This window comes from Zeus faber (assembly GCF_960531495.2).
Source record: "Zeus faber genome assembly, chromosome: 17".
Taxonomy (NCBI): domain Eukaryota; kingdom Metazoa; phylum Chordata; class Actinopteri; order Zeiformes; family Zeidae; genus Zeus; species Zeus faber.
This window is the reverse complement of record NC_137204.1, coordinates 11,121,984-11,192,934: the sequence shown is the minus strand read 5'-3', so window position 1 is coordinate 11,192,934 and position 70,951 is coordinate 11,121,984. Positions and strand designations below refer to the sequence as shown.

General features: G+C 42.5%; 5 protein-coding genes across 9 annotated transcripts in view; 4 read left to right on the top strand and 1 right to left on the bottom strand.

The window, feature by feature from the left end:
* Positions 1-1,969: 1,969 nt before the first annotated feature.
* npy8ar (neuropeptide Y receptor Y8a) lies at positions 1,970-7,883 on the top strand (the record flags this gene model as incomplete). Its single annotated transcript, XM_080017594.1, has 4 exons — positions 1,970-2,281; positions 3,057-3,298; positions 6,716-6,862; positions 7,454-7,883. The coding sequence occupies 4 exons, from the start codon at positions 1,970-1,972 to the stop codon at positions 7,881-7,883; spliced, it is 1,131 nt and encodes a 376-aa protein (XP_079873720.1).
* Positions 7,884-15,493: 7,610 nt separating this feature from the next.
* Positions 15,494-32,118, bottom strand: actr1b (actin related protein 1B). Its single transcript, XM_080017483.1, has 11 exons — positions 31,936-32,118; positions 30,325-30,389; positions 30,106-30,181; positions 22,131-22,256; positions 21,573-21,697; positions 19,966-20,182; positions 19,276-19,368; positions 18,964-19,138; positions 17,990-18,051; positions 17,423-17,463; positions 15,494-17,271 (listed from the first exon to the last, which is right to left on the bottom strand). Exons 1-11 carry the CDS (start codon positions 31,981-31,983, stop codon positions 17,169-17,171), a joined length of 1,131 nt encoding a protein of 376 aa, XP_079873609.1. The 5' UTR covers positions 31,984-32,118; the 3' UTR covers positions 15,494-17,168.
* Positions 32,119-33,718: 1,600 nt separating this feature from the next.
* On the top strand, positions 33,719-40,891 carry marchf5l (membrane-associated ring finger (C3HC4) 5, like). Of its 2 annotated transcripts, XM_080018381.1 has the most exons (7): positions 33,719-33,839; positions 34,315-34,417; positions 34,517-34,719; positions 35,062-35,192; positions 35,292-35,466; positions 37,907-38,067; positions 40,396-40,891. In XM_080018381.1, the coding sequence occupies exons 2-7, from the start codon at positions 34,389-34,391 to the stop codon at positions 40,570-40,572; spliced, it is 876 nt and encodes a 291-aa protein (XP_079874507.1). In that variant the 5' UTR covers positions 33,719-33,839; positions 34,315-34,388; the 3' UTR covers positions 40,573-40,891. The 2 variants fall into 2 exon arrangements, with proteins under 2 accessions (XP_079874507.1, XP_079874506.1); XM_080018380.1 differs by having other exon boundaries at positions 35,062-35,466.
* Positions 40,892-42,571: 1,680 nt separating this feature from the next.
* Positions 42,572-48,290, top strand: kctd9b (potassium channel tetramerization domain containing 9b). Of its 4 annotated transcripts, none has more exons than XM_080017518.1 (12): positions 42,572-42,711; positions 42,909-43,030; positions 43,421-43,464; positions 43,598-43,691; positions 43,798-43,856; positions 43,937-44,065; positions 44,715-44,782; positions 44,893-44,988; positions 45,077-45,226; positions 45,329-45,434; positions 47,307-47,440; positions 47,557-48,290. In XM_080017518.1, exons 1-12 carry the CDS (start codon positions 42,664-42,666, stop codon positions 47,671-47,673), a joined length of 1,167 nt encoding a protein of 388 aa, XP_079873644.1. In that variant the 5' UTR covers positions 42,572-42,663; the 3' UTR covers positions 47,674-48,290. The 4 variants fall into 4 exon arrangements, with proteins under 4 accessions (XP_079873644.1, XP_079873645.1, XP_079873643.1 ...); XM_080017519.1 differs by having other exon boundaries at positions 42,909-43,072; positions 45,137-45,226; XM_080017517.1 differs by having other exon boundaries at positions 42,909-43,072.
* A 7,867-nt stretch (positions 48,291-56,157) lies between these two features.
* Positions 56,158-70,951, top strand: part of fgfr1b (fibroblast growth factor receptor 1b) — a 15,837-nt gene continuing 1,043 nt past the window's right edge. Inside the window, exons 1-16 of the mRNA XM_080017857.1 lie at positions 56,158-56,278; positions 59,171-59,347; positions 61,785-61,886; positions 62,034-62,206; positions 62,535-62,658; positions 62,742-62,932; positions 63,231-63,375; positions 63,511-63,701; positions 63,787-63,911; positions 65,289-65,410; positions 65,513-65,623; positions 65,706-65,896; positions 65,982-66,104; positions 70,167-70,237; positions 70,339-70,476; positions 70,614-70,719. Coding sequence (XP_079873983.1) covers positions 59,242-59,347; positions 61,785-61,886; positions 62,034-62,206; positions 62,535-62,658; positions 62,742-62,932; positions 63,231-63,375; positions 63,511-63,701; positions 63,787-63,911; positions 65,289-65,410; positions 65,513-65,623; positions 65,706-65,896; positions 65,982-66,104; positions 70,167-70,237; positions 70,339-70,476; positions 70,614-70,719 — 2,019 coding nt within the window. The 5' untranslated portion in view covers positions 56,158-56,278; positions 59,171-59,241. The remainder of the gene's footprint in view (positions 56,279-59,170; positions 59,348-61,784; positions 61,887-62,033; positions 62,207-62,534; positions 62,659-62,741; positions 62,933-63,230; positions 63,376-63,510; positions 63,702-63,786; positions 63,912-65,288; positions 65,411-65,512; positions 65,624-65,705; positions 65,897-65,981; positions 66,105-70,166; positions 70,238-70,338; positions 70,477-70,613; positions 70,720-70,951) is intronic.

The window sequence follows — 70,951 nt, the reverse complement described above, 5'->3', positions numbered from 1 at the left end:
GAGCAGATGGAAAACATGTCATGACAAGGGCTCCACTCCTGTGTGTAGGTGTTCGATATTTATGACACTAAACTACACATGGTTGATGTTTCTAAGGCCTTTGAAAATATATATCATGAATAGCATTTTGATCAGTTTTAAAGTTTCTGTTTACTTCTCTGGAGGAACTGTTTTCCAGACTATTAAACTAGGTCGAGCTTGGTAAAAGTGTCCCACAGGGCTCTATACTTGGCCTATTGCTATTCACGTTACATGCAAATAGGTACATTTCCTTCCCAACTCAGCTTTGTAATAACCATTTTTATGCTGAAGACAGCATTTCCTCTGCTATAAACCGCATTCCAAATCGGACTGTCTCCAGGTAACAATGATATTTTTAAATGGATATATGAGGATTTGTTCGAAAATGTGTTTTTTAGGCATCCCTCTCCAGGGACGCATGGTTCTGAAGATAAAACATTTTTTTGGAGAACACAACCCCAAATTCATCCGTCTTGTGATCTATCTCCATTCAATTGCTCTCCTGTTCTGCTTGTAATAGTGGCATTAGGAAGGCATTAGCCTCAACAGATACTTGAGAGCCTTGGGAGCAATGCAGACATGACATCATATTTATCCTCAAAGCCAAGGCTTTTCTGTGTTTCTAGGCCACGCCTTACATTATTTTCACCTGTGGAAAGAAAAAGAAGACATTTAGCTTCCAACATTTACGATTTAGTTTCGTTTTTTTTTTTATAGAAAATGGCAGGGGAAGAGGAAAAGAAAGATAAGAATACGTCTAATAAATGAGGTGGTGCCTAAACAGTCTGTAAGGTCTGTCTGGTTGAGCGATGACTCTGGCCTGGTGGTAGTCCGCTGCTTCACAACTGAGAAATGGATTTAGGAAAAGTGTTGGTGTGTAGTGTGTGTGGAAACGCCCCAAACCCAAAAAACAAAGGGGCAATGTGGCGGGGGGCACTATTCGATGAGTTGGAGGATATCGTGCTAGTGAGTCAGCATGCATGTAATAATGTAATAACATGTAATAACCCCCGGGAGCCCTGTTTTTGTCATTTCTCAGCTGACTTTAGATAGTCTTCTTTACTGATCCTAATGTTCATACTGTACCTGGTGGGGGAGGCTGTATAATCAGGTCTAATCCTCCCCAGGAAGATGAGTGCGAATAATACTTGGGGATAGTGGGTCAGGCTGCTGATAGCTGCTGTTAGCCCCCTAACTGCTCCCTGAGCGCCACAGTAAGGCAGCCCACTGCTCCTAGAAACGTGAGTTACTAGGATGGTAAAATGCAGAGAAATGCATTTCGTTGCCGCAGTATTTGTACTTGTCCAATGACAATTAGTTGAATCGAATCTCAAATAAAAAATAATTGAAGTATACTCAAATTGAAGATATACAAGAGAAACCAACGTGTAGTCTATTAACACATCCAGTCCGCCATTCGGAAGCCGTCTTGCGCATTTCTCACCGTGGCTTGTGTCTTTATTTTCTGTTGTTCGCAGGGGGAAGATTGAGGAACAATCTTGGATCCTGCAGGGCTCTAAGGCACATTTGTCTGAGGAGAAGTGGCAACTGGGCTTTAAAGGAAAACAAAACACCTGAGCAACCTTTTTCTTCTTGGTTATCTGGCCCATCGCCCCCCCCCCCCCCCATTGTTCTTTCTCACCACCAGCCCCAGAATCATCCATCCAAAGGTCTGAGGAACAAAGTAATTTGGAGCCGCACACTATTAGCGTCATCTCTCTCCGCCTGATCACCTGCTCGCTCTCTCCCTATTTAATGTCAGTCCTCCACCTCCTTACTCTTACCATTTTGACTGCCGTCACGCGAGGCACTTTGAGAGAGATCTTTTAACGAGAGCCTCGGTACTCCCCAGCTCTACTCCCTGACAGACCCTCTTCCTGAAGTCTCTTGATCTCTCTCTTCCTGAGCTTTCCGCCCGCCCCCCTGCCTCCTCTGACATATTCTGGCCATGTCAAACAACAGCAGCGTGCCCACTGGCGGCTGGGGGGCTTCAGATTGGCCAGAGAACACTCATTGCCCACCCTCGGTGGGCGGAGCCACTTTCCTCATCGTGGCTTACAGTACCGTGATAGCAATCGGGTTGCTAGGCAACGCAGGCTTGGTGTTCATCATCGCCCGCCAACAGGAGCTCCGTAATGTCACCAACATTCTGATCGCTAACCTCTCCTGCTCCGACATCCTCATGTGTCTAGTGTGTCTGCCGGTTACCGTCATCTACACACTGATGGATCGCTGGGTGCTGGGAGAGGCCCTGTGCAAGGTAAATGGACAAAACCCCCACACACACTACATATACTACACTAATATATGTATTTATTTATTTGTATTTATTCATATACACACACATATGCATACTGTAAACATATACATACATATAAATCATAGCATGGCTATAACTAAATACACTGCTTTCCTGCAAATTTGCGTACATTTAGAAATTGCGATTAAAAGTGATTTATTGGGATTCATTATTTTAATTCGCTTGACAGCCCCTAATATATACACTCTATACTGTATCTACAGTATATGAAGCTTAGCTTGCAGACCTAGTTCTGTCTCTGTCTGTCAACTCGACTGCGCCACAGCCTTCAACGGCCCTTATGGGCCAGCCTATTTAACCTCCTCTCCATCCACCTGCTGGGCTCTACTCTTCTATCCAATTGGGGGATTCAAGCTCATCACTGCTATATTTCTAGCGCACTAAGTACGCCTATGTTTGCCGTACACCTCGCCAGGAGTGATGAGCAGTAGAGACCAGACCCAAAACTCAAAATAAGATGCAAAATAAGTAAAGGTCATTGTAAGGTAAATCTAATAGTTGTTTGTCAGAAATATGATCAGTCATATACTGTGTATCATTCGTAACAGTGCTGACTCAAGTGGCACCGCATCACAGCACAATTGACAGGTGTCAATGTTTCTATAGTGTGTAAATACGCAACCGTCTACATTAATATTCATTGGTTGATGAGTATGTAAACCGATGGAAATGTTGGTTTCTCTTGTGTTATTCTCCCCCTTTCTGTGTCTGTCAGGCGACTCCGTTTGTTCAATGCATGTCAGTGACAGTGTCTATCTTCTCCCTGGTGCTGATCGCTCTGGAGCGCCACCAGCTGATCCTCCACCCCACAGGCTGGTCCCCCGCCGCCGGACACTCGTACTTTGCCATGGGGCTGACGTGGCTGGTGGCCTGTTTCATCTCCCTGCCCTTTCTGTCCTTTAACATCCTCACCGACGCCCCTTTCCAGAATGTCAGCCTGCCCACCAATCCTTTCAGGTGAAGGATAAGCTGCTTTATTTCGCTAGAACACTTTGTGTGGAACTCCCGGATCATTAAAAGGCACCCGGAAGTCTACTATGAGTGAGAGTAGGGTTCGGGTTCGTGACTTGTGAGTGGTTTGAGGTCCATGTTCACAACTTAATAAAGAAGCGGGCTAAAGGGGAGGGCGCTGGCTGTACACCAGTGTTTCTCAACTCTTTACTCTTTACTGAATGGTTTGTTAATGGCCAAATCTCAGTCAGAATCAAGAGTCAAACCTAGTGACTAGAAACAGATCTTGCACCACAAGAGCCAGTGTCCATTATTTATGTATTTCAAGTGGAGTTTCAAGATCTGAGCACCTGGCAAGCACAGTGGTAAGTAAGACACGGTTATTTGGTGTAGAATGAGAAGTTAAATTATTTTTTATTATTGCTTGATTGAGAGCACCATCGTGATGCATTACACAAAAATAAGAGCTTTACAATCCAAGTATCTATCTATCTATCTATCTATCCATCCATCTATCCATCTATATATCTACAGTTGAGGCCAAAAGTTGACATACACCGAGTCTAACTCCACAACTTCACAACAAATTCCACACATTTCATGTTACCATACATCTTGGAACGTTACATGTTGGCACGTTAATTAGGGTATCTACTTTGTTCACATCAGATCTTATTTTAAAACAATCAATTACAGACAGATTTCAGCTTTAATTCACTATATCACAATTCCAGCTGGTCAAAAGTTCACACATGCCAAGTTGACTGTCATGCACAGTCTGGAAGATTCCAGAAATTGATGTAATGACTTTCTAGAACCTTCTGATTGGCGAATTGTCATAATTATACCCTCCCTTGATACCATGAGAAAATCCAAGCCATCTCAGCCAAGACCTCAGAAAAATAATTGTGGACCTCCACAAGTCCGATTCCTCCTTAGGAGCAAATTTCCAAACACCTGAGCTACCACAAGCATCTGTACAAACAATTGTATGCAAATATAAAAATCTTGGGACCACAGACTCTGAATTGTTCAGGAAGGAGGCACAAATTAACTCCCAGGGCTGAATGAACTTTGGTCCGAAAGGTTCAACTGAACCCCAAGATAACAACAAAGGAGCTGGTGAAGGGGTTGGAGGCATCAGGTACCAAAGTATCTACATTCACCATTTAGAGAATCCTACATTGCCATGGCCTGAAAGGCTCCCGCCCAAGTAAGAAGTCCCTACTCCAAGACTGGCATAAAAAAAGCTAGAATGGAGTTTGTAGGTGATCAAGACCTGGCCTTTTGTAGCAGTGTTCTCTGGTCAGATGAAACAATACTTGAACTATTTGGCCACAATGATCAATGCATGATCCTGTATGGAGGAAAAAGGGTGAGGCTTTTCATCCAAGAACACCATCCCAACTGTTAAGCATGGGCGCGGCAGCATCATGTTGTCGGGATGTTTTGCCGGAAAAGAGGCTGGTGCACCTCAGAAAATAGATGGCATTCAGGATTCCAGATTCAAGATTGAAGATTGAAGATTCAAGATTCAACAGGATTATTCATCACATACATATACATACGTACATACAAACATGCAGTGAAATGTCTTTGCAACGCAATCGGAAATTATACACAATAGTTACTAAACTGAACAAAATAGCTTACCCAATTCCTATCAATTAAAAATAAAATAAGACTCATAAAGGTAATACATATTGGGGGTACAAAATTGAAAGAAAGGGAATAGAGTTGTGTATATGGGATAGGCTTTTTGTATATACAGATATGTGCAGTAAAGTGCATGTGAATAAAGTGAGTATGGAGATATACAGTACAGTATACAACAGTATGACACAGCAATACAGTAACACCGAACAGAACTGCAATACAGCGCAGTATGCAGTAACCCAGAACAGTGATACAGTATGCAGTACAGTAGCTTCATACAGTACAGTAAGGCAGTGAGTCCTATGTGAGTGTCTCGGTGCTTTTTGTTAGGACCCCTGGAGAGTTCAGCGTTGACAGTTCTTATGGCTTGCAGGAAGAAACTCTGTCTCAGTCTCTCTGTCCTCGCTGTGTGACTGCAGAGGCGCTTGCCTGACCGCAGCAGCTGGAACAGTCCGTTGTTGGGGTGATGAGGATCCTTCATGATCCTGCAGGCTCTGCTACTACACCTCCTGGTGCATAAGTCCTGCAGGGAGGGGAGTGTAGTTCCAGTGGTACTTTCGGCTGAACGCACCACCCTCTGCAGGGCCCACCTGTCATGGGCAGTACAGTTCCCAAACCAGGCAGTGATGTTGCCTGTCAGGATGCTCTCCACTGCTCCAGTGTAGAAGGACTTGAGGATCCTCAACGAGACCCGGAATTTCCTCAGCTGCCTGAGGTGGTAAAGACACTGCCTCGCCTTTCTCACCAGAGTGTCTGTTTGTAAGGTCCATGTTAAATCCTCCGTGATGTGGACTCCCGGGTACTTGAAGCTGCTCACTCTGTCAACAGAAGTCCAATTATCACCAACGGCGGGTGCATCCTCGATTGTAATTCACGCCGTTAGTCCACAATCAGCTCCTTAGTTCCTGTGTTCAGGGTGAGGGAGCTGTGCCTCCTCGCCCTAACCACCTGGGGCCGGGTTGAGAGGAAGTCCAGGATCCAGGCACACAGCAGAGTGTTCAGCCATAGCTCCCGCAGCTTGACAGCCAGTCTGGTGGGGACTATGGTATTGAATTGATTGGCTATGGTATTATGGTATTGATTATGGTATCAAAGGCATCATGAGGAAGGAGAGTTATCTAGAAATCCTGAAGCAACACCTCAAGACATCAGTTAAAACTTGGTCGCAACTGGGTCTTCCAGCAGGACAATGATCCTAAGCATACCTCCAAAGTTGTGACAAAATGGCTTAAAGACAACAAAGGGAAAGTGTTGGAGTGGCCATGATCTGAATCCCATAGAAAATGTGTGGTGGACTGAACTGGAAAAAGCGTGTCCGAGCAAAGAGGCCCACCAACATGACTGAGTTACATCAGTTCTGTCAAGAGGAATGGGCAAACATTTCCGGCAAAATATTGTGAGAAGCTTGCGGAAGGCTACCCCAAGTGTTTAATTTAAGTTAAGCAATTAAAAGGCAATGCCACCAAATACTAACAAAGTGTATGTAAACATTGACCCACTGAAAGATCTGATAAAGTAAATAAAAGAAGAAAATCTGACAAGGATATTATTTTGAAATGACCTCTTATGGAAATAAAGTATATACCCTAATTGACTTAACACAGGAAATGTTAGGTAAAATGAAATGTGTGGAGTTGTGAAAAATTGAGTTTGAATGTCTCCTGGAGGTGAATGTAAGTACGTAATGTACTTTTGGCCTCATCTATCTATCTATCTATCTATCTATCTATCTATCTATCTATCTATCTATCTATCTATCTATCATAGAGACCATTTGATCTGTATGGAGCTGTGGCCGTCAGAGAGGCACCGTCTGGCCTACACCACCTCTCTGCTGCTCTTCCAGTACTGCCTGCCTCTGCTGTTGGTGCTCCTCTGCTATCTCAGGATCTTCTTACGCCTCAGACGACGCAGGTCACACTGATTCGCATTTTTCACCGCTTTACATTCACTCCTAAATATTGTTTCTTTTTCAACATCCAGGTTTACCCTCATCTCTGGCTCTAAAATGGTCAAATTCCTTTCTCGAAAGTTTGCTTCCGACTGGTCGATTGATTTTTTTCTTTTCTTCCTTGTCACTTCAGGTGGTCGGTCGATATTTCTGTTCTTTTTTGTTAATTTTCATCCATATTGACAGTTTAATGCCCACAACTAGCTACGCTGCTTCATCAAATTCACTGCGGATGGGGTTAGGGTTAAATTCACCCGGACCCCGCCACTTACAATCGAACCAGCATAAAGAGGAGCGCATGCATATCGCAAATACATCAAATGGCTGTTTCCTAAAATGTGCCCGCTAAAAAAAAAAAAAAAAAAAAAGTATGAAATATGGGATGTTTCAACATTATAATCTAACGGATTACCACTTTAAAAGTAAAGAAAAAACCCAAGACGTTATGTCAGTTTTATAAACGAGACATTTCTGGGGCATTTTGACATTGTTTTCGGGAAATTATGATATTTTCTGGCGAGCAGTATGACATCAGAAGTCCCGTTGTGTTGCAGGGATATGCTGGAGCGCAGCAGGAAGACTCGAGGAGCCCAGAAGATCAACGCCATGCTGGCAGCCATCGTGGTGGCGTTTGCGTTGTGCTGGCTGCCGCTGAACGTGTTCAACACCCTGTTTGACTGGCACCACCAGGCCCTCCCGGCGTGCCAGCACGACGCCGTCTTCTCCGCCTGCCACCTGATGGCGATGGCCTCCACGTGCGTCAACCCCGTCGTGTACGGCTTCCTCAACAGCAACTTCCAGAGGGAGCTGAAGTCGACGCTGCAGCGCTGCCAGTGTGGCCACCGGCCTCCGGAGAGCTACGAGAGCTTTCCCCTCTCCACCGTGGGCAGCGAGGGCATGACCAAGGCCACCTCCCTGAACAGGATGAGCTCCGTGTGTGTCCCCTCGCCCAGACCCGAGACAAGCGCAGCCATACACAGCTAACTGAACATAGAGACGCACCGAGCCAAGATGGAGCGCGCAGTTACTGCAGGAGCAAAGTGGCCGAGCTAAATGACTTCCGGTGTAGGAGTGTGCAAAGCCATTGACTGTAATGCAATAGGTTCCTTCGGGGAATGGATTTAAGTACATGATGACTTCCAGACAACTTACTTCCCTTGAAATTGCTGCCAAATAAAAACTGTATTTCACCTGGGCTAGCCGAACAAGAAGTGAAAGGAACATGTGTCGGATTCCTATAGCACCAATGCCCCTCATGTAAAAGCCGGTAATTTAGCATTGTTAACAGGCTGGCAAAACAAGTGGAGCACAGACTAGAACAAAAAGAATTTCACCTCCTTAAAAGTTTGATCTGCTCAAACGAGAAACACAGACAGAAAGATGCACACCGATGCCCGTTGTCATGGAGACTGGTTTTATTTTGAGTGCGGCGCATCGTCATTAGAGATAGTCCCGTGTCGCGGGGCTCCTGCCAGACGCACAACTCATATTTGCATGACTAATGTTCTCGCCCTTTAGACGAAAATAAAAAAAAGTTCCACTTACTTCCGGCTGTCAGCTGCGCTTCTTGAAAGGAGTTCTGAAAAGGCAGCCCAGGCACAGACGACAGATTGTAACTTTGCCCCTAGTTTATGTCTGAGACCTAGACCTAGAGCACGTGTTCCCAAAACAGATAGATTGGATGCTGGCGCCGAGAAGCCCAGTCCTAAAACTCATGCAGTTGCATGTGAATATATATATATACTGAAGAAATTTAACATACCGTGGATGGCATTGTTTAAAATGCATATATCTCATGTATCAGATGTTGTGTTAAAGGTGCAGTGTGTAGAATTTATGGAAACGACTTGGCAGAAACTGAAAAACATATTCATATGTATGTTTTAATTAATGTGTAATCCCATGAAAATAAGAGGTGGAGGAGAGGATAAGAGGCAATGGGGTGGGAGGGGTATTCAGTTGGTTGCAATTTGCAGCACAACCTCACCGCCAGATGCCGCTAAATTCGGCACGCTGCACCATTAAAAAAGAAAGTCCTCAGAGCTTAAAAATGCTGCCAGCCATTCTCTGCCGATAAACCTGAAGAATATTCAGAATAATTATCGTTGTGGCGCCGTCATTGCGGAGCCACAACCCTGAAACTCTCGCAGCCTGAGATGTGCTATAATACAGGGAATTATATCATGACATTTTGATTGTGAGGCTATAACAATGTGATTTATAATTATTTTTATTATTATTATTATTTATGTATTCATTTTTTATTTGTTTATTATAATTATTATTATTATTATGTATTTATTATTATTTTTTTTTATTGTTATTATTATTATTATTTTTTTTTTAGTATTATTATTATGCTTCATATTATTATTATTATTATTATTATTATTATTATTATTATTATCTAAATCGGCAGCAGGTTTGAATTTTAATCCAGAAAAATAACAACTACCGTCATAGTGGTCGTGCGTGCGTACACATAGACGTCGGTGTACATACGGTTTCCCATTCCTGTGTGGAAGTGCCAGCATGCGTCATCTCAGCGACGGAGGCATAAGAAGAGATGATGGCTGTCCAGTGATGTGGCCATGGACTCTGCCTGCGTGACCGATACCGCAAATGGTCCGTCTGTTTTTTTTTACCTTAGCACATGAACAACACAACAACGAGCAATTTGGGCATGTGCCGTTTTATCGCCAGGCGTGAAATATAAATGATGAATAAGGTTATGGATAGGGTTGAATAAACGTCATTTATATTTTTGTAAACTCCTGGCGACAATCTCGTTTCGTTGACGCCGGAGATACAAAGACGTTCACACGCAATATTGTATAATAAGGTGTCAATGTTTTCAGCCCGTGGAGACGGCGACGACGCGAACCATAAGAATGTGAGCGATTGTCAAAAGAGTGATTTCGAGGAGGAATTTATGAAATGAAAAACTCACGGTGGCGCCATTTGTATCGCCCTTTGCTTTGGAATGAGAAGGCTGGGACGACACATGGGATTCAGCGCCTCAATCTGATCTCCCAATATCTCCAAACATCACTAACAATGTCTTATGGGATATGTGATGCACTAAACGCCTATGTAACATATAAATATGTTATATGTGTTCTAATATCTGTTTAAACACTCCTTTCTCTCATTTTGCATATAGTAGCTTTCCATTCATTAATGAACAGATGTATACAGTAATGAACTCGGAGCATATTTGCTAAAAACTCAAATTGAGGAATAAAGCTGGTGATTTAATACAAACTACTGTAATGAGAAACAATCTCTTAACTGATTCAGAGGCGAATTCGGGAAGAGAATACGGTACACACGGTAACATGGGGTTGACCGATCCATTAGTAGCACAAACTATGATCGTACTTTCTCCATCCCCTGTTTCCCTGGCAACTCCGTGGCGTGACGGCGTTTCTATTTGGAAGAACTCACGGAGTGGCAGTCAGAGAGAGAGGAATTCCATTTTTTTTTTTTTCCCCGAGCCACAAGCAGCGGCTCCTCGAACGCTTGACAGACGTTACATTATTGATAATATCCACGTGGGCTTGCAAGTCGTTAGATAGGAACAATAAATACTTTTGACATCGGCTCTTCAGCATGTTTTGGCTTGAGCAATAATGTGAAACAATGGTGATCAGCGATTAATGCTCGGCTGCTACATTGTACCGTATGTCTCTATGTGGAGAAAATGCTTTTTTAAATCGTGCTTATTTGACTACTTTTTTTTTTTTTTCATTGTTTATGCCCACAGAGAAGAATTGAACAACACAAAAAAAAACATGTTGAAAGTTGACTTGAATGTTGTGAGCAGAGGTTTTTTTTCTTTTTGTTTGTTTGTTTTTTTGACAAGGTCCTCGTCGGAGGCATATTATGAATTATGAAGGACATTTTCTCCTTTCCCCATTAAGAACTGAAAAAGTTGTACTAAGTAATCAGTGTTTGAAGCGCTTGTTATGAGTTGTATATACTTGAATGTTATTTCCTTTCCTCTTAATGTTGATTCAGTGAGGGGATTCGTGACACTCAGGCTCCCCTTACCGCCTGTGTGAGCTCCAACTGTGATCATCTACAACTACAAGTGATCATCTCATATTTTATAACCAACGGCCAGACGACTGGCTGTAGAGGAGGCAGTATGCATCGCCTTTGAACTACTTTATATCCCGGTTTACGTTTCAATTTTGTGTTTTACAATGTAGCTAGAACTACCTAAGACAAATGTAGCCCTCATTCTGAGATTGTTCTTGTCGAAAAAAAAAACAAAAAACTATCAACGCGTTGGACTTGACCATCATCTTCTGAATTGCATTTTAAAACAAAAGTCCTTGAGAACGACTCGGCTGTGACCTGGATTTATTTGTGCGTTCACACAACGACCGCCTCTCTGCAGCGCTAGGAGGTAGCGTGGTAGGAGGCAGGAGGTAGAGTGGGCCCTGGGTCGTCTCGTAATCAGAAGGTTGCTGGTTCGATCCCCGGCTCCTCGGGGTAGCGTGATGTGTCCTTGAGCAAGACACTTAACCCCCCTAACTGCTCCCCGGGCGCCTCTACATGGCAGCCCACTGCTCCTAGATACATCAGTTACTAGGATGGGTAAATGCAGAGAAATTGCGAATTCCCCCGTTGTGTGACTGATAAGGGTTTATAAATAAATTAAATAGATTTACATCAGAAGTCGTTTATCCAATAACTTCCAGAGGAGGTTAGTACAAAAAACAAAACTATGTCAACTTCATACTGCTCAATGAGTTAGGGACTCCAAGACGTTTCAGGAGTAAGTTTTGTATGCCATTTTAGGCTTAGTTTCAAGAGCTTAATCTACATATATTAAAATGTTTGGTATCATTTCAGAGCATAGGTTTTTGGCTTTCAATAAGTCTTTTGGGCCAAACCAACGGTCAATAAAGCCGTCAGAAAGTGACAGCGAACTTCACGGACACTTCGGTCGAAGTTTTTAGTTCAAGGTGATCCGCAGGTCCGGGACGAAGACGGCGGCGGCCGACTCCCCCTTTGGAACAGTCCTGACCGAAGGGTGAGCCAAGCATGGAGCGTGGAAGACTGCCTCCCCACAGGGGGTCGGTTCAGCCGTCTCAAATGTACAACTGATACTGCCATGCCATGAGCGGCTCCGGGGAGACTTTGAGGTCTGTCGGGGGACTGGTCGGCCCAGACCCTAATAGCAGGCCATCCCCCGAAAAAACTGCTCACCTGCGCTTTCTTCTGAGGCCTCGGGTAGTCAATCGCTGCAGTCTTGTCTACTTGAGGACACGCTTGCCCGCCGCCCAAGTGGTAGCCCAGATACCCTAGCTTCCTTCCTTCTTTGGGTTGCTCAGGACGGCCCCAACCTGCTGCATGTGCCCGCCGTCGCACCTGTCAATATGGATGATGGCGCTCTCCTCAGCATGATGGCGCTCCCCTCAGCATGATGGCGCTCTCCTCAGCATGATGGTGCTCTCCTCAACATGATGGTGCTCTCCTCAGCATGGCCACCACCCTGTCGGGGGGGTTGGTAGGTGGCTGGGGACCCAAACGACCCCAACAGAAGCGTTTTCAAATTGGCGCAACCTGCATGGGGGAGGCTGTATTTTTCTTTCTCAGACTTTGGAGACGAGAGAATCTGTTTCAAGAGTTTGCCAAACGTGGGACATTGGATAGGCATTGAATTTGAAAAACACCACATTGAACACACGTTCACCCTGCAGTCCACACAGAACCGAATTAGACCTCTTGGGCTTCATTCAGCACAGTCACAATTGGGTTTGACCAGTCACTGCTGGTCTCCTGTATCCATCTCCAGCATGGACTTCATGTCTTCCTCTAAGTTCAAGTTCAAACCACTTTTATTTTGAGTTTAGGCAACTGAGGGACCTTTAGTGCGTCGTAACACCTGGGGAAGTTTCAATGTGCCGATGTATGGGACGTGTGCATTCTGACAAGTGGGAGAGATATTGGCTGCTGCATTGCGTCACAAAGGACCAGATGCTTGGACTTTGGAACCCTCCAGCTTGTCTCTCTTGGTCACTGTGGTAGCCAAGGAAACAGCAATCGCCTTCTTCTAAGCGTTTAAGGAGGCTGAGGTGAGGAATCTGTGAGACCTTCGCGCAGGAGCGTGAACAGGGTCGCGCTAGCAGATTATAGCAGTATTCTCTGAAACCACAGGTGGCAGAAGAGAGAAAGTACCATGTGAAGCATGAAGTCGTAAACGAACAAGACGCTAGACAGCATGAAAACATGGCTGCGCGTACAGCATCGGCGCTTGTGCCAAAGAGCTGTTCATGGTGGTTGAAGGAGAAAAGGAGCTGTTCTGTCTGCCCGTGCAATGCAGAGACAGGAAATGGGGATGGAAGTTTTGTCCTGCTCAGCATTTTATGACAGAGGAACTTACTCAACTATGGAAATCACAATGTGCAATTCTTCTACTTCTTTGCAAGACTCTAAAAAGAAACTGCACATAAATAGCATTAAAAACCAATAAAATACTACTAAAGGATCAATGTTGTCCAACATATCACAAATAAGACAGCAAACCGCTGATCTCCCGACGCTTTTAGTGCAATCCCAGGGAAGGCCCTTCGCCCCAAATTAACAAAATCTCAGAGGTGCTCGACGTCTCGCGGTGCCCACGCGCCATGGCGCCATCCCCTGGTGACCTAGTTTGTGTCACACGCTCCCTCACGCATGGGGCAAGTATAAACCTAGGTTAAGGGGACACTAGTCATGGTTTATAGTCGCCGCAGCCTTAGTGTTATTTAGTGCCAATTTCTGGAACTCCACGGCGTGCGCTTCAGGTCATTCAAGATGGACTGGTTCCGAAGGAAGCTTGTGCAAAGAGGTCCGCAGGTCCAATCCGTACAACCCGGCCATGCATGGCCATTAAAAATAACAAGATGGCGTTGTATTCATGGTAGAAGATAGCGCTGGATCTGTCCAAAGATTTTGACTAATTCAATACCTTGAGACTTCTCGATACAGCGTTCTTTCAGTAGGTCCAAGACCCACTGGGCTTTCTACCCAACAGTAGCAAAATCCTGTGGAGGCCTGGGGTACCTCCCAGACTGCAAATAACAGAGGATCCAACAGCTCACCCCAACATTTCGACAAACTTCAGAAATCATGTTATTTGGCATCTTGCATCGAGACCATCCCTCTGGGGATGACACAGACGGGTCCGGATTGAGCGGATGCCTTAACAATTCATACAGAATTGCACATTGTACATGACAAACACGGTGCCTCGGTCCATCAGAATCTCTCAGCTTCACAATGCCGTTCCCTTGGAAGGTCCTTCGCGAGGAACAGCCTCGGGGCTGTCAGAGCCAGTTAGCCTGGGCGCGGTGATTGCGGGCACCCGGTGCAGAGTTCACGGCAGCCCGTACAGGAGAGGTCTGCAGCCTGCGTACGTCAGTGCATTTTACAAGTCCATTACTGAAACGTGCAGTTGGACCGCGCACACTTGTAAGACAGGACGGGGAAAAAAATAAAAACAACAGTGCAGGACGTACAGGTACCTATTATCACCCATCACAACTCCACGATGTCGGAACAGGATGTCGCCTCGAGGTTTCACATCAAAACACACCTCATGGCACCGTGTAAGAGCTTTTCTGGCCTTCAGCCTTTTTTTGTCTTTTTTAGAGATATCATATACGCTTGCTAACTTACAGACTTATCTCACTTTAATCATGTAATCATCTGTGACAGCGACTGCAGGGGAAAAACTTCATGATGAAAATTCTCCACGATGTGCCGTGTAGATGGTATATCATGGATATTTCATCATCCATAGTCATTTTTCATCGAGAAGAGATGCCAGTAGAGTTGGCCATGACTCCACACTATGCAGAGCCACTAACGGTGCACCATCCTTCTCAGAGGAACTATGTATAATGCAGTCTCACCTTGGTGATTTCAGGAGGGTCGCATCCATAATTCTGATTGTTAGTCAGCAAGTACAACACAAAACATGTCTGAAGAAATATATATAACCGTGGGCAACCCCACCCCAGCCCACACAGGCAGTTTTGTTCTTCAAATCCAACTGGCAAATCCAACAATTTTTATCAACATTGTCTGGGCGGGCTGGGCATAAAACAGATTCCTGTTCTGCAATGGCTGTTTTTTTTTTTTTTGTATTTGTCAAAAACGACTTACATTTCATAAACACCAACACCCTCTGGCATGTAGTCCCCGGAAATCTTGGTAACTTAGAGGAGATCTGTGCGAAGCTCCCTTTGACAGAACCTAGCCTGTGTGTGGTACTGTTGCCAAAGACGGGGACGTCAAGGTCAAGCGATAAAGGGAGGGCTTGAGATTGACTTCTTTTAAGGTAATCAATCCCAGTCAAATTTCAAAGTTATTAGAATTATTTCACTCCCCCCCCCCCCCCCCCTTCATGTATTTTCCCCCTCTGGCATGAGCTATTTCTTCCCTTTGACTCACCTGCGACTTGAAATAATGAAATTCCTCAATTAAGATATACTGCCATCTAGTGTTCACAGAACAAACTGCATCATATAAGTGAGTATACCGTCAATAAACCCTCTGACACGGGAAAATGAAACAACACGAGACACAATAGCAGCAGCCATTAACTTATTTATTAGACTGAATTTACGAAAAGTAAAAGCAACACTTGAATAAACAGTATTGTACATTTGAAGTCTGTTGTTGTTTTTGGGGGTGGGGAGGGAGGGGCGGCGGTGGTGGCTGTTGTTTCTGAAAAGCATTCCACTGTACACAAGGCGGATGATGTTCGAAGAACCTTTTGACTAACACCCAAAAACGCAGAAGTTGGTGAGTGTAGACATGGCGGTGCTTGCACGCGAGAGTTAAGGCGGACACACAGGGAGGGAGGGTTGGACAGAACTCCTTCACTACTGGCAAGATAGCAGGAAACGTGAACCCGAGATGTAGCGGTACAGTAATAAGTGGGGGCAAAGCTAGTTCAAGATGAGCCATCTTGGAGGGGGCGGGGGGTATTCTCAGCAAATCTCTCTTTCAGCTCTTATCCTTGGAAAGGATCTGTGCATTTTTTGGGATATGGGATTTTGAAGGGCTCATTTTAATCAACAGGCTTAAAACAAAAAAGAAAAAAAAAAAAAAGTTGGCATTTCAAATGGGCCCGCCACCAACGGTACAATGACAAAATAAAAAAAGCGCGCTTCCACAAAATGTAATATCTCGCTCTCAACAGCCATAGGTATTCCGTGCCTAAGAATGTGTATCTGCCAATTTCGAGGAATTTCCTTTTTTTGACTTTACTTCAGTTTTGTGGAGTGGAGAAAAAAAGAAATACTAATAATAATAATAATAATAATAATTAAAAAAAATACAAAGCAGCTACCAAAATAGCCATAATATATACCCGGTTGAATCAATTTCAAAACCTTCCTTGATATGGATGATTAAACAAGGGTAGAGTCAATCAAGAGGAGAGAATCATCGGCAGTTATGTACTGTAGTTCCGGCCACATACACAGATACACAGAGATATATATATATATCTCACAGTAGTATTTACCATTTACCTACCTTACCTAGTAGTAACCAGATTGGACAGAAATAGTTATTACATACAGCGCCCGACATTTGCCCCTCCCCCCCCAGCCAATGCAACAACCGCAAAAAAAATAAATAAAACCAAAATAAGAACTATAAAATAGACAGTCACGAGAGACTGTTTTAAAGAAGATCTCTCCAGTTCGGAATGGATTTATTTTATTTTTTTAACAGTAGCAAAAAACAACAACAAAAAAAAAAAAAAAACTTTGCTTGAATCAACATTTGATAATAATAATCCCTGGTGGGGAATTTGGGTGTTACAGGGCGATATCCTTCCTTTTGACACTTAAAATTAAATTGGACTTGTAAATTGTGGTGTATCAAGCAGGGTCTGTGGTAAAAGATGGAGCGGACTAGGCGTGGTACTAACGGTTGCGGTGGGTCAGACCCGCCTTCGCCCTGCACCCCGACGGCCTAATGAAAGAGTAACTTACAAAAAAAACCCCGACACACCCGGGAATGTGAGTGCGTAACCGTGAGATAAGAGCAGGGGGTGCATCGGAAGCTGGGGTGGATAAATAAGGGGGGGGAAATGCTGAGGTACCCCGAGATGGATCGGTCCAAGTCGCTAAGGGGGGAGGGGAGGTTATGGAGTCTCCGTCCGTATGCCATGAGGAGGAAGTTGATTTTTTAAGGGCAGTTCTTGGGTGGGGGGTGGGGTAATTGTGGGGTGGGGGTTGGGGGGAGGGGGCACCTTTAGAAGGTCTTCCTGTGAATGGCACGTGCTCGGTCTTCCTCGTATTCCCTCTTGGACACCCACATCTTTTTGAAGGTGTCCAGTGACGCCAGGATAGAGCCGCTGCAGGGTTGCCGTGGAACAGGGAAAATAGTTACACAAAAATCGGATTAGTCAGCCTAATCAGTAGACATCCTAATAATAATAATAATAATAATAATAATAATAAAAATATTAGGATGAATCCTAATAGAATAAAAATGAAACCGCTTACCCAATCCATGTGGAATAGAGCCTCTCTTGAGGAGCGGAGATCTGTGGCCGAGCGGAAGAGACATTTGCGCGGCGTTAACAACGAGCGTGTGGAAAGCCAATGATTGACATACAGGTGACGTTTTCAAGATTCAAGAATCGCCTAAGTTGTGAAGGCTGAATAAGATAAGATGAGATCACACTTCAGACTGCAGAACACTGCAGTTGAGAGAGATACAAATTAAAATGAGCTAAGAAAAAACACATGTGCACCTTGATTTAGACAACATTAAGTAGCACAATGCTAGTAACACTATGCTTACTGGTAGCACTATGCCAACTAGTGACTATTGAGCCCAATATGTGCACGTGGCAGTTTGTCTATTAAAATTAGATATGAAATTCCACATGTACACATCTATCTACACAAGTTAACATGATGTAGCACTATGCAACTAGTGAAGAGTGAGCCCAATATGTGCCACTGGCAGTTAGTCTGCTCGAAGTAGAAGTTACAGTATTGCGGCATTTCTAATAAAAGTGGCATGAACATTACTAAGAACATCATAAACATAGAACCGAGGCTCACCTTTATCTTAACATCTTTAGGTGCCAGCTTCTTGACTTCTGTTAGTAGTCGTTCTCCAAAGCCTGTTGGAAGAGTTGTTGAAAGCTTTACATGTTTATGCGTATCCGTGGACAAAAGACTACAATGAGATATGATCACGTTGTCAACCACAAGCCAAACATTTCATTCACGAAGGAGCGGTTTCACAGACTGGCTTTATTTAATCAGGACTAAACTAATTCTACTTAGATTCATCCAATTGGTTTTTGAGAGTAGGAAGGTACTAGCTGCTGTGTGTTTCTTTCTTTCTAAAAAAAATAAATAAATGATAATAGAAAATAGTGTTTTTATCGTAGATGTATTTATTTTATTTTCCGATGTTTACTTAAAACAACAAGTCCCCGATGCGGCGCCTCGTGCGGTGTTCCTCGAACAAAGGTTGGAACAAACATTTAAACGAGGCCTCGTAGATCTAATATGAGGGAAGGTTCAGCGACGGGATTGCTTATTTCTCGCCACAAATGTGTTGAGAAACAGATTTTGGTGGACTGATAAGGTGAAAGTTTACGGAGTAAAACAACAGCACCTCGCAAACCCCATTGGCTCACAGAACCTGGGGCATTTACATTTAAAGCTACACACACAAACAGCCCCTTCGGGAACACAGTGGTATTTTCAGCAAAAAATAAATAAAAATTCAAACATGTTTTGGGGAACTCTGAGACATATATTAACTTGTGTAAAAAGGATCACAATAGATCATCTCTAAATTAAACCTGACTCACACTCTGGCCAGGTTTATTTGAAGCCTTCGCTTAAATCCAATTTATTAATTTTTTTTACCCAAAGTCTGAGACTAATTTAAACCACGACTGAGAACGGCCATTTCAGTTCATCCAGATTAAGAGTGTAGTTTAGTCTGACGTTTGGCCAAATCTGCGTCGGCAAAACCGCCCCGACGTGTTTTTGTTCTTGCGTCTTGGCCCGACACCGACCTTTGATGAGTGTGGTGCCGCCACACAGCACGATGGTGGAGAAGAGCGTGCGTCTCAGATCCATGTCTGACTTCTGGATGGCGTAGGCCAGCACCTCGTGGATGCCCGAGCTCTCGTCCCCGATCAAATCAGGCCTGAACAGCAGCTCTGGAGCACGGAACCTAGCCGGACCGATCTGCGCGGGGGTGAGATGGAGGGTTTATTTTTTTATTTTTTATTTTTTTAAAAGGGATTAGGATTGTGTTGGGAAGAGTGGCTGAACTTTTAAGCTCCTGCTGTTTCGAGCTCGAAACAGCTACGATATGTACTCACATTTAATGTGCTACCGTCTGGGAGGAGGTACTGCGCCTTCTCCGTTTCTAAAGTCTCATCCTTCTGGGGGTTGAGGGACAGGTAACAAGCCCGCTGAAAAGTTTGAGAAGACAAAAAAAAATGATTTTTGAAATTTTGGAATGACATCGGAATACAGTTATATTCAGTTAATCCAAAAATAATCTACAAAGCAGTAGTGGATGAGCATGGGGTATTGCCTCAGTGAAATTCATTAATTCAGACTAATAACCAAATTATAATAATAATAATATTTGTATTATTATTATTAATAACAACAACATTTTTTTGTTTTGCACCTTTCACCCAAGACATGCTACTAAAAGTGCTTTACATTAAAGGAGGTATCAAATAGCAACAAAAACAGCAAAGCAAACAAACAAAGTGCATTAAATCAAAGTAGAATAATAAGATAATTCAAAGACTGACACAAAAATGGGTAAGAATAAGCCTATGAAATCTAAAAATAAAAACCTAATAACTGAAGTTACTAAAACTGACGTTATGAAACAAATAACCTTTGAATAATAATCCTGACATGCGCATATTTACTCAATAAAATGATCAAAATCATTTAATCAGAATCATTCCAGGCGATTTCGCTATCAGAATACGATATAAAGAGAACGTTTTGCACAGAGTACAATAAACAGACTATTCAAGGCTTCCCACCTCTTTAATGGTGCGGACAACCTCAAACTCTGCCGAGGTGTTGAAGTTGTAGCCCTCCTTGCGTAGCAGCAGACGGAGGTACCGGGAAACGTCTCGGCCGGCGATGTCCACACGCATGATGGAGTGGGGGATGGCAAAGCCCTCGTAAATGGGCACCACGTGAGTCACGCCGTCGCCGGCGTCCAGAACCACGCCGGTGGTGCGGCCCGTGGCGTACCTTCAGGGCAGAGTTGTACACAAAAGACAATAAATCAGAGTGCGCGATAGACGCAGATGATCTGTGGAAATAGAAGCACCTCTCTGTTTCTCAGTCACGCAGAGTTTAGCCTTTTGCTGTTTTGGTCTACGCTGTTATGCGCACACTGCAATAACAGCCCACTTTTTGGTAAAACACTTTCTCAACGATTCCTGTAGATAAAGAATAAAGAAAAAAAAAATCTGTTTAATACACTTATCCGTAGATGACATCATATATGAGAGACTTTATTCATCTCCCGAGGACAATTCAGGTGTTACAGGAGCAAAAAAAACAGAACAATCAAAAAAATATACTAATTCAAATGAGTTAAGAAATAACACATGCATCATTTCTATCACTTTACTGACTATGTTAATTAACTTAAAACAATGTTCAAACGCTTTTTAAAACCATATATGAAAGCATGTCCCCAATGGAAGAAACATAATTATATGTATATCATCATGCGCTAATAATCTAAGGGCGCTCGGCGATACTGTTCAGTTACAGTAATGTTGACTGACGTTATCTTTAGGTCAGTAAGGACGCGGTACTTGTTTTGTCAAAGTAATTGTTAATTGCTAAGTTCCAATAAAGATTAAAGCGTGTGTTCCCACACACACACACACACACACACACACACACACACACACACACACACACACACACACACACACACACACACACACACACACACACACACACACACACACACACACACACACACACAAGTCTGGAGCAGTGCATGGTTTGGACGCTCTCTGGGTTTGAGGGCTTGTTATCCCACACTTTGATCACAGCAGAATCAAAGTAGCACAAAACTGGGCAGTTAAATGAACAGCAGTTCAGCAGCGGAGCAACTATTGATTCATAGAGCCTATTTCACATTCTCATATATTCTCTTTCACACACCACACTGATTTTAAATATCATATATGGATCAATAACAATGTGTTATTAATCAACGATTCTCTTGATGTATCAATATATTAATATTTTTATGAGAAAGCGTGCTCATCAGCAAATCCTTTATCTTTTATATAAGACAGACTAACGTAGATATTTGAGATATATTGTGGTATTGTTTTTACATGTAATGTTATTCATTCAGGCTTGTATAAGATAAGATTTTTTTAATTTACAAATATTAATTAAAAACATGAATATACACGCACGCATGCACACGCACACACACACACACACACACAGTTAAGATACACTTAACAAGAGTTTCAACATTAGACGTGTTTGACAATTGACAATTCACTGGTAATGACTTTATTGTAGGTATATGTTATGGATAAAAGCAAGGACTGTCCTTAAAAAAATAAAAACAAATTATACAATACAAATCATGCGTTGCACTTACAGACTGAGGACTGCCTGCATGGAAATGAAAAGCGCGGGAACGTTGAAGGTCTCGAAAAACACCTCGGCCGCCTTCTCCCGGTTTTTGCTGGGGTTGAGGGGAGCCTCGGTCAATAATACAGGATGCTGCATGGAGGGAGGGAGGGAGGGAGAGTCATGACTTGAATAACAAAACCAGGGGGAATATCCCAGGTTTTCAATGGTCGCAGTTTTTTTTTCGAGGACTTTTCAAAAACTTCAGCACAAAAACAAGGACATTTCCAAGGTTTTCCAGCACTGACATTTTTGAGGACAAAATTCAAGCACCTCAAGGGACCCAGCAAGAACCCTGATGTACCTGTCCTTTTCTCACATCACCGTGATCACATGCGGTCACATTGTTGTCGTCATAAAAATCAAAAATGTATAAATAAAGTGTTACAAAAAAGGGGGGGTATATTTTTTTTAATTAATTCAGTATCCAATCAGTACTCTACTACTGTAATAGCAGATAAAAACCTGTGTTTTGGATCAGTTGACAGGAGAAAAACTGGAGAGAAAAGTAAATAGAAGGTCCCACCTCCTCAGAAAAGGTCTGCAGCTGCTCCTTGGAATAGACGTACTGCCAGATCCTCTCCATGTCGTTCCAGTCCTTCACAATCCCGTGCTCCATGGGATAACGGACTGACAGCAGCCCCCGGTGCTCCTGATAATTAGAATACAAGGAGTAAGGAAAGGAAGGGGAAAAGAATCAGATGATACAGAAGATTAGGGTTACAAAAAAAACAACAAAAAAAAAAAGCTTAAAGGGGACATTATGCAAAACTCACTTTTTCAGTGCTTGAGCACATACATTTGGGTCTGTGAGCTGTCTGTTTCAGAAAACATGTCCTAAAACGAGCCAATCAGCTTTGTTGCCCTAATATACATAATTGCAGCAATATACGTCACTTCGGTAGAGTTAGAACCGCCCTCCATCGAAGTAACTCCACCCACGACTGGAGCGCGACCGGACCCTGCTAGCTTGGAAACTAAGCGCTTAGCATGGGAAGTGTTGGCTGCAGAGACCACCACAGATATTTTAAAATAAAAGAGGTATTAAGACTGCCCCCCCTTGAAGAAACCGGAGACGAGGGAAATGTGAGTATTTAAAAAATTATTCTGTTGTGTGTTTATGTGTGTGCCCTAGACACAACCAAAGATGGATGCATTTTATTTTACGATGTTTCCATAATTGAAGGAAACAAAAAGCCCCGGGACCGGCCGGGTCGCACAGTGCTCTTAGCTTTGTACTGCTCCAGACATCGCGGTGTGTTTCTCGGTGTGTGTGTGTGTGTGTCCACTGACTGTACTATAAGCTGCGGCACACAATTCAATTCACGCTCCTCCAAACAAAAACATAGATCTGGGCCTAGCAGATCTAATATGAGTGAAGATTCAGCAACTGGATCATTTATTTCTTGCTTCAAATTGGTTCAGAAACAGGTTTTGGTGCACTGATATGGTGAAATCTGTGAAAGTTTACATAGTAAATAAAACAAAACCCTGAAGCCATGTTCAAACACCACTGGCACACAAAATCCAGAACTTGTGCTGTTTCTTCACTTTTATTATAACTTTTTTTTATAATAAAAACAACGTTAAAGTGTTGAAGAAATAAATAATTATATATATTTTGCTCCATTCAAAGAAATAGGTTTGAAACTAAACTGAAAAGGTATCAGTAAACTGTAAAAAAAAAAAACAGAATTAAGAAAAAATGACAAAGTCGCACTTAAAGAAAGAGGATGAGCAGGATTGATTATAAAAGAATTATATGTGATTATATGTGAGTTAACCGCTGCTTCTTATTGTTTTATATTAAGTTTATGTAAAGCACTTTGTAATAAATAACAGCTGAAAACACTTTTTGTTATCAAAGTACAAATACCTCAGCAGTGTACCTGGAGTAAATGTATCTGGTTACTTCCATCTCTGACAGAAGTTTGGTAAAATGTCACTTTAACACTGATGTAAAGTGTCTGTAACTCCAAAAACACAGCATCTTTACCTCCAAACAGTACATAGCTGAAGTACTTAAGTACATTTATTTGCTGTAAATGTTGTATTGTGAATGTTTATTTTCAGTTAGGCAATGTTATTTGTCGTTAGGCAGTCAGAGGACCACCTACTTGGGGTCCTAGAGGCAGGGCAGTGAAGTGGGTAAAAGAGGGTGAGCGCAGGGATTGCACAGAGAATTTTGGATGTTACCATAAACGAGCAGTTAAATTAGATCCTGGACTGTAAATCATTTTTGAAACCTTGACATTATTACCGTAAGTTTCTGGTGTCGTCACACTAAAGTGCTGTTCACTGTTTAACGCTTCATGTTCCTCTGAACAGAAAGCCTGCTCTGTTCACGGTTAGCTTTATCAGCTCCGTTAGCCAAACACACCTTTGGCCTCTGCTGGCCACCATAACTATAGTAACAGCATGAGAAGACGCGCTCCCTTGTAGTCAGCGCGCAGTTCAGTCTGTCATTTACTAAGCCATAGTTATACATACAAAAATAATTCTGTCGCATTTCTTACCGTACCCCGGGACGCCCGTTAGTCTCGAGCCTTGCCTGGGCGCCCCGCCCAAGTCAAGTCTAAGTGTCGGAAACACTGAAACATTTAGCCAGTGCGACAACACATAAACATCGGCCACTGCCATCGCTGAATCGCCCCTTATTTGCCGATAGGGCGGTGGAATTCAGCAATGGAAATATCGGCTGATGCTGATGTATTGCCGATAACGCGGTGCATCCCTTATCAAATAAATAAATAAATAGAACAAAAAGTAAGGTAAAAAATAAAATTTGTCAAAAATACACAAATATCTGAGGAAAAAGGGAAAAAAAAGAATAGTCTGTGTATAATATATAAATAAAAATATAATAAATGTATAAAATATACGATGTGATCCTATGCACAGGATAGGTTATTGGTATGGGTATAAATTATGGTTATAAATAATTATATGTATTCACCAGATTCTAGGAAGGAGAAGTCTAAATAATAGCAAAACGTTCTATTTTACACTGGAATAAAATGGCTCCTAGAAAAAGATAAAAAAGTATTGTTCTACATTTTACCTGCGAAAATAGCCTTATAATTACAGTAGTTACTTGACTGACTCAAATAATGCATTGTGCTGTTAAACAGCGCAGAGTAAAAATACAAGAACGGACTGAATCCATTTTAGACCTGGATCAACAATACTCTGAGGCACCTACCCCAGAGTGGTATAGAAGAGTTTGGGACTGCAGACAGAGTTCAATTTATTATCTGCTGCCAAAGCAGAACAACTGATGCTCCGTACACGCGGTACATTTCATGAAAATGGAGACAAGGCAGGTCGGTTCCTTGCTCATCAAATAAAATTTCAGTCTACTTCACGCATGTTTTCCCAAATTGGGACTCGTCAAAATGTAACTGCAGACCCTGCAATTATAAATAATACATTTTTATCTTACTACATCAGAAGCCCCTGGTAACATACATGAATAATTTTCATAATACAGTAGTACCTCGACTTGCGACTGTAATTGGTTCTAGAAGAACGACGTATGTTAAAACAGTCGTATGTCGAAGCTATTTTTCCCATATCAATTATGAAATCATGCAAATTTCCACGGTCGTATCTTGGAGCAGTCGGTCGCAAGTCGATACAAACTTTGGCGACTATCGCTACTCGTATCTTGTATTAGTCGTAAGTAGATGCAGTCGTAAGTCGAGGTACCACTGTAACTTATAAACTCCTACTATTAGTACGGCGTAAAATCTGGAGTTAGAAAAACCTTTCGTATTGGAGGAAGTGGTAAGCTATTTACAAAGTATACAAAACGGCAAATCCCCAGGTCCCAATTGGAACCCTAATGAATTTTTTGAAGTTTTAAAATAAACTAGCCCCTCTCATTTTGGAAATGTTTGACAACAGGCCATTTTCTTCCAAGGCTGACCCAAGCATCAATCTCACTTCTGTTCAAACCTGGCCAGGAGCCTACAAACTGTGTTTCCTACTTTCCTATTTCGCATTTGAACGTGGATGTTAAAACACTGGCAAAAATGCTAGCGTTTGACTACCGACTGGACACTGTTTCGAGGGATATTATTTCAGAGGACCAGAGAGGTTTCATGAAGGGCCGCCATTTTTTTTCTCATGTACAGCTCCTAAATGTTATTCATTCTACATCTCCATCAGACGCTGCAGAGGTAGCTATCTCATTAAATGCAGAAAAAGCATTCGACAGGTTGGAAAGGGGATATTTATTTGCTGTTGGGTTTTGGGGAAAAATTTGCCTTCTCTATTCCTCTTAGAAATTCTTGCTGATCTACGTGAGGAACTAGATAAATTCAGAGCCCGGAGAAGGTTGCCAACAGAACATCTTCGACTGGGAGTTACAGTTGCCAATGCTAGGTGATTAAACGTGTTAAAGCATGATGTATTTCAGTAGGGATGTGCTCAGTAATAATCTTTCTATAATTTTCCATGATTTTGAATTAAATAATTAGATATCAAGTGATCCATGGTAGAATGCAATGATTAGAATGATTCATGGTAGATGATAATGATTTAATGGTAGTGATTTACACATATAAGAATGCATGATTAAAGATAGTGACTCAAAGCTCCCCGCACTGAGAAGGATTCAAGACTCAAGAGGTTATTTGTCACATACATATACATACGGTCATACATATATGCAGTGAAATGTCATGACACCCGGTGATTACGCAGAATAAGCTTAAAAAATACTAAAAATATTCAGGCGCCCGTACGACAAGCAATTCATTGCTGACAGAGAAATCGATTATAAAACCGTTATAAATGGCTTACAGAGGAGCTGTCCAAGACGGAGGTGGCTTGTGTGAGTCTGCTAGTACGCAAGCCCCGTATGAGGTGAAAAAAGTACGGCCATGGTCGCGAGACCTACGGTGGGGCTGTCTAGGTACCCAAGGAGCTGAGAACGGCAACAGGTAGCACTTCCGGAATGCCCAGGTTGATAGTTGCCACAAAAATGCTGTGATAAGAGTCCCTCCCTTACACCCCACAGGCTAATGGGGTGGTGGAAATGACAATAGGTCTCAGCAAAAGATGGATAGCTAGAATGGACCTCGCTAGGTTGACCTTTGTGACCCAATGGCCAATCAAGGGGCGAGAATCGAGTGAGATCAATGCTGGTGCCAATGGGGTGAAGAGAAATTAGCTTCACGTTACCATTGCCAAGGCATCAGTGCGGGTTACCTGGTAGAGGTGGCCCAGGAAGAGGGGAGATGAAGAAATAATCTACTGTATAGAGTGACTAGGCTTGATGCCTGGGGGCACCCAGGCATGGTCATTAAGAAGAAAAGAGCGACCAGGACCATCCCACCAGAGGACTGGCAGCGAGAGAGACAGCTACAGAGTCCCGGGTCACATGTTTCTAGAGCACAGACCCCTAGTTATCATTGTGAAAACAGTAACTGTGCCGTTTCTGGGTGTGTTTCCCTCAGAGGCGAAGTTGGCAGAGGTGAAGCTGGAAGTGACGGACAAGTGGTGAAATAAGCCGTTCAGATTTGCAGCCCTTATCGACGTTATTCAGGGCTTCAGTAGAATTAGAACCGCCCCATCTAAGAAACTTCACCCACGGCTGGAGGGCCACCGGGCATGCTAGCATCGACGCTAAGAGCTAAGCATGGGAAGTGGTCTGATGGCTGCAGAGAGCAGTACAAATCTTTTAAAAGAGAAAAACTAACTGTCCAAGTAACTGCAGACGAGGGAAATGTAAGTGGAGATGGGACCAATCCGATCCAATATCGGTAGCCGATACTGACGTCATTCACCCATGGGACCTCGGTTTGACATCGCCGATACATATTCCATTCCATAGCTTGTGCTGGACCATGGACCCAGCGTTTTATTTTGCTAATTCAATGATCTGGCTCATTGAGAATTAAACTTAGAAAATACCTGTAAAGCGCAATGCATAAATAGGAACTGGCAGTTGGAATTGGGAAAACCGTCACAGATTGAAAAAGCCATTCAGCTGTGTTGGTGCTCAAAATAAGATGTCACGATTCTGACGTATATAATATGCGCCGCCATCAAGCTACAAGGAAGTTGTAGTCCTATTTGTGCCGTGCCACAATGAAACTAAAAGGGATGAGGATTAAAAACAACACAGATACGTCCTTTGGCTTGCAGGTTGCGTCCGGTTTAAAACCGAAATTATCCTACGTCAACGTCACCGCCATATTGGTACGAGAAAGACTGGCCTGTAAACAAACACAAGTAAACAGGAGAGTTGCAGTTTTTCTGGAAAAAAAGCACTAAACGTTTACAGTTCTTAACAGATTTCATTGAGTCGTTTTTTTTTATTCAAGGGCTTCTGATCTACCTGGAGAACGAAAAAGTTCCACGACTGTTCCAATATGGCGGCGACGTTTATGTACAATGCAAAGGTCCAGGTCCAAGGCTAAGATTCAAGATTCAGTTCTGGATCGTTTTAGTTTTGTTTTGTTTTCAAATATTGACTCTGAAAACCTATACCTGTTGGTATGTGAAGGTAAAATGTGAAGTATGTGAAGCCAAGAAAAACAAAAAAAACCCCAGGGGAGTAAGAAGTAGTAAGTAGTAAGTACATGGAGCTTCTGGAAGAACAACAATCAACAAACATGGCTGCAGCTTCGCCGTCCTCCGCGACGGACTGAGCTGGATGCCTGGTGCAGATATGGACAACGAGACGCTAATAAAGTCACTTAACATTACTACAATTCTTATACATGATAAGATACCAAATAGTTTAATATATTTAATTGGAGTCATTACCATAGCAACATATCGCATGTTTGGTTTTGCCCGTGTACCTCTCCCTCGCTCCGGGTCTTTCTTCCTCCCTCTGTGCCGTTCAGAAAGTGCCGCTATCACGTTCCCGTCTACCGTGTTCCATCTGAACTAGTATTAATTGCTGAGCAACAATAAACATTACATTTACATTTACATTTAGTCATTTAGCAGACGCTTTTATCCAAAGCGACTTACAAGGGAGAATAACATTCAAGCTACATTGCGACAGAGATTAGTGTAACAACAACATTCGTGTAACAATAAATAAACAATAAACAATAAATAAACAATAAACATCCATCGTTTCTGCCTCTGCATGAAGAAACTAATTTTCTACACGCAACCATGTTTGCTGTTTGTCATTCTTCCGGAAGCCTCCGCTTACTTCTACTACTAACTTCCCACACCACCGGGCATTTTTTTCTTCCACTGCCTGCTGTCATTCCGATGAGTACTACTACTACGTGGCTGGGTTGTTTTTTTTTCCCCCCTGGAAATGCCCTGTGCCCCAAAGACTCACGCTGATACAATAACAACAAGACCGCAGATTGTCATGGTCTTATTGATTAGACAAAACCTTAAATCGATTAAATTCTTATTAGCATTGAATCGATAGTCGAATAATTATTAACATCCCTAGTTCAGATGGTAGATACGGATAACGGCACCTTCTGAATGGCTTTGGGGGGGGGGGGGGGGGGGGTGAAAAAAATAACAACCTAGAGCGAGGGAGAGGTACGACAGCAAAAAGAAACAGGCGATATGTTGCTCTGATGACTCCATTAAAATATATTAAACAAAATGTTTTCGTGTCTGTTTATATATAAGAGTTGTAGTAATGTTTAGTAATTTGATTAGCATCTCTGCTTCGTTACACCTGACTCATTCCATCACAAAGGACGGCAAAAAGTTTAAATTAGAAGAATTTGAATAAGAAGGTTGTATTGTATCGGCAAGGAAAGTTGGAACTAACTTTTGAATTAAGCCTTGTAGATCTATTATGGGTGGAGATTCAGCAACTGGATTGCTTATTTCTCACCTCAAAATTTAAATATGAAATACAATGAAACCCGGAGTAAAGCTCAAACCCATTGGTTCACAGAACCCGGTACTTGTGTCCAACCCCTATTGGCTAAGAGAACTAGGGGCCGGGCAGCTCATTTATATTTGAAGCCACACACAGAAACAGCCCAACACAGTGGTATTTTCCAAAAAAATGAAAAATAAAAAATAATAATAATGTTTTGGGGACATCAGATACCTATATTAACTTGTTGAAAAGGAGAATAATAGGTCCCCTTTAAGCTTGCTAACCTATTTTATTTGTATTTTTTATTCGCCTGTTTATGGTATAATTGTGATTACTATTGTTAATGTTTATTTTATTTATTATTATTAAGCCTTCATTGCATTGGCAAAGGGTGAGGTATGGGTGCGAGGGGGCCAGGGGGAAATATCAAAACATGGAGGGACAATCATTTCCATTTGCACTGTATTTGTATGTTTTTGTACAGCTTGTGATAAATCCAAGGTCCAAGATACTCCACCGAAAGAGATCGTCCCTTTAAAGACAGTATACATTTTTTCGGGTCACTTATCAGGAAAAATGAGATGAGCTGTACCTGAACACTTCAGTAAATTAAAAGAAATTTTGAAAACAAAAAAATAGAGATGATAACAACGTCATCGTTGTTATTATGATATACCTCTGCCTTGGGTCCAATGAATAGATCCCCCTCAAGGGCTCCTGCCATCACGCGCACATGCTTGGGACGGCCCACACTGGATCAGAAAGCACAGATAAAACAGGACGATCACGATGAATTCAGATTCAAAATACATAACTCTGATCGTTTTATTCTTTGGAGAAACAAAAAATAACACAATAAATAAATGGTGTCTGAAAGGCGTAAGATTACACTTACTAGTTGGGGAAACAGTATTTGGGGATTTGGTCACCTGCAAAGCCCGCCTTGATAACTCCGGAACCCTATGAAGAGAAGTGATGGGGACAAGTGTGGATTACGGTTTACACAGAGTATTATAGTACAGTATAGAGTATATCTCTCCCCCCCCTACTCTAGCTGTGTATGTCAAGCCATTGTAACATTTAATCCATGGGAGGAACTAGTCTGGGTTTTTTTTTAAGTTACTAGTGCTTATATTTGAGTTACTAGTTACTACTCCAACAGTTAGTAGTAACTGTTTCAGTTTTACTCATCAAAATGTATTAGGTATGAGAACTTATTCATAAGATACTAGTACTATTGCAATGGTACTAGTAACAATTTGGACAATTTTGTCACTGAATCCTATGGGGCTCCATGTTTCAGATATTAAATATTTGCCTCGGATAAGTGTTTATTCCCATTGTTACTAGTATCTAGTGCAATATTTCTAGTCACTTTTAAACTAGTACTAGTACTTATTCATTAGGGACTAGTGCATTTTCCTGTTGTTACTAGTAACGTTTTATTTTTACTAGTATCATTACAAATTAAACTAACAACCAGCTATTTTGACTAGTACGACAGGAAAAAAAAACCTCATTGTCAGTGGAAAAACAAAAAAATGCACTAGTACGAGCAAGAAAAGACATTAGTAGTCAGTAATGAAAAAGTGCTAGTATTAATAGTGACTGGTAACAATGGGAATAGATACTAGTCTGAGGCGAAATATTTGATATCTCAAACACGGAAGGAACCGTATAGAAATAAATGACAAAAATGTCATTGTAACATTGCAACTATTGCAATAGTTACTAGCGTCTTATAAATAAGCACTAGTAAATCATATGTTTTGACTAGTAAAAGTTTAATAGTGACTGGTAATTGTTGGAAAAGCAAGTACCAACTAAAATATAGATACGAGGGACTAGGTCGTGCCTAGTTCATCCCTACGGATTAAACGTTAAAACGCCTTCCCGGGGCTGCGTGTTTGCGTGAGACACTCAGAGAGACAGAGGAAAAAGAGAGATGGGGAGGTCACAAGATGCAGCCCGAGGCCACCAGCGAAGAGTCACCAGCCTCTGGTTTGGCAGAAGACTGAACACGTCTCTTGTCTCTACTTCACATCCACACCGTGGACACGGAGAGGAGAGGGGAGGGAGGGGCAGCAAAAAAAAATAAATACCCCCCCCCTCCCCTCCTTCAGCGGCTCTAGGGTCTAAAGCGACAATAAATAGTAAAGGGGAGACTTAATTTCACCCCCCACAGGGTGACAACACCGTGCATTGCAGTCTATGTTAGCGTAATGCTGCTACTACAGAGCTAACGATGCAGACCGTTGCTCCGGCTAACGTCAGCGCCGGGCGAGCTAACGCCCGGCTACCGGGCCACGTTAATTATGGTGGACAACCGGTCGCTGCCTCTGGATAATGAAGACTCAACGCGCACGACTGCGCTACCGACCGGTGACGTTTCTGTCAGAGTCAGCCCCCACACGTAGCATCAACACAACAACAAGCTAACGTGGCTATAGCCGGCGGCCTGGGCTGGTCTAGGGTGTGGATGGGCGAATGACGTCACCATACTCACGTTATCGATCACAACGGGCTGGTTGGCGAGAATGTCGTAGGACTCCATGACGGACCGCTTCGTCGGGGTGCGTTTTTCGATCGCTTGTCGGGCGTTTCCCCCTTTGCCAGTTCGTCGTTTCAATTCGCGGGAGACGCGGCCGCCGTGTTGCGCTCCGCTCCGCTCGGCTCTGCTCTGCTCGGGGACCCGCCCGCCGCTCGCGTTCCGTTCGCCCGGTGGCGGAGAGGCCCCGCCCACGGCGTGACGTCCCGCGCCGGCTTGGAGTGGCAGCGCGACCGTCCAATCGGAGGCCTCGGAGGGGGGAGGGGGGGGGGAGGGGGGGGGGACCCAGCGTCACAGTCAGGAAGGGCCGCGCAGCCCTGCGTGAAGACGTGCGGCGGAGCGGCGTGCGTTTCGCCAGATTCGTGTTTGGGTTTGATTGTTTTTGAACCATAAATCGGATAAAACATTTCCCATGATAAAAAAGGTTTTTTTGCAAACGATGTAGGTGATACCAGCGTCACACATGTGTAAAACTGCTCTCCCTGGCGTCCTTTTGTTTTTTTTTAATTACCTCTAGTAATTGGGGTTCCTCCTATTCTAAATGCTGGAATTCATATTATTTATTTGTTTGTTCGTTCGTTCGTGTATTCTTCTCCCATGTCTTGGGTTCAATAATTCATCCAGGCATCGGGAGCCTTTTGTCCACTTCAACACACCTCTATAGTCCAGGCCACGCGTAAAAAGAAACTGGACACAAACAATGCCACCGATTGGCGCATAGGGGGCGCTATAAACACGCGTTCGGAGTCAAAGGCTCGTCGCTTCCGCCACGTCTGTCCGAGAAAAGTGAAACTTGATGCACGTTATGCGGCCGAGACATTATGATTATTATTATTTATTTTTTTTTAAATTGGGGCCTATAAGGTCCGCCTATCAGGTTTTTGAAAAACCTTCAAAAATCATCTCGAGAACCGTACGTCCGGATGACACGGAATTTACCCGGTCCGCGGTATTCGCATGAATGTAGTTGGAGAAAAGCTAAGAGGCTGCTCAAACATTGGCGAAACTATTAGGCAATCAAATTAAAAAAAAAAAAAAGTGCAAAAACATTCAATTTGCTGTAAAATGATTACACAGTAATACATCCACTTGAAATTCGTCAGGGCAGCGAGAAACACGATGGTAAACATGTCTATCAAGTGCCGTGGTGATATTTTGATATTTGAAGAAAATATCGAGATATCAGTCCGCAACAAAAAAAAAAATGTACACAAAGCCAAACCAAGAGGTGCTCTTTGGCCTGGAGGTCAGAGTGCGTTTGGAACCGTCCGCATGGCGGCACAGTTCCATTGGTACACAAAGCGCAACACCTTTGGGCCACAGTGGCCCCTATAATAAACACTTCCAGGCTGAGCTTCCTTGCTGCGTCCAGGTCAAGGTGCTGGACACACCGTGCACAGTGTCCCTTCTCTCCTCCATTCCTTGTGCAGCTACAGTTCACGTTATTGCTTTGAGTCATTGCTCTGTAAACCCGTTTTCCGTTTTGTTTTGTCAAAATAATATGTAATTAGATGTAGGGTACAAATGTATACCTTTTTTTGTAATGTATGCTTTGTATATTATACTTGTAAAAACAGTGACAGTGAATATGCATTTTCAGTCGGACACCGGATTAAATAATAATTCAGAATCTGAATTTGTTTATTCCTCCATTAGAAGTATATTTTCATGTACATTTTCGCGCGATAGCGGTACGGTCGCTCGGGCGTGAACGGACGGAAACGCAATGCGCATGCGTGCGTGCACGGGTGCCTGTTTGCTCTGTTGGTGGGGTCGCCGGGAAGGACCCACTCCCACTCCCACCCCGATCCATAAAAGTTCGCTGTGGAGCCGTTTAGCACTTCCAAGCTCTCTCCCCTCAGGTACTAGTGAGTTCGGAACGCTATGCCCGCCCGCGTTCACACGGGCCGGTCCCGGAGCTGCGCTGTACAACCTGCTGGTAACGTTTACCGAGAGGCGCCGGAAAAGTATCGCTCCGTACTTTGGAATACTTAAAAAAAAAAAAAAAAGAAAAAGGCGTGATACTTATCTACAGTATGTCGTGGTGTGTAAAATAAGCCGACTGGCGATTTGTGAATTTGAGCTTGTCTTTTAGTGCGTGGTGTCGGTTGTGTTGTTTTGTTTGGTCCAAATATCAAACTGGCTAAGCTAGCTAGGTGCGCTAACCTCCATTAGACTGTGTGACAGGAAGGTCGCTATAAACTCGGAATAGCATATACGCGCGAGTGGCTACGTAAAAGTACGCAGTTGTCGCTATCGAAGATGACTAACGGCTGTTGTTTTGATACTGTTGACGTTGTTAACGTGTGTGTGTGTGTGTGTGTCTGTGCCTGTCAGGGTGTGATGAGAGCGGGGGAGTTCAAAGGTTCTGCCCACGATAAAGCAGGAAGCAAGAGGCTCACGCACTCACCATGGCCGGTGCAGAGGATCCACCTGAGAAGTAAGGCCGGGACATTTCTGTTTGGATATGTCCCTAAATATGTACAGTTCCTCGGGCAGATCACCCCATTCACCCATCCTTTATGATTTGCGTGTGTAGACACTGTTGGGTGTGCTTTGCCACTGAGAGAGAGGACCGTGCGGCAGAGTGGGTGAACCCTTGTAGGTGTAAAGGCTGCACCAAATGGATCCACCAGTCGTGCCTGCAGCGGTGGCTCGACGAGAAGCAAAAGGGAAACAACGGCGGGGCGGTGAGCTGCCCCCAATGTGGCACGGAATACCGGATTGTCTTTCCAAAAATGGGTGAGAAGATGAGGGGGGGGGATTGCTTCATATACACTACATGGCTGAAAGTACATCCATAAACCGTGGATGGCATCCTAGGATTGCGTCACGTTGAAAGTCACTCTTTAGTAAGAGACATTCTACTGCAGATGTTAGTCTAAGGAGATGGCATTGGCTGTGTGCCCGATTTTATGCAGTAATGGGTGTGGCTGAAACAGCCCATTAATTAGTTGGGGCTGGCCACATAGTTTTCTATGTCGTGTGTCCAGTAACCACAATCACACCACCTCGATCTTCCATGTGAAAGTGGTAAACCGATGAAGGCATGTTTAGACTCGCCGTGTTAACGTCTTTCCTCAGGGCCCTTGGTGTATTTCCTCCAGCAAGTAGACAAGGCTCTGTCGCGGGTCAGTCCGTTCGCCGCCGTCGGGGTCGTGATCGGAACGGTCTACTGGTCTGCCGTGACGTACGGCGCCGTGACCGTCATGCAGGTACGCAAGGCGTACAACACACGACGACGCATCGAAGTCGAACTTTGGAAACGTTATAAATGTAACTCGGCGATTTGTTTTCAAAATGTTCATGTCCAGGTTGTGGGCCATAAGAAGGGCTTGTATGTGATGGAGCGAGCGGACCCTCTGTTCCTGCTCATGGGTCTTCCCACCATCCCTGTAGTTTTGGTCCTGGGCAAGATGATCCGCTGGGAGGACTACATCGTGAGGCTCTGGCAGAGACACTCTTCCCAACGACAGACGCTGGTGCTAGGTACCACACCACACACAGACCTTTAGTTAATTTTTTTTACAGTGATAGCATTCATCCCATTTACTCATATACTGGATCATTTCTGGAGTAGCCAAAATAATAAAAAACAACTATGAATAGACATTAAAAATGTGGTCATATACGTAAACTAATGTCATAAAGCTAGCAGTGAACCAGAAAGCTGAACCTAAGATGAGTACATAATGGAAATTAAAAAATGGACAAATACCGAGAGAAACATATGTGACCTGCCGCATCCTAAGCTGCGGCCGCATAATAAGTATTCCTGGTCAAAAATTAGATTTTAGCAGATTTCTGGTTGTTTTCTATCTCGCGACGTTTTTTGAAAAATGTGTTTGATTTCTAAGTTTCTACGAGGCTATGTGATTCACCAGCATCACACAGGGGAAAAAGTTACTTAGGCACTCGCAAAACTGCACAAACGGCGATCTTACGGTTCCCTTTAATGGAAACATACAGATCAAGATCATCCTTCCATATGCTGTGTGATGTGAAGTCGGAATGTGAAACCGTTTTCATAAAATAAGGTAATGAATGAACCCGGACAACACCGGGTCTTCCTTGCGTGGTTAAAAAAAAAATGTTGCGCTGACGCCGCCTCAGGACCCAAAGAAGAAGAGCTGACGTAAATAATGTTTTAAAGAAACAACATCAAATAAACCCCAGAAGCAAGAAATGTCACTTCTCCGTGAAAACATCATCTCTGTGTTGTTATGGATTACGACAGGAGGGGAGCAGAGGCTCTCAATCATATCCTGGCAGCAGAAGGCGTCTGAGTGTGGTGCTCCCAGGAAACACCAACTCCCAGAATGCATTTGGCTGGGAGGACCCCGCCATTTGTGTTCTGGGAAATTGTGTTTTCTGGTGATGGATTTTCATGTGGGCCATCTGAATTGGAACACTTTCTTAACACTATCAATGTTAGAAAACAGTAAAAGCAGCAGCGTGCTAGTACAGTGAGCATGAATTTAGAATGGAAAACATTACTTCAAATGAAAGGATTAACTTGAATTATGCATTTTTCCAATATTTTCATAAATGAATGATTCAAATATTATTTTAGAAAAACACATTCAACCTTATCTCATTGACGTGCAGCACTATCCAAATGTAGTCATTTGAAGCACTAATTGTGTTTCTAAATGTGTATTTTCTACTGCAAACGTCTGTAAATGCTTCTAATACTTGAAAGGCAGATTTCTCAGATCTTCTGTTTTCAAAACCTAATCTTTAATAAGCCATAGCTTCCAAAATATTTGCTTGATTCTCACAAATGATACCTTTCTCGTCTGCTTCTATACTTTCATATTGCGTGAAAAACAATAGGCAATAGGTGTGAAGATGTTTTACTTGATGTCAGGTTGGATAAAAGTTGCATCCGTTTTTGGAAGATGCTGCATGTGATTCTAGCTATAAATCTACAGTCCACACACTTCAAGCAGTTTTAGTTGTGTCCATGGTGGAATGAGTGAAGAAGGCTCTTCTTACAAGCTCTCACATGATATATCTGCTGGAGTTGGCTAGAAGGCACGCATGACTCTTAAAATTAAATGAAAGAGTGTTATTCTGTGAAAGCGCTCAGAGAAGTTGTTTAGAGCTCACTCTCTAAAGCGTAAGGGACAATTAATACAGCTCTGTGAAAGATGGAAGATCAGTGTGTTGTGTTTTAGGTAGAATTATAGCAGGAGGACCAGAGAGTATGGGTGAATAAATAAGGGGGGTGGGAACTAAGATGAACTCTAATAAAGTGGTTTTCATTTGAAAAGACAATGTTTTTTGCATTCCGCAATGGAAATGCAGGAACAGCGGGTGAAGAAAGATGGAGGGGGGAAAAAAACAAAACAAGTGGCCGACAAAACAAAGATTTGACTGCTCCCTTTGTTGATGATAATTGTACACACTTGTAAATAATGAGCAATAATAAATTAACTTGTTGCCCAAAGTCAACCCACTAGTACATCAAATGGAATCATTGAGAAACAGTCTTTGGTCCGTGGGGTAAAAAAAAGAAACATTATTTTGCACCATAAAAGCAATTAATTTAAAGAATATTTTCAGAAGTTGTATAATGGGTAGTTTTCCTTTACTACTAGGGATGGGTCAGAATGTTCGATTTATTCGTTCAATTGATTTTTTTTTTCTTTATCTGAACCTGTCGGCACACCTCAATCGTTCAAAATATCATAAAAAATATTATCAAAAATATATATTTTTTAACAATCCCTATTTACCTCCATATACAAACCATAACACACTTTAGAGGCTTACCAAAACAATATTTATATTAAACACTTTTTTTTTTTTTTTTTTTTACATTACTTTAGAGGACTCCTCACCTTGCCGGTCAATAAACAAATATTTGTGTAAACAAAAGAATGAATTAAATGCATTAACTGTCCTATTTTACATTTTGGCGCAGGCCATCCCCTGCCCCGCGGGCCGGCCGACGGCGCCTTCAGAGGCGATCACCTGTCTGTGTCTCGGACTCTGTGCGGAGCGCTGATCTTCCCCACCATCGCTAACCTTGTGGGAAGACTGCTGTTTAGAGGAGTCCCCTCCAAACTACAGCGCACCATATTAGTGAGTATGTTTCTCTCCGTCTTTGATGGCCGATCAAGTTCAACCGGTAGGTATGGCAACTGGCGTTTTTCAGTCTAATCGAGAGTTCAAGGCAGTTAAGTGCTACGCCTTAAACGATGGCCCATCCACATGATCACAAGATTGAAATGGGCATTCATATTGATTCAATAATTGGTATTGGTATTGTAGATATTATAAAAGCTATAACAGTATACAGTGTTTATAATAATAATAATAATAATATGATGATAACAGTAGTAACCTTTATTTGTATGGAAATCGTTATTCGTGTAGCACCTTTCATACATACCCTGCAATTCAAAGTGCTTATTAATCAGATATTAACAAAAAAAAAAGCAAACAAGCAAAATGCATTTATCGTAATAAAGTAGGTAAATATTACACAGGTACTCCTCACGTAATGACCAAGTTTCGTTCCTAGGACCAGGTCATGAAGCGAATTGGTTGATAAAGCGAGGACCCATGTTATTTCACAGTAAGGGGGCGTGGCCATTGTGAAAACTAGTGTAGTGTATACTGACAGACTGCAGGAATGAGACTGAGACTGAGAATGGTGATGAGATGTATACAGTGTATATATTATACTGTATATAGCGTATACACTCACCGGCCACTTTATTAGGTACTCTTGCTAGTACCGGGTTGGACGCTCTTTTGCCTTCAGAACTGCCTTAATTCTTGGTGGCATAGATTCAACAAGGTGTTGGAAACATTCCTCACAGATTTTGGTCCATATTGACATGATAGCATCACGCAGTTGCTGCAGATTTGTCGGCTGCACATCCATGATGCCAATCTCCCATTCCACCACATTCCAAAGGCGCTCTAGTGGATTGAGATCTGGTGACTGTGGAGGCCATTGGAGTACAGTGAACTCATTGTCATGTTCAAGAAACCAGTTTGAGATGATTTGAGCTTTGTGACATGGTGCATTACCCTGCTGGAAGTAGCCATCAGAAGATGGGTACACTGTGCTCATAAAGGGATGGACATGGTCAGCAACAATACTCAGGTCTGCTGTGGCATTTAAACCATGCTCAGTTGGTACTAAGGGGCCCAAGGTGTGCCAAGAAAATATCCCCCACACCATTACACCACCACCACTAGCCTGAACCGTTGATACAAGGCAGGATGGATCCATGCTTTCATGTTGTTTACACCAAATTCTGACCCTACCATCTGAATGTCGCAGCTGAAATCGAGGCTCATCAGACCAGGCAACGTTTTTCCAATCTTCTATTGACCAGACCTGGGGTCTGGTCTTCTGCGGCTGTAGCCCATCTGCTTCAAGGTTCCAGGTGTTGTGCATTCAGAGATGGTATTCTGCATTCCTTGGTTGTAACGAGTGGTTATTTGAGTGACTGTTGCCTTTCTATCGTCTAGAACCAGTCTGCCCTTTCTCCTCTGACCTCTGACATCAACAAGGCGTTTTCGTCCACACAACTGCCGCTCACTGGATATTTTCTTTTTTTCGGACCATTCTCTGTAAACCCTAGAGATGGTTGTGCGTGAAAATCTCAGTAGGTCAGCGGTTTCTGAAATACTCAGACCAGCCCGTCTGGCACCAACAACCATGCCACGTTCAAAGTCACTTCAATCCCCTTTCTTCCTCATTCTGATGCTCGGTTTGAACTTCAGCAAGTCTTCCTCACCATGTCTACATGCCTAAATGCAATGAGTTGCTGCCATGTGATTGGCTGATTAGCTATTTGTGTTAACAAGCAGTTAAACAGGTGTACCTAATAAAGTGGCCGGTGAGTGTATAGTGTATACAGTAATAAAGTGTGTGTATGTGTATGTATGTATGTATGTATATGTATGTGTGTGTATATATATGTATATGTATGTGTGTGTGTGTGTGTGTGTGTGTATATATGTATGTATGTATGTATGTATGTATATATATATATATATATATATATAGTGTACATAGTATATAAAGGGTGATGCGTGATGAGATGCTGGATGCTGAGACGCCGTGGTATTGTACACAGTGTACAATACAGACTGGTCAGAGAGCTGCTCGTAAGTCCAAACCGTAGTTGAACAGGTAGGTCGTTAAGTGAGGAGTACCTGTACACACTTTCAGATTTTGGTCATCAATTAGAGAAAGAAGGACTATATCACTATCACTCCTCAGTGAATAGTTTTCAATCGTTAATACTCCTCCTAATAGTTTAGTTCTAGGCACTTTTCAATGGATTCACTAATTAAACTGTCCAAAATTTGACTTTGCACTCCTTTGCTCAGCCGCCATTTAACTGTTTCCCTCGGTCAGTTATCCCTTTCCTCTCTTCTCCGCTCCAGGGCGGCATATCGTTTGTGGTGATCAAGGGAGTACTGAAGGTGTACTTCAAGCAGCAGCAGTACTTCATCCACACAAACCGTCAAATCCTCAACTACCCGGAAAGCCACGTGGTAAGGGAGAGAGACGAACAAAACGAGAGAGAAGAGGACGACACGGAGGACAGTGGTAATGAGTAATGTTGTTTTTGGAAAAAGATGGAGGAGCTGGAGAGACGGGTACTGCATCCTCACTCAGTTAAAGTTAACTATAGGAGTTATGTCAATAAATGTTCTACTAATGGAAAAGAGAAGGGACGGGAAGTTCCCTTTAAAGTAGGGTGAGTACCCCTGAGCTTACACCAAAGGGCTTGCTAAGCATCTGATGCAAATCTTTAGCACCATAAATTATATGAAACCTCTATGGAAGGAATTATGTCACAATTCACAAATATAGATCACAAATTAAAAAGAAAAAAAAAATTATCTCGCAGCCACTACAACCCTACCCCAATGAAATATTAAGTGTGTGTGTGTGTGTGTGTGTGTGTGTGTGTGTGTGTGTGTGTGTGTGTGTGTGTGTGTGTGTGTGTGTGTGTGTGTGTGTGTGTGTGTGTGTGTGTGTGTGTGTGTGTGTGTGTGTGTGTGAGAATAATCACATGTAATTTCTAAAATGTTTAAGTGATTTTTGTGGGGGTTTCTTTTTTTTTTTTTTTGCACATCACAAGTAATACAGTATTTATTTGGGGATGGAGGTTTGGAGGTATAATTTTTTTACCGGATGGAGGTATAATTTTTTTTTTTTTTTTTCATTAAAAAATTTAAATACAGATGGATGGTAGTGTCTATGCATCTTTCTTTCCATTTGTATTTATTTTATAATATGTATTTCTGAATTGTGATGCAGAATTACTCCCATGAATCTCTCCAGGGTCGTTGAGATGTGTGATCACTGTAATGCTGAATCCTCTAGTGTGTCCACTGCTGGGATGGGGAAAAAGTCTTTGCTGTTTGCTAGGATTTTAGAAGTCTTTTAAAAGTCTTCTAGTGTGTCCCTGTCATAAGGAGACTCGACAGTTGTGCGTTGCCATGTCACTGTGATTGTCAAGCAGACACGCATCACCACAGTTGTTTCTTAGATAAATATGCCAGTGTTTTATGAATTACATACGGACACTACTTTTATGGCATTGGATTGGATTTTGAACTCAAAATACACTGAAGTAGTGATGCACAACGCAATTTTAAGCTTACACGAGGAGTAATGCCAATTAAGGTGTGATGTCTAGGGGGTGAGCCTTGCATAGATGAAATCTATGTACTGCAAATTTAGTAAAGCATATTATATTTTGTACCATAAAGATCAATGAAACGTTTTACTTCGATTGTATTACTATAACTGATGCGTTATGTGTAAATAAATGTATCAAATGATGCTGCATCTTCAGTGGGAGTTTTATTTTATTATTTTTTTTTTTTGTATTCTAAAACAAATAATGCTTTTCAGCAGCAACTGTCTCATGGGGTAGATGTAATGTATGTTTGTATTTGTATTACAAGATAACTTGTACTTTTGGCCTTGAGTTTTGACGTGACCTGTTTTGAGTCATCATGGTCATTACTGCTATACAGGATTACATACCGGATGCTGGATGAGCCTATTTGGACGAGGCTTCAAGTACTGTAATATAATCTAAACTGCACATTGCCAAATGGCCAAAAATGAATAATAACAATTTATTATTAATTTAATTTAATTTATTAACTGTGATCATCTATTTTATTTTCAGCACAATAGGTACTTGGTCACTGGGAAATTGATATGATGGTTTTGCTTTGATCACTTCCATTGCACCACCACCACCAAACCCATCCATCCATTCATAAGTAGATGTTTATGATTTGATGATTCAACTGAAATAAAGCCCTCATTGGACTGGATGTGCCTTCCGTTATTACTCTACACGACGCTCGAACAATGTTCAGATTATTATTTTTTTGTGTGTGTACTTAGTATTAGGAGGAAAAACCATAAATTGTCATTGTTTAACGTCATGCATTTCATTGTTGATTATTACTATTGATGAGATAATACATAGGTTACGCCCCGCCTACTTGACGTCACCCCCGCCCCGTTTAAAAAGCCAACCGAAGCCGCTGATTGGCCGCCCCATGTGACGCTCAATTTTTGTTTTATTTTGTTCGTGCGCGTTGCGGAAAAGAAGGATGGCTACGGCAGAGGTGGAAATCTAAAACATGCCTTCAACATAGACTGTTTTCTATCCGTCTGCCATGAGGAGGATCACTCTCTTTGTCAGCGGAACGTCCTCCAACGGGAAGGTATGCTTCAAAGAGAACAACAACAAGAAAAAAGACGCCCTTCGTTGAGCGTCTGCCGCCGGCCATTATCGCTCGGGAGCGCGGCTTGTTCGCGCCGGCCCGTCTCCCCCCCCCAAAAAAAACAAGCTTGTCAGTCACACGTGGAGGTTCAGAGACCACTGCGTCTGACATGTCTGTCTTATGTCCCTGCCCCGCAGGTGGTGGCCGTGTACGGCTCCATGGAGGATTTACTGTCCGCGGCCAGCTCCAAACTGGGAATACGAGCCTCTAGCGTCCACAACGGGAACGGCGGCCTCGTGGACGACATCGCTCTAATTCGGTCAATCCGAGTTATACGTGACATCTATGGAGCGGCGTTCGGGTCGATATCGAACAAATATGACTCTGAAATCCTGAATTAGATACATGAGGCAAAGTGAATAAATAAATCGCTTTTTATTCTAAAAAGGGCGATTTTCAAAATTAGTATTTCTATTCAAGTCAAGGGACTTTAAATTCATAATTCCACATCAACTTATTTATTTATTTCAGGGCACTTTATTTTCATACTGCCACTTTTTTTTTTTTAATACGCAAATGAATGGGGCGAGCTTATCGCCGGGGTCATATTTAGGAATTTGTTAAATATGAATTATTACTATATGCTCACCGGCATATTGCTTTTTGCACGAGGAAGGTATGACATGTTTTCGTTGCTCTGTCTCCACAGAGATGACGACGTTCTTTACGTGTCGGATGGAGATCCATCGGAGGGTGAGTTCCTGTCCCCATCTAATAATAATAATAATAATAATAATTAATAATAACACAAAGTGCGTGTTTCCAACTTCCACAATTAATGCCCGGGCCGGCTACAGCGGTTTAAAATTGTGGTTGGCTTTGTTAGACCACCAGCAGGATCCCGGAGATCCTGATCAATGTCAAACGCACACTGATTGGCTGACCCTCAACGTTGGGGGGCGCTGCTTTACCACCACAAGGTAAATATGACTGCAGCGCATGTGTTTTAAAAAGTTTACAAACGTCACATTTTATGAATTAACTTGTCCGTGTGATCCCCCCCCCCTCCCCCCTCTCCTTCCTCAGGAGCACACTGGTCAGTAAAGAACCGGAGAGCATGTTAGCCCACATGTTTAGAGACAAAGGTGATGACATCACTTTATTCTAATATCGCCGTACACACAGTCTGCATCGTGCTTGTAACCGCGTGTGTGTTTTCATTCAGATGTCTGGGGCAACAAGCGGGATTCGCGAGGGGCGTACTTGATCGACCGAAGCCCCGACTACTTTGAACCAATTCTGAATTACCTAAGACACGGGCAGCTTATCCTCAACGAGGGCATCAACCCGCTGGGTATATTTGACACATGAGTGAATAACAGATCAGAATGCATTTTCTACCGATTTCCCAAACTCTAATAACAATATAGCAACTGTAATAATGTAATAAGTACATACAGTAGTAATAATTAACACATTATATACCCACTGTATATAGACCAAATTTTTCTGGTTCATTATTAAAACATTTCGGGTCACTTACAGTATATGTTTATTTATTTATTCATGTTTTTTTTTATTGTTTTGTTTTCTGTTATTGTTTTCAGTTATATATTGTTGTTTATCACCAAGTTTAGTGGATATTGTCATATTTTATTGTGTATGGTTTACCGTTATTGTATATTTCCAAATTTTGCCATTTATTGCCATTTTGTTTTTTATATTTTTATTCCATTGCTTTATTATTATTATTTCCTATTTTTATGTAAGCTGTTCCTGACGCTGCAATCTGTCTGTCTATCTATACCTACAATTGATCCTGTGCATCAAATCGCACTTTGTATATTCTGTGTATTGAAGATATTTTATATTGGCTATTTCTGTTCTGCTTTTTTGACTATTTTTGGCTGTTTGGTTGAGCCCAAACTGCACCACGACAACTTCCTCGTATGTGAAAATGCACTCCATGGAATGAACTGATTCAACTGATTCAACTTCTCTAGGCGTCTTGGAAGAGGCCATATTCTTTGGAATCGAACCACTGGCTGATCAGTTGGAGACCCTTATTAAGGTGTGGATGTATTTTCGGGTCACATAACAAAAATATATATATTCAATAGGCATATGCTGCTTATACTGTATATAACTGTTGAATCTATTTGTTTCCTTCCTGCTTCCCAGGCATCCCAGCCACCTGACGACCACTCTCCTCTGACCCGGAAAGAGTTCATTCGATTCCTATTAGCCACAACGACCAAATCCGAGCTGCGGTGCCAGGTATACATGAATACATAAAATATAACAGGTATCGATATTTGATATTGTACTTCCCACTTAGTCCAGATGCCTTGTTGCGTGCCGCCAGGGCCTGAATTTTAACGGCGCCGATCTGTCGCGTCTCGATCTGCGCTACATCAACTTCAAGATGGCAAATCTGAAAGCCGCCAACCTCACCCACGCCAACCTCAGCGGCGCAAATTTGGAGAGAGCCGACCTGTCCTCAGCTTGCCTCGATGTGAGCTCTGCTTGTGTTTTTAAGCGATATGAATGAGGAAATAAAGTAACGTGTCTCTGTGTGTGTGTGTGTGAGCTCTGACTTGGATGATGTCACCTGCAGGGCGCCAATCTGCAGGGCGTGAAGATGCTGTGCACAAATGCCGAGGGAGCGTCTTTGAGAGGATGCAATTTTGAAGATCCTGCTGGAATAAAGGCTAACTTGGAAGGTGAAGCAGAACAACTTCTAATGTGTGTGTGTGTGTCGACCTATCTATGGTCTTGGTCAGTATTTTTTTGGTCAAAAGAGATCAATAATAGAAAATGGCTCTTGTGGCTACACCGGTCCCTGTCAGCATAACAGCTCATGGAAAGTGAGAACTATTAGTAGCGACGAAAGGTTTGACAAATTTTTGAGATTCGCTTCCTGAGTAAAAGGCGTCAATTTCCTGACTCTTGGTTTATTTGATCCAGACTGGGCAACGCACGGTGGGGGAGGGAGGACTCCCTGTGAACGGCGAACGAGAGTCAGAACAGTCGGTTTTGGCTCTGTTACAAATGGAATTCTCCCAAGAATCATTTAATTCTGTCAAATGTATTTATTTTGGTGGAATACAGTAAGTATAGATTAGTCACATTTCATATGAATTGCCAAATACCTAGACCTTTTTTTGCCTCTGACTTTAATTTGGCCCTCAGTAATTCTTTTCAGTTTTGTAAGTCAAAGATTCACTGTTTTGCTGGAGCGACTGACAACTCAACAAGTCATTTTGAAATAGTTGCTCGCCATGAACAAATCTATGGGAGTCTCCACCCACGGGTACGGGTTGAGGGAGGGAGACGGAATCTTGCGCTGACATGGTGTGAGTTTTTAATAATCATTTTGAACCGAAAGGCTCACCAGCCAAAATGGGAACGTAAAATAACAAATCATTTATCAGGGTCCGGTTTCTGCTCGGTCGCGTACCGCACCATGGGAACCCCACTGGGCGGTTAGGTGGACCGGAAGACAGGAAGGAGCCAGGGCCATCACCTGCAGCCCGTGGCTTAACCACGCCCATTTGTCCTAGGCCTCCGGGTGTTTGTGACCGCAGCGGTTTTGTCCAACTGGGGTCGGACCGGTCCTTCGCCCAAGTGGTTCCCCAGATACCGCGCCTCCCTCCGCCCAACCGCACGCCGCCGTTTAACCGACCTCCCCAACCCGCCGCGTGACCACAAAGAGCCTTTGCCACTTCGCAACTAATTTAGAGTTGGACGTAGGGAGCAACTCCAACAACTTGTCTCCTGGTGCAAAACTGCCTGAGCCGAGTCCCTCTGTCGTATAACCGCTGTTGACGTTCCTGAGCCTGGAGCGAATGCTCCGGTGATGAGTGCCCCAGCCCCTGTATCTTTGCTCGCAGGTCCATAAACATATTGATCTTGGTTCTTACTGGTGCCATGCCCTTCCTCCCAGTTTTCCTTAATTAGGTCTAGCACAGGGTGTCCCTCCGGGGACTCCTGCCGCAGAAGAAGTCAAAGGGAGGAAATCCTCTGGAGGTTTGAGGCACTTCTCGCCCCGCAAACAACAGGGGGTCCAGTCATTTATCCCAATTAGTGCTATCGTTGTGCACAAACATAAGAACCATGGTCTTCTGCGTCTTATTGAGCCACTCCACCGGGCCATCAGTCTGGGGGTGGTACATGCTGGTTCGGATAGAGCGAACGCCCAACAGCTCTTAAAGTTCCCGAAGTGTACGTGACATAAAGAAAGCACCCCGGTCGGTCAGGTCTTCCTTCAGAATCCCGACTCGGGAGATGACCCGAAACAGCGCCTGCCCCACACTTTTGGCCGTAACACTGCGCAACGGCACCACCTCGGGCTACCCGGTTGTGGGCACTGCGGTCTAGCGGCCCGATGAGGTCCTTACCGAGTCTTTCAAATGGCGCCTCGACTAGAGCGATTGGTGTAGCCAAGGGTTGACTTAATTGGCACTCCGATTATACCACACCACTTTTGTTTTTAGTGGTGAACAGGACAGCAGTGTGGGATCATTTCATTATATAAAGGTGTTCCGTGGCAGAAAGTTAGGAAAACACTGATCTCAATGTGTGTACGTTCTCAGGAGCTAACCTAAAGGGAGTGGACATGGAAGGAAGTCAGATGACGGGTATCAACCTGAGGGTAGCGACGCTGAAAAATGCCAAACTGAAGAATTGCAATCTGAGGGGGGCCACACTCGCCGGGACAGACTTGGAGGCGAGTTTAATGCCGATGCTCATAATGCTCATATTTCAGCTTTTTCTCTCTCTTTTTCGTTTTAAACGTGTTGTTATAGTCAACCATGTCTTCTCTTTTTTTTTTTTTTTTGACAGAACTGCGACTTGTCAGGGTGCGACCTCCAGGAGGCTAACCTTCGGGGTTCCAATGTGAAGGGGGCCATTTTTGAGGAGATGTTGACCCCGCTGCACATGTCCCAGAGTGTGCGCTGAACATATGGAAAGAAAGATCAAATAACGGTCCATTGGTCCATCGTTTAGGTCTTGAAATTTGAAAGTGGTCTTATTGTAAGGAAGGCAAGAGAACCAATTTATAACTCAATATAAAGTAATATTGAAAAAAAATAAAATTAGTAGTTTTACAATTCTATAAAGTTCCTGTGTATGTTACAATAATACAGCATGTTCTTTTTTTTATTTTAAAATGAATGTATTACCATTGTACGTTTACCGTTTGAGTAACGTGATCCGCATCAATATGCTGCTCATTAGATCCAATGATTTCATTATTTCTTATCGGTAAAGGGCATCAAACAAAGTACAAACAAAATAATATTCAGTGTAAATCATGTCCTATAACAGTTCTATGGTGGTGTCATGTGACATAACAGCAGCTATGGAAGAATAACTCGCAATTTTCTGTGCAGTGAGTCTATGAAAAACAAGTATGTTGTTCTTTTTTTTATGCATGTCACAGTGAAACTAGAATTGTAATTTATGAATGCAAACTGGTCTATATTGGACCACATACTTATTTTTCACACATCACCTGATATATTGTTGTATTTTTCATGAAATTGTACTACAATAAACATTTTTGTAAAAAAATATATATATATCTATATACACTACTAAAAAGTTAGGGATATTCGGCTTTCGGTTGAAATTTCAGGATGAACCTAAAATGCATTATAACCTTTACAGGTGAACTTAATTTGACCTTCTCTAAACTTTTGAAAGCACATGTCCAACTGTTCAATGTTTCAGTACTTTTTGCACAACTTGCTGTTCTCTAACAAGGAGCTGAACGGCAAAATTCACAACAGGTGCAAAGTAAATCGACCAATACATTTCCTGGTTCAATTAGAATTGGTATTTAAACAGTCCTCTTCATAATGCTGTTCACATTTTGACATCATGAGACCAAGACGACGCCTAACAACTGATCAACAGGACCTGCCATTGCGAGGCTTCAAACAGGATGTTCTCAGAGGGAAGTGGCCACTGAGCTCAGAGTGTCACAGTCTTTTTGTTTCTCCAAAAAGAGGCCATTCTCTTTGCAGAAGCAACGCTTCTGTATCACTGCAGTGCCCGCATGTGGCTGTGGCTCTTCTATACTTTGGTCAACACCGATTTCATCTCTGTGTCCAATAGAGAAATAGCGGTGGGCTGCTCCACCTTTTAGAATGTGAATATTAAGTATATCATAATGTATTGTGCTCCAACTTTGCTTTAGTTGCAAATGAAAAAAACCCATCCATAACAGCCTTCAATGTTGGCAGCGATCAAGTTTTTAACATGGCTTTTGTTGTCAATAAATAATGATTCCAGGTTATGTGTTACTACCTCCTCGGGAACAATGTCTTTTGTCTCTCTCTGCCTGAGATAATGACAGAGTTGCATTTGTGACCTTCTTGGATTTATGGACATGAACACCCTGCCTTTTCCAAAATACACGGGTAAATAAAGTTGTGGTTGAAGGGCTTGATTGGTGGTTAAGGGCTGGCCAGACTACATCCTTGGGTGACGGGTCCGGTTTATTGGCTTATGTGTTAACAAAGAGATGTTGTCCTAGGTTGGGTGGGTCTCAAATACGCTCACTGTCACGTGTCACTTTAATTCTCTTAGCTAAACGACAGAATGGACCTAAGAATGATATGGTGTTGTTTTCTCTTTGTCGAACACAACCTCAGAACTGAAACATCCGCTCTGTCCAAGCCCATCCTGCCCTCAGAGAGCCACCCACCCCTTTATTCTCGGGTTTTTCACTTTTCTATTTCCGCTTTCATTGTGGCCATCCCCTTTTTCTCAGAACTTTTGTGGAATCGATGACGAATAACTTCCAACCGTCACCGTCATCTTCATCTCTCTCTCTCTCTCTCTCTCTCTCTCTCTCTCGCCCTCTTCTGTCTCTTTTCTGTTTATATTATATGGAGTCATCTGAAGAGTAACAGCTGAAGGGAACTGGCTGTATCACTGCTGGTGTCACGCCCACAGCCTCCTCGCCCCACTAGGAGCAGTCCATGTCTGTCTATGTCTGTCCTGTCTGTCTCCGTCTGTATCTTATTTGTCATGGACAGGTTGTCAGGCTCAAACTCCTTCCGGGTCCCCTCTGCCACTCCTTCCTCCTGCGATGTTCCCCACACCTGAGGACCATCATCGCATCAAGCCCGCAGTACTTATTCCCCGGCTCTCCATCCCCTTATCGCCAGATCGTCAGTTTATCTAACCCAACCCCGGCATTCCCGTCCCGCCTCGTCAAGCCTGGCTCCCTGTCCGGAATCTGGATTCCTCCATCCACGTCCACGCCGTTCCTGTTCCTGCCCGTCCGCCCGGTCCAGCCCGGTCGGGTTTCTCTCAATTCCCCACACCCAGTGACTTCCCATAAACCCCCATTGAACTTCTTTCTGCCTGCTGTGTCTGTGTGGTGCATTTGAGTCCCCCTAGCCCTGGTCTGACAGCTGGATCCCTTCCTGTGTGTGTGTGTGTGTGTGTGTCACCTGCCTTAATACCAATGTCTCCTTAAAACAAATCTCATGTATGATCTATGATTAAACTGTCAGTACTTAGGGAGATTCACAAAAAAAAACCAGCGCTCTCGGCCGGAAAAAGAATATCCCCACCAACTCGAGTGACTGAGAAAAAAACATACCTCAGAGAAAAGAATTTGACCATTTTCGAGTGAAGACGAGGGTAAACATGAACAAAAATGAAGCAGTTTCGAATGGACTTCTGAGAATTGGGAGTGTAATATATACGACACAGACGATGGTATGGATTGACACTTTAAGGCTAACACCATGGCTGACTACATGATACCAATAATGTGGTCATCAGCCTCATGAAAAGCACAACTTTGGCCTGATGGTGGCGCTAGACGGATGGTCCGATTGGACCAAAACGTGAGTTTTTCCAACTTTTAGCATCCATATCAATCAACGTGCCAAATTGCGAGCAAATCGACCAGGCGGAACGCGGCGAATCAGAAAAAGTGGCGGAATAATAACAAGATAATAAATAGGTTCAATTGCACCACTTTTGACGCATGTGCAAAGTTTCGCAACTTTTTGAGTGTCTTTGGGCTCTCAAAAATGAGTTTCTCTTCGGTTAAGAAAAAGAAAAAGAACAATAATTCCGCGCATTACAATAGGGCTTCGCACCGGTCGGTGCTCGAGCCCTAAATAAACTAACATTCACAATAGGGTGTGAATAACCTACCATCAGCATATTGTACATGTTATATTGCAGGGTGGAATCCTGACACACTCCAAACTCACGGTAAGCACAGCAACTTAAGGCTCAGCGAGAGGATTGACCCATTTGTGGTAATAATGACTTGTAAGGTTGAGTGATCAGTTCATCAGTCATCCTGTTGACCCTACAATCTCCTGCTGCTCTTAGATTGACTGATGGCTGCTTCTTCTGCGGCTGTGCATGTGTTTGAGTGTGTGTGTGTGTCTGTGTGTATTCGCTTTCTGAGAACTGCGGTCACTGAGCTCAATGAGGGACATTCTTTTCTTGCCCAATAAAGCTGCCCATGTAAACTCCACATTCCATAGCTTGCGGTGTGTGTCTCTGTCTCTCTCTCTCTCTCTCTCTGTCTTTCAGAGGGACCTTAATGTGTATATGTGTCTGTGTGTGTGCGTGTGTGTGTGTGTGTGTGTGTGTGTGTGTGTGTGTGTGCGCGTGTGTGTGCCTGTGAGTCTGCATGGCTGTGAAAGAACAATAAAATAAGTGAGAAAGGACCTGGGCCTGGTCAAGATAAAAAGGTAAATAAAATTCACACACACACACACACACACACACACACACACACACACACACACACACACACACACACACACACACACACACACACACACACACACACACACACACACACACACACACACGCACACAAGGACAGACACAGACACACACACACGCACACACACACATGCAATTAAAAAAAAAAAAAACTGCCCTGTGTTAAATCACTTGTGGATGTGCTGTGTCCTGTAACTACCACACACACACACTGAATATTACATGGTAAAAAAAAAAGCCTCTTCCATTACTTCAAAGCAATTCTATAAATACACAGAATACACAGAATTATTACATGCGTGCACAGCCACACACACACACACACACACACACACACACACACACACACACACACACACACACACACACACACACACACACACACACACACACACACACACACACACACACACACACACACTGCCTTAGCCTGCATTATCATATTGCCCAGCCCTGAACTCAACACACACTCTGTCATTAGCCTCAAGCCTACCGGGGCTGCAAATCTCGCAAAAATTACACACTTTCCCCCGTTCGGCCGCAGGAATCGACCGGGATGCTCCTCTGTTTACCAGGGATCAGAGGGACAAGGACTATTAAAGAGAGATGGGCGGGCGGGGTATAGGTGGTGTATGCATCTTTATAGACCTAAGAGTGACGATGGTTGTCTGGTCTGGACTATGGGGGAAAAACAATAAGCTCTGAGCTCAAAAGCTTAAAAGAGAGAAATGAAAATGGAAATGAATCAGGGCTCTCGATGAGAACAGCACCTGGTGTTCACCGCTGTTTACGACGGGGCGAAGGAAGGTCTGCTGCCCAGATTTTGTAAAAAATAAATAAATAAATCAAGAAATGAGTGCGCGTTTTTATTAGCTTGGTGTTTCTTGGCTACAGTAGGCTCTGCTTTGCCCCGCTGGTCTGTCCAGATTCAAGGGTTTGGCTCTTGTTGCAGGTTTGGGTGGGTCCAGACCAGTTCTGGGTGTGCGGTTGAGCAGGGTCAATAGTTAGCAATGGGCTGGGTCTGGGGCTGCTGTGGCTTTGGCTTGCCAATGGACAGAACCATCTGGCGAAGGCACCCGTAGGTCTTTCAAACTGAATATAACTCCTCACTGCCCCGGCTTAAGAGAGCATGCAGCGGCTCGTACTGTTCAGACTGTGCTGATTTCCTTCACCGTCATACCTTAGATGTTAGTTGTAATGCAGTTTCGTCGCAGGGGATTAGATGCAACATCTCATATTCTTGGATTTGTGTGTGTATGTGTGCTTCATTTCCTTCCTCCTGCACGGCTTGAAAAAGGAAACATGTGTAGCTCGTAACAACTGGTTCATAAGGATCACAACTTATGTACGCACTCTTTTTAATCTATCGTCAGTATCTGGTGACGCAAGCTCAGCTTCAGAGCAGATCTGGAGTTAAACTATTTACTTTATTCCCTTCCCTTTTGCCCCTCGCATTAATTCCCCCCACCCTGATTCATACCGTCAGCAGCAACAGTCTGAACCCAAACATGACTTCAACGAGGCACCATAGCCCCAAAATCAGACCTCGGAGTCCCTTTATTCCTCCCGGTCACCTCACTCCCATGCACACTTAGGTTTCACAACACGGAAAAAACTGGTGAACGATGACATGTAACTCATTGCCTGATCCCGCTCCAGCTTCACTGGCCGGCACCGCCCCAGAAAACCCAGTTAGAGCTTTAACACTAAAGTCACCACCGGAGCGTCTGCCGCCGTGTGGACCTTCACCCCTGTTGGTGAAGGTCCAACACCCTTGCTCCCACCCAACCCCCATCCCTGTTGATAAATACGGAGGTCCAGAGGGGTCGTGAGGCTGTAGAAATCGCACTTGGCAACTGTGGTCCAGGGATGTGGGTTCATCTTCTCCGCGGGTTCACGGTTCTTCTGCAACGCTTCGGGCTCGGAGCGTTGTTGCGGCTGTGTGGTGTCTAGGCGGCCGCGGGGCTCCTATGTGGCTGTGGAGGCTCTCTGCTTCCGTATCTGCGAGGCATTAGGCATTATGATACTTTTCTGACTTCATACACTGGCATTAATTGGGCAACACTACCAGGCACGCGAGAGTGGACAGATCACACACGAGCACGGCGCCACATCTGCCTCATATACCCCCTCTGTATCTTTCACCATTCCTGTTCTAACTCGAAACAGAGCACTCAAACCTCAATGTAAACGTATTCAATTTATTATCTATTCCATGTCAGCAATCTCCCATTGGGCCTGTGACTAAAAATATGAAGGTATTTTTTGCTTAATGGTAGATCCCTAGCAAATAAATCACTTTTAATGAATTTTCTCGTTGAAGATCTTTTGCTAGTGGGACACTTTCAGACACTTTTAGTTACAGATCAAATCTACCATTCATGAGCAAAATCATCGAAAATATATTTCCGTCAGCAGCTTTCAAATGTCAAAACATTTCTTGACAAATAAAAAACTTTAAACATGGAACTTTAGGTTACAGATCAAATCTACCATGCATGAGCAAAATCATCGAAAATATCTTTCCGTCAGCAGCTTTCAAATGTCAAAACATTTGCTGTGTAAGGAAATGGAAAAAAAGGCAGTTATAATAAAGCAATGGAATTAAAATGATCAAAAAGAAAATGACAACATATGGAAAAAATGTGGAAATATACAACAAAATGGTTAACTGTGCAGAATAAAATATACAGCAAACCTAACGATAAACAATAAACTCTCACCTAAAAAAACAACAACAGAAAAACAATAGAAAAAAATAGAAGTGACCAATTTTTTTCCCCCAGAAACATTTGGTCATACACAAAAAATAAATGGCAATGTAAAATAAACTGCGGTGTGGGGGTGGTGGGGTTTACGCAGCCGCACCTGTCTTGGGTCTCAGACCGGGATCAGGGTGGCTGTACGCCTGTTGTTAGACATAGCAATCGATGAGCAACAGGTAAATCACCTATTCCCCCACACACACACAGGGGGGAGAGCCTCTGTCGTGGCGATGTTCCATCTGCTCCTGGCTTGTTGCATTTTGCCACTTTCTACAATGAACTGCATAGTGCATTTGCAACATCTCAGCCTGTGTCTCTGTAGCGGAGGGCCCTGAAAACGCCACTCGGGTGCTGCGCGGCAGGCGGAACAGTCGACAGAATGGCAATACACCTCGGAAATGAACAGTAGACATGAACCTCTGTATCAAAAAAATCACATTCTGGGAGTTGTGCAAATTTTTATTTTTATTAAAATTGTTTGCATAGGTATAGAATTGTACATACACTTTGTGTACCAGTAATAGAGTCTGTGTCTCTCTATCAGTCGTACGTTGAAGCCAAAGGGAATAGTTAAATCCCAAGTGAATATTATTACTTAAGAGCTTCAGCAAAATGACACCAAAGTATCCATTACATGTTGCTAGATTTAGGATAAACGACGCAGATTAAGCGGGGCACGGTTATCCAAAGATATCTTTTCAGCAGAGGGGAGTACAATAGTTCTTTCTGTCTCGGCCTTCTATTCTGCTGTGCACTCCCCAACACCCGGTTGGAAACACTCGTGTGCATTGTTCTGCCCCTGACACTCTAAAATGTCCCCTATGAATTCACAATGGAATCCAGCTGTGGGATATTCACGTCCTCTGTTTTCTCTTTTGCTCTCGTTTGAGTGTGTTCATTTGGCGTCTTTATATGTGTGTGTTTTTTTTTTAATGTGTGTTTGATGGTGTGTTTATTGGGCGGCGATGCAACCAGTGCTGGTCTGGTCCAAGCAAACATTTGATTATGAAGCCATCAGGTATTGTATGTTTGCATATGTAAGCTCATTGTGCACCCAATTACCTATGTCACGTGACGTTTACGAGATAGTAGAAGTGGTACACCTTCGCTTGCCTCTCACTGTTCACTCTAATATATTTTGTTGTGTTAGAAAACTGTGGCTATATATCAAGCAAATTGACCAAAAAAAAAGTTGTTGCACCAAGCTATAGATAGACGATAAATAAAAAGTAATACAAATAAAAAATATTGAAAAATACAATGGCAATATGCAACAGACCTAAAAGTCAGAAAAAAAAACCCTGAAAATATACAGCAAACATGAAAAATATCAATAAAAAAAAAAACCCCAAATAGAATAAAACCTAAAAACGAAACAAAATACAGGAAAACAACATTGAAAACACGCGTAGGACACGCATATTAATAGTCTCCCACATATTCTACACTATCTAAGCGTAATTCATATTGTATATGTTCTTATTTCCGTTATACATAATCATATCAACATATTTTCACACGCGCACACGCACGCACACACACACACGCACGCACGCACGCACACACACGCACATCCATACACCGGCTCACAACATGAATGGAGACAGTGTTTCCAGGGAGCAGAGCATTATTATTCAGAGTTAACTTAGAGAAAACAACTCCCTCCGTGGGCGTTCCGCTGTGGACGACTCGACTCGACTCGACTCGAAAGGACGTGCGGTACAGCCCCCCCCCCCCCGCCCGCCCAGGTTCTTTTTTTTAAATTTTATTATTATTTTTTTTTTAATTGTTGTTTTTTAAGGTTTAACAGCTTTTCCGGACTAAACCCCAAAAAGGACTTCCCAGTCTCCGCTTCGGAGGCGATTACGTTTTCCCGACGCCGAAACGCGACGATTCGATTGGTATTCGACTCGGTTCGTTCCGTTCCGTTCCGTTCGGCATCTTCGACGACGACCGAGCGACTCGGCGTCGGAATGTGCTCCGGGCTGAAGTCGAGCGTCTTAAGTCGAGAGCGCGATCGATAACAGGTAAGGGTCGAGGGAGCGTGCGTGTTGTTTTTAAAGAAGAAGAAGAAGAAGAGGGATTAAAAAAAAAGAGGTCGTTGTTTTCTCTTTGAGCGCTCGTCCTCGCACGGCTTTGACGCGACACGACACGTGTTTGTTTGTTTGTTTGTTTGTTTGTTTCTTTACGGTTTTACTGGACGAGGCATAGGGACGCAGGCGCTAACGCGTAGTGTCGTCGCGGGGGTCGTCGTTATACGAGACAACACTTTATTCGTCCCCGGAGGGAGTTAATGCAGCGGCGTTTAAAAACAAAACAAAAAAAAAAAACAACAACAAACCAAACAAACAGTGCCAGGTCGAGCAAATAGTTTTTCAACTGAAATAAGATAATAAATAACACACGTTCCCGTCTGTCCACGCAACGCAGCGCTTCGTTAGCGTGTGTGTTACGACGCTACGTTCCAGAGCCGATCACGGTGGAGCGTTTACAGGACTCTGGTTAGTGTAACACGGACTTTATAGTCTACTTGAATAATACATTCATGTCAAACTGTTGTTTGTGAATGAAGAATGAGCTCTTTGTATGTAGTAAAACCTCCATTCTGTTTTTTAATTTTATTGTTATTATTATTATTATTATTATTATTATTATTATTATTATTATCGTCACGGATCATTCTGCCTTGATCGAAGGCATGTGTGCGTCGTGCGTAGAGTTTGATAGTTTGAGTCAAGTAGAGGTCGAGGTTCAGTTCATTCACTTTTATGCGCTTGCCGTTGTCACGCTGCTTTCCTGGATGGTTTCTTCTCCTTTCTTCTCTCCCTCTCAGTTTCATTCATTTCAATTCAAAAAGGCTTCATTGGGATGGGTGGGGTGTGTGTGTGTGTGTGTGTGTGCTGGGGGGGCTACATTTACATTAACATTGCTAAAAAAAATAAAAAAAAATAAATATAAAGTAAAATGAAAACAGAAAAAATGTAAATGTTGTAGTCAAAAGTATATACAAACGAGTGAAAAAAAACGAGAATATTCTTAGCATTGCCTTTTTGAAATAAACAAAAGTATAAAAGTATTGTACAGTGTAAGTGTCAACCAATAAACCAATACAACTTGAACAGTGTAACACGCTTAAACAATGCTATTCAAATAAATATATATTTATATTTTAAATATATGTTTATATATGCACAAGTAAGTGAGGATAACCACAAAATGAAAATGCAGTTTTTGCAGTTAGAAATATGTGTCCAGATAAATGATAAATAAGGATAACCTAAGATAGAGACATGTAAACGTTGTTCTTATAAATATCTGTACACCTATCTGACTCTCTCGCTCTTGCACCCCAGCCTGTTTTTTGGTTTTTTTTTTTTCCTGCTTGTATCATAGTGAAGACCCGGATTGGATCTGACCTGGTCAGCATCTATATGATGTATGTATTCTAGAGAAGTGTGTCCCCAGCCTGCCAGCCTGCTGCAGAATCTGGAGAGTAGGTGAGGGTGTTCTGGGTCGGGTTGTAGAAATAGAGAGGTCTAGGTCATGATGAGAGAGGGAGAGGGAGAGAGAGAGAGAGAGAGGATAGGGGGATTCGATTTGGGAGGGAACTTGGCAAGAAGGGGTGGAAGTTGCTCTGGATTACTCTGAAAGACTTACACACTTACATATAGACTTACAGTATATACTGTATAAGCCCGATAGACTTGATATAAAGTCTTAGACTGAATTTGAATTGACAAAGAATGATGTCGTAAAGGTTCGCAGAGCTGTGCAGATATTTCTGTCCTGCAGCAGTCTCAGAGCTGTAAATCCTATGATCCCACACGCACTCATCCAAGATCAGTTCGGAGACTTCTTATTAGACCTTACAAAGTTGGCAGCGACCGGCAAGGCAACAGCGCTTGTCCTGCGCGATATGGATTCTAGAGTGCCGTATATGTAAGCGGTGGTATTCATTTTGTTAATGGGACCCACAAGAGGATGACATCATATTGTTTTCCTACCGCATTCAACTCTAAAGTCTCTCACTGTCATTACCTGTCGGTGTCATTTTCCAGCTAAAATGTAATGTCTTTGCTCCCACAACATAACTCTTTGTTGGTGAAGGTGAGTTTTTAGCCGGAATACTAAAGTATACTGTGCTAACATTGTAGACATTGTTATAATGTAGTAATAATAATATAATAATAATTGATACCTAATCATTCATTGTTATCCATGCTGTATTATTGGATACATAATTATTCATCCCGTACTGTATATCCATTTATATTATATTTTATACCCACAACCATACTAGCAACCATGCTGCCAGACCGCCCCAGATATTGCCTTTTAACTTAATGCATCCCGTGCATTGACTCATTTTTTGTATATTCTGTATATTTCTGTATATTTGGCCATTTTAGTTTTTTATTAAGCTGTTTTTGGACTTTTGGCAATTATTGTTTTACTTTTGTTTTTAGACTGTTAAGCTTTTTATGCCAACTGTCTATACAGCAATGCACCAATCTTCCCCGTGACAAGTTTTCATGCATGAAAATGTACACTGGGAAATAAGCTGGGTAATCTTCCGAATAATGTATGTTTTCTGTGGATGAGAACTTCACACTCATGTGTTGGCAAACAGGGCAAATGGTGCTCTGGTACTCCAGTCATATGGTAGGTGTTTGTCTGCACGTGTTTCTGTGGATCTGTCCATGTGTGTAGCAGAATAAAGGACTGTGTTATTTTACACTATAGGCAGCTGTTGCAAATAATCTTGTGGCTTCTAATGCATCACAACATTTACTTCCCTGGTACTGGAAGGAACAACTAATGGAGCTTTTGGGTGTCTAGGGCAGGGTCATTTAACTTTTCTCGCCACGGTATATGTTATAAATCTTGTTTTGGTCTTTTTTTCTGTCCCTCTGTTGCAGTGTTGCCCGGCACCGCAAGTTAAAGCGAGCTGATGTATTAGAGCGGATCCTTCACACCCTTCAGTTCCAGAATGTTTCCCCGGCGTTGCTCTGGGCCTTTGCTGTGGCTAATGCTGCTTCTTCTCGCCCACTCACCTCTTGTCCATTCCAGGCCTTCCACCGCTGTGGCGGAAATAAGTAAGTGTGTCGACAAGTGTGCTTATGTCTCGGATTTATGTAAATGATTCTTTGATGACCTGACAACCTGTTGCTTATTTTTATGATCATTTGGTTATTCCATGCAATTGACTAACATGGTAAAATGACAGTCAAATAAAGTTACATGGTACTTAAAGGTGGTTAATGGGGTTAATGTTCATCACAAGTTAATAGTCAATAGTCGTCTTGGACTTGGTTAATATGTTTACCCAGCAGTCTTCATGGAACAAAGAGTCAATCACATTTTAGTCAAGTTGTAAATAGCACTTATTCAATCCTTTTTACATGATGCACTTAACAAATAATTTATTTAACAAAAAATGACAAAATATTTGATTTGATTATTCAATTAGTTGTTTCACTCCTTCTTATGTATATGCAGCATTGGATTGTATCAGTAATCATTTTATGCCTTCCGTACATGTAGATTGCTACCATTACAATTGATTCATTTTTAATTTTTGACTCTAATGTGCATCGCGTGTGCATCTCTTTATTTATCAGAAAGCTTTTAATCGGACAAATATAATGCAACAAATCATGTTCAATTATTTGAAATTGTTTGACGGCCTTTATATACAGTATACTGTATGTTGCTCAAATCGAAAGTATCGATTACAAATATTTTTAAATGATCAATAGCCACTTGCCACATGATCCATTACATCAGTGCTTTCTAAATGTAAATAAGGAATTTTCCTTATTTATATCTTTTTGAGTGGAAGGAGGAAGCATCTTTCATTTGTCTCTGTCAGACACACAGGCAGTAGGCACACAGCAGTCCCACCAAGCATTGATCAATGACCATAGGAGAGGCATTAACACATATATATATATATATATATGTGTATATATATATATATATTTATATATGTATACATACATACTGTATACAGTATATAGATATATATGTATGTATACAGCTACAGTATATACTGTATATCTATATCCTGTATACAGTATATATATATGTATATATGTGTGTGTGTGTGTGTGTGTGTGTGTGTGTGTGTGTGTGTGTGTGTGTGTGTGTGTGTGTGTGTGTGTGTGTGTGTGTGTGTGTGTGTGTGTGTGTATACTGTGTATATATATATATATAATATATGTATACTGTATACAGTTTATAAATGCAGGTGCTTGAGAGAGTTCCTGTGGAATCACATATGTTATAGTTTGTGCCTTGTGCATTCTCACTGTACCTCTATATATCTATATCGTTTGGTGTTAAGTTGGAGTGACCATTTGTCAGTTGCTTGGGTTTGGGCTTTTCCTTTTCTCTTATGTCTCTTTGACTCTTTTATGTCTGGGTTCAGTGCCCGCCAAAAACATTTTAGTTCCAGCAGAAAGAGCTTGCTGGGCGGCCTGAGTGTGACTGCTTAAAGTCTTTAAGACGCTGTTTAAAAAGTAATAAAACTTTCCCATGAAAAGGCCCTCTGTAAAAAAAAGATACAAACTTTTTTTCAAAGGTTTGGCTGTTTTGTTTTTCGAAGCATCTGAGAATGGTTAAAACCTTTCTTTTTGTTCATGGTGAAACCAATGTTTGGCTCTTGGAGCACCGGTTATAGTCTTTATATCCTGTCCAGACACTCCAGAAATGCAGACGTGCCAGGTCTGGAGGCTGGTGTGGGTCAGACCCAGTCAGGCTGGTCAGACTCAGTTCTCTTCATGGACAATTAACTTTTCCTCTTTCTTTCTTTCTTTCTTTCTTTCTTTCTTTCTTTCTTTCTTTCTTTCTCCTTCCCATTCTAAGTGTCACTGTTCGTGTGTGTGTGTGTGTGTGTGCGTGCGCGCGCGCGTGTGTGTGTGTGTGTGTGTGTGTGTGTGTGTGTGTGTGTGTGTGTGTGTGTGTGTGTGTGTGTTCGCTTTTTTGTTTTCCAACCATCTGGTTTCCAGCTGAGTGCAAGTGTGTGCGCGTGTATGAGTGTGAGTGTGTGTGATACTGTTGTTTCGGGGCCTATAAATTCATGTTTTTCTCTCAGTCAAGAACACATCAAATTTAACTCACCAACGCAGTCTCTTTCCCATAAACAAAGCCTGCTTTCATTTTCCTCACTTAATTCTATTTAGATAGATAGATAGATAGATACATACAGTAGATATCCTGCCTTTTATTTCCTCACTTCCTCTTCTATCAATTATATTTCTTTCACATGAAGACTTGTGCCTTTTTGAATGAATCCACCCTCCCCTCCCCCAGTTCCCCCAAACGTTCTATGCTTAAAAAAAACAATATTCCTGTAGAACAGATGCTAACACAACCCGGTCAACTCATCACCGTATGTATTCATCTGTTTTTTTTTTTTTTATTTAATTGTTTTTTTTTAATATTGGGAGTTTTCTATCATAATGGCCTCTGTTGGTTTGACCACAAGACAGTCTTCTACAGAATTTCACACTTTCCTTTCCTTTCCTTTAGCTGATACCGTCAAGTCATCCGAAGATGAAGAGGACGACGAGTCATCCTCGGAGGAAAACACCTTGTCAAATGAATTCTCCACCAGCAACGAAAAACTCCAATGTAAGCTTTCGATTTAAAGTACGAATCACTCCTATATTCCCCATTTGTTCCTCGCCTTTTCTCATGGTCTTTTCTAATGAATGTACATATATAAGAGCAACCATTCAAATGTGTTTGATTTTCCTTCTTCCTTTACCATCGCTGTAGTCGCGGCCCCTCAGTGGGTGATGCCAGATAAAATGGAAAAGGGACTCCACGCCATTCCAGCAAGTAACACTGTGAAGTTACGATGCCAAGCGACAGGGAACCCGATTCCCTCATTGCACTGGTACAAGAATGGCAAAGAAGTCAAAAAAGACCAAAGAATTGGAGGATTTAAGGTGAAGTTTGTGAAGTCAGTCCAACACCAGTTCCATTCACTTTTGTAAATTAATTAATTCATTTATTTACACATATTTTTTTACATCTATATTAACATTATCATTGTTATTATGTATATATTATTATATTATAATTGTTATTTATTTATTTATAATATGAATTCATTTATCAATTTTATATATATATTTTTTGTATTTTGTATTTTATTTGGCTTGATGATCCTAAGTATGCATAGTAAACCTCACTGGCGATTCGGTTATTGGTTTGTTCAAACAATTAGAACATTTTTTTTTTTTTCTTAATTTTTGCTTATCTGAATTCCTTCAGATCAGAGATCACTTGTGGACTCTAATAATGGAGTCGGTGGTTCCATCCGATAAAGGGAATTACACCTGTGTGGTGGAGAATGAATACGGCAGCCTCCAACACACCTATCTGATCAATGTAGAAGGTAAGAGTGTTCCGCGTGTTGTAGTCATGTGTTGCCAATTGCCATTTTTAAAACGTGGTTCATTTATTGTTTGTGGATTCCAGAACGTTTCCCACACAGACCCATCCTCCAGGCCGGACTCCCGGCCAATCAAACTGCGATCGTTGGGAGGGATGTGATGTTCGTGTGCAGGGTGTTCAGCGACCCTCAGCCGCACATTCAGTGGCTCAAACACATCCGTGTTAACGGCAGCACAGTGGGACCGGATGCTCTTCCTTACGTCCAAGTTCTAAAGGTGGGAATGTTCTACATCCATGGCGCTATCAATCGTTCAATCGATCGTCCCGTCTATCTATCTATCTGTCTGTCTGTCTGTCTGTCTGTCTGTCTGTCTGTCTGTCTGTCTGTCTGTCTGTCTGTCTGTCTGTCTGTCTGTCTGTCTGCCTGCCTGCCTGTCTATCTATCTATCTCCATTTCCACACACACACACACACACACACACACACATATATATATATATATATAAAAATATATATATATTATTTTTTTCCCATATATATAATATATTTTCATATATTCCTCGTTACTTCCAGACTGCTGGTTTGAACACAACAGTCAAGGAGATGGAGGTTTTAACTCTGAAGAGTGTGACTTTTGATGATGCAGGAGAGTACACTTGTCTGGCAGGAAACTCCATCGGAATTGCTCACCATTCGGCATGGCTCACTGTAGTTGAAGGTACGTCGGGGATATTCCAAACGAGGAAAATGGGGACATGTAATTCTTCTTCAATAGCAGACCGCTATCAAAAGCTGCCTGCCACATCTCTTCGCCATATCCATTCCCTTATGTCTTTCCCATTCTCGTGCTTAGATCTCCCCCCGTCTCCCATGCCTTCGCAGACCTACTTGGAGATCTTTATCTACTGCTTCGGCTTCTCAGTTGTCATCATCCTCGCCGCCATAGTAATCATCTGCAGGCTGTACTGCGCTCCGAAAAAGAGCGACTATAACAGCCAGCTGGTTGTACAAAAACTGGCCAAGAGTATGCCTCTTAGAAGAAAGGTAACGTGTCTCTTTCTGGCAGACTCATACCTCCTTATTTCTATAGACACAAATCAAACGGATCGCATATTCTTTTGTGTTGTAGGTGTCAGTGGAGTCCTCCCACCGGTCGGGCATGTCCCGTCTCTCCGGCACAGCCACCACCATGCTGGCTGGGGTGTCTGAGTACGAGCTTCCCCATGACCCCGACTGGGAGCTGCCTCGTGACAGGTACTCTACGCGCATATCTGGCTTGTTACGCTACAGTCCAGACCAGTCCAGAAGTATTAGGTGTTTTCGGACCAAACAGTTCTGGGGACTCCCCGGGGGGAACGAGGAACTGGGGGCGGTCTACCTTCAAGGGCTTTTTTTCTGGATACATTCGCACTGGCAGTAGGAACTTTGAAGGTGACGTCAGCCAGTGGGGTTTCAGCACTCGTTCCGTGTTGTATTCACTCCGTAACTTTCACGGATTTCACCTTATCAGTCCACCAAAATCTGTTTCTGAACAACTTTGAGGCGAGAAATAAGCAATCCAGTTTCTGAATCCTGACTCATATTAGATCTACATATTAGGTATTTTTTTCCAACTTTCGTAAGGCAAGGGCTCCCATCGGGAATTTTGTTTCATTCAGTTAACGTTGGAAAATAAATAAATACAGCTACGATAAAAATATATTTTTTTGTTTTTTGTTTTTATTGGTAATTTTGTTTTTATTTATTCAGTGTACCTTGCCACCAAGAGCGATGAAACCCGGTTAGGGTGTACTGAGAGGGTCGGTCCGAGTCCACGGCGATGTTGGGGCGGAGGGGCACTATTTTTTTAAAATATATTTGGAAATAAATTGTAATAATAATAAAGACATGTTTACTTAGAATTAAGCGTCTTATTCTTGGCTTAGATTGTTGGTTGTTGTAACCGTTGTACATGGGTTTCCGGTGCTGCGTTGGCTGTCACTGAAGGATCCTCTTGTGTCGGTTAGTCCCTGTCCTGGAGTAGGAGCTAAAAAAGTCCCTCAAGAACTTGCATTCTAAGAACTACGATCGTTCCTCGTTCCTGCAGTACCAACACAAAAAACGTGATGTTCCTCCGAAAGTTCTTAGAACTATGAAAAAGTTCCTGCGGTGTGAAAACGCCTATTGTTTCTGGCCGTCTCACATCTGGCATCTCATAAAATCTAGGCCTCAAATATGGACTAGTCCAGCGTTTTTTGTGAGACCTACTTGTAAGAGCTGACCAGGTGCGGCATGAAACATTTCCAAATTCCTCTTGAAAAAATAAATAATGGAAATGAGGTCTTGTGTTGTAAGATCAAAATTGCAAGGCCGCACTAATTCACCAGTTCCAGCCAGAATATCAGCTCTGTGTTAATCAGAACAAGCTTAAGTTTCTCTCTGAAAGTGAGGACTATAATTTGTGATGCAAGGTTCGACTTTTCTTTCTTTGATCCGGTTCTTGACGAGAGTCAGAGAGTTGCAACAGTCAACACCAAGAGTTGGCTCTGAATTGTGAATGGAATTCTCATGGGTTCATTTCATTGTAAAAAGTATGAAAAGGTCGGGAAAAACCGGGCGAGTCAATAACGTGTGTCTTCCCGTACTCCTCAGACTGACTTTAGGGAAGCCCCTCGGAGAAGGATGTTTCGGTCAGGTGGTCCTCGCTGAAGCCATAGGCCTCGATAAAAACAAGCCTACGCGTCTCACCAAGGTGGCGGTCAAGATGCTCAAAGGTGCCGTTTTTACTGCAACTAGCTGAATCTATACAGTGCATCTCGACATAAACATGAACTTCATTGTATACTTCTGTATGTATCTATATTTACACTTTGCAGCGGACGGCACAGAGAAGGAACTGTGTGACCTGATTTCCGAAATGGACATGATGAAAATGATCGGCAAGCACAAAAACATCATCAACTTGTTGGGGGCCTGCACACACGACGGTGAGGCTAAAAAGGTTTGGGGTTTAAGAGTGAAATGTATGGTACACTGTAATTAATGCTCTATTAATAACTTTTCCTCCAGGCCCGCTGTACGTGGTAGTGGAGTACGCGTCACAGGGAAACCTGAGAGAGTACCTCCGTGAACGTCGTCCGGTGGGTTTGGAGTACTGGAGTGGAACCCGGCAGGCGCCCCTGGGCAGTTTGGAGATCGGGGAGCTGGTGTCTGCAGCTTACCAGGTGGCCAGAGGAATGGCATATCTGGCTTCAAAGAAGGTGAGTTAGCATTCCACATGGCGGCGATAAGGTGTTTGTCCTTTCTTCCCCTATCTGTATTCCTATGGCTTTTTCTCTTTGATAGTGCATCCACAGAGACTTGGCGGCCAGGAACGTTCTGGTCACAGAAGATAACATCATGAAGATCGCCGACTTCGGTCTGGCCAGAGACATCCACCACATCGACTACTACAAGAAGACCACTAATGTAAGCCAGCAGGCGATATTAGACAGTGGTCTGTTGAAATAACGGTTTAAAGCATAAAATATTTTATTTGGGGAAAAGATTTCTACAACATCATAGCTTAATTCATATGAATGAGTATATGTCCCCTGTATGGAGACTGTTGCGTCAGCTGTAATTTTAAAGGTGGAACCATTTCTTTTCACTACAGCCGCTATAGTAGAACATAACCAGAGAAACCTATCATACCTATAGAAGAACCTAACCAGAGATACATATCGTACCTAAAGTAGAACATATTTGTCTGAAGACGTTTTGACGGTTTAAGAAGGTTCCCAAGAAGTTGTCCACAAATGGTATTTTGAGGGAGCAGCAGTATCCCTTGAGCCATGTGTGTAGCTGAAGTTTATAAATTCTTTATAAAGTTTATAAAGAATTTTATATCTTTGAAGTCTTATGTCCTGGACGCGGGCATCCGGGTAGCAGAGGGTTTTAGCCGCTGGCAAGGTGATGTGTTGTTCTGTGGCATGGAAAACAGCGGGGTCTGCGGTGGCGGAGGAGCCACCTACTGGCCCGGGAGCAGAGGCCCGGGCAGACGATGGATAGTCTGGCGGCAGTGGAGATGAGACTGGCGGCGGTAGGGAGCGTCTCGGTGCCCTCAATGCGAACTCTGAGCCCTTCCCAAATGGGGAATTCCTGCATATCCCTGACATCGACTGTGTGCTCCAGGGGTGAATCTGTTCTCCAGCCTGAGAGCGTCCAACATAGAGCGGCGCAAGGAGCGCACACAACGCTGGCCACAGCTCGCCGCCAGTTTCCAAGCCTCTGGGGTGGAGCAGGTCCGGGACTTTGGCCATGGCTCCTCTATCACAGCTGGCGGGGCGTCAGATGGACCCCCCCCCACAGTGAGAATGGATCCAGGCCATGGGAGAGTAGAGTCTAAGTCCGGTCTGATCACAACGGAGGTCATGGACCAGGAGATGTGCTTAGCCTGAGCGCTGGCGGCCAGATGCACGAACAGTTCATCCTTTTTCTTCACGTCCTCACGCAGGCTGTGGATGTCTTCAAAGACCGACTTCTCTAGAGCGCTGAGTCTGTCAACCAGGCGCAAACAGTTCCCACAGTCCAAGGAGGTAATAGTGTAGGAATATTTAGCAATATGCTAAGCTAACAGGCTAACTAGCACTAGCAAAGCCAAAGTTCACGTTCCAAAATCCGCAAAACAGTTCAGGCGAGGGTCAAAGCCAGGAAATAGTAAGGATATCACAGATAATTCATGTGTTTGAGTTACCATATTTCCTCAAGTATAAACAGTTACTCAAATAAAAACCGGGCCTCTAATAAATGCCGGGGGTGTGGTCAAAATAAACAGAGGCCTAAACCCTATGTGGCAGATTCGCCACCATACGCCACGCACAGAGACACAGATGACGGGGGGTTGATCACACCAGTTTATTGTAGAGATGAGGCTAGGTGGAATTAGCCAGGAGCAGAAGGAACATGTCATGACACAGGGCTCCCATCCGGCTGTGTGGATGGGGTTTTTAAACCTGATGCTCGTTAGCCCAACCAACGGGCATCGGGTGTGGCTACTTAAGCCCACGGTCAGGGGAAAATCCAAGGATGAACTACCAGTGCCTGTTAGCATGTATACAGTACCCCGGTTAAGCATAACGTATATTTCCGCTGCTTTACTGTAAATTGATAAATTTATGAATACAATCATGCTATCTTCAACACTTTGTTGTCTTCAATTCATTATGTGAGAGGCGAACCTAACTCTGAGAATTGGAGCCTCTTATAAGTGATTATTACTAATTACTACTACTCTATGAATACTTATTTGAAGTATATTATTCGTATCTATCGATCCTTGTTGTTTTTCATAACAACAGCTAATGCACACATAATTGTAATTGACCATCTGTGCATGCTGGCTATTTATTGTGTATCACATGTTTTGCCTATTGCTTCCTACTTTTAATTTTTTTTTTATAATAATCATTTGTATCATAGCCTTCCAGTCTACAACTTTTGCACAAGGATACAGTACTTTTCTCTAATTGCTGCCGAACACATTTTTGAGTGTCTATGAAGCAGACCGCAGACAAGGCCTTGGGCCATGTCTTTGTTTACACTTAATGGCCGGTCATTGTCTGTCACCCCACAGACGTTTCTCCGACGGAAAAGCTCAAATACAGAAATTTGTTGTGATATTTCACAATTATTTTAAGTAACATAATAACTAGATTCTTCAAAAATTCTAATTTTGAAATCAAAAGGCTGAAGACTAAAACCTATAAACCCACACACTTGGCCACTTGAAAAAATGGCTAGTAAAACCTTAAATCTAGTCACTTTAATATATCAAGTATTACATACCTGTTTTGTCTTACCTCTTAGTAGTATATTGCAGTGTTTGTCTTACAACACTGTGTCTATCTTTCCATTCAGTATGACACTGAATTGTTGTGGCCCACAGATATTTAAGATGTCCACTATCAAGTTGACTCACTGTCATTATTGTCTGCATTTTGTTTTGTCTTTCTTTTAGATAAATACTTTTATAATTACTTACACTCCACTACTTCTTTTCATTTTAGGTTTAAAAATGTTGTTAAAAAATTAACTGTTTAAATACTCTATAAATTCTATTTTTAAATACTGTTTTATTTTAATCAATACTATGCCCTTATTTTACGTATTTTGTAAAGTTGAGTTGGCTCTGAGACTAAGAATCTCATTACTGGTAATGATGCTTGCATTGTTATCAAGTATTTGACAATAAAGTTGAAACTATAATTACATAGACCTAGTTTCAGTGATCTCATTACAAAGCTATTGAACTTTGTTATTTTCAAAATGTAAATAAAAAATAGCTCCCATTTTGAAATTGAACAGCTGTGCAACATGTCGATTAATATAAATCATTGAGACCTATTCCCATTCATATGACAAAAAAAAATTTAACTTTGAAAGATGACCTCTGGTCAGGGTTCAAAGGATAATATCTGAGGTCGAGTCAGGGTTAGGGGTGAAAATCTGAAATCTCTCCCTGGAATATGATTGTGTTTTTTTTTAAGTTAGCGCCACCTCATGGTGACACACTGCCATTGAAGAAATGGGCGTGTTTACGGTTGAAATTAAACACGCCCTGTCAGGACACATGAGAGCTAGGGGGGAATCCAGAAACTGGCTGGAACTTGGCTGCAATTCGGCTGTCAGCCGCCTGGAAGAAGCCACCTCAAGTGGCTCCTACTGTAGAGTACTTATAGTAGAACATAACCAGAGATACCTATCGTACCTATAGTACTTATAGTAGAACATAACCAGAGATACCTATCGTACCTATAGTACTTATAGTAGAACATAACCAGAGATACCTATTGTACCTATAGTAGAACATAAACAGAGATACCTATCGTACTTATAGTAGAACATAACCAGAGATACCTATCCTACTTAGAGTAGAACATAACCAGAGATACCTATCATATTTAAAGTATTTATAGTAGAACATAACCAGAGATACCTATCGTACCTATAGTACTTATAGTAGAACATAACCAGAGATACCTATTGTACCTATGATACTTATAGTAGAACATAACCAGAGATACCTATTGTACCTACAGTACTTATAGTAGAACATAACCAGAGATATCTATTGTACCTATAGTAATTATAGTAGAACATAACCAGAGATACCTATCCTACTTAGAGTAGAACATAACCAGAGATGCCTATCGTACTTATAGTAGAACATAACTAGATTTAACCACTCATTATTATTTCTATTGACAAAGGTTAGGCATCATTATACAGTACATCCTAAGTTTCCTCTTGAAGCCTATTTACAAAGATGTCAAGAGTAACTTACAATCAGCAATGTTGGAAAATCTTATTTTTGGGATCTATTAGTGTTAATGACTTAGGAGGCCTCTCACCCACACCTATTGCAGACTTGTTTAAAGCTGGTTGGAGACTCAAATAGTTTGTGAATGACTCTTACCTACACCTTAATAATTGAAAAGTATTTTTCTTTATTATCTTTCTTTTCTTTCTTTGTATTTATTCATCTCACAGGGTCGCTTGCCAGTGAAGTGGATGGCGCCCGAGGCGTTGTTCGACCGCATCTATACCCACCAAAGTGACGTGTGAGTCTTTCATTCCGAATGCATATTTGGCACCGTTACTAAGTTTGGTAGATTGATTTTTTTCCCCACCTCCTCATCACATGTCGACATGTGTTTACCAGATGGTCGTTCGGGGTCCTGCTGTGGGAAATCTTCACCCTTGGAGGCTCGCCCTATCCGGGCGTCCCAGTGGAGGAGCTCTTTAAGCTGCTCAAGGAGGGCCATCGCATGGAGAGTCCCGCCGCGTGCACCCAGGAGCTGTGAGCGCAGACTCATATATATAAATATATATATATATATATATATTTAGAGATAGATAGATAGATAGATAGATTCTTATCTATTCACACAATATCTTTATTTACTTCTCTAAAATGTTTCTGTGTGTTTTCACTAGGTACCTGATGATGAGAGACTGCTGGGACGCTGTCCCGACCCACAGGCCCACGTTCCAACAGCTGGTTGAAGACTTAGACCGTACCCTGTCACTAATATCCAACCAGGTAATAACAGTTTGTTTACTTTTTGTTCATCCCTTTTGTGGATATCAGTGAAAGTAAAAATAACCTCGAAAGTGGATATTGACGCTCTTGAAATATTGCATTGTGACATTGGCATTAGAATGGACAAAATTGCGCGATGCACCAAAAAAAGACAATACACAAAAAAACATACACAAAAGGCTATGCCAGGATGAGAGTAAGTAGTACAATGTCTATCCTAAAATAGGAAATC

What these genes read in the sequence shown, in the direction of transcription:
- marchf5l (XM_080018380.1), top strand. Translation starts at nt 34,389, where the DNA reads ATGGCCGGTGCAGAGGATCCACCTGAGAA. An exon ending in GCAGAGGATCCACCTGAGAA is followed by an intron (nt 34,418 to 34,516) that starts GTAAGGCCGGGA and finishes TTGCGTGTGTAG; the next exon opens with ACACTGTTGGGTGTGCTTTG. An exon ending in ACGACAGACGCTGGTGCTAG is followed by an intron (nt 35,467 to 37,906) that starts GTACCACACCAC and finishes ATTTTGGCGCAG; the next exon opens with GCCATCCCCTGCCCCGCGGG.
- actr1b (XM_080017483.1), bottom strand. Translation starts at nt 31,983, where the DNA reads ATGGAGTCCTACGACATTCTCGCCAACCAGCCCGTTGTGATCGATAAC. An exon ending in TTGTCCGCACCATTAAAGAG is followed by an intron (nt 19,369 to 19,965) that starts GTGGGAAGCCTT and finishes CAAACTTTTCAG; the next exon opens with CGGGCTTGTTACCTGTCCCT. An exon ending in CTAAAGATGTTAAGATAAAG is followed by an intron (nt 17,464 to 17,989) that starts GTGAGCCTCGGT and finishes GCTCGGCCACAG; the next exon opens with ATCTCCGCTCCTCAAGAGAG.
- kctd9b (XM_080017517.1), top strand. Translation starts at nt 42,664, where the DNA reads ATGAGGAGGATCACTCTCTTTGTCAGCGGAACGTCCTCCAACGGGAAG. An exon ending in TGTCCTCAGCTTGCCTCGAT is followed by an intron (nt 45,227 to 45,328) that starts GTGAGCTCTGCT and finishes TGTCACCTGCAG; the next exon opens with GGCGCCAATCTGCAGGGCGT. An exon ending in TCGCCGGGACAGACTTGGAG is followed by an intron (nt 47,441 to 47,556) that starts GCGAGTTTAATG and finishes TTTTTTTGACAG; the next exon opens with AACTGCGACTTGTCAGGGTG.